The sequence below is a fragment of the Centruroides vittatus genome, unplaced genomic scaffold (assembly GCF_030686945.1).
Source record: "Centruroides vittatus isolate TY-2023 unplaced genomic scaffold, ASM3068694v2 contig_595, whole genome shotgun sequence".
Taxonomy (NCBI): Eukaryota; Metazoa; Arthropoda; class Arachnida; order Scorpiones; family Buthidae; genus Centruroides; species Centruroides vittatus.
In genome coordinates this window covers 134,846-198,256 of record NW_027122359.1, presented here as the reverse complement: position 1 = coordinate 198,256, position 63,411 = coordinate 134,846, and the positions used below count along the sequence as shown (strand labels likewise).

The window sequence follows — 63,411 nt, the reverse complement described above, 5'->3', positions numbered from 1 at the left end:
AATATACAGTTCTAAATTATTTAATTTCTTCACAGTAAACCAAATCTAAATAAATAAAACTGAATACTTATATAATAACGAAATTTCTCAAAGATTATTGCAAATAGGCTATATAAAATAACATGGGAAATCACATGATCAGAAATAGGCTAATTCATTTATTTTAAACACTAGGGATATCTCACTTTTGGAAAAACCAGCCAGCTTCACACTTTTTGAAATCGTGGCTCCAGCGAGACGGGTACCCACAATCAGCGCTTTTGAAACTCTGTCAAGTCCTTCGCTTTTCCCATTTTAATAAACTTAATGAACGTATCGACAAGCAGCATTCTTAAATAGGATCTTATGAACACGTGTGAGTCATATGACTCAAGTGTTTCGCATAAAAGCTGCAAAAATACATTTACTTAATATGTATGGGTTTGTAATTCATTGGCCAGTGAGTGTATAAGTAATTACGGACAAGAAGCACGTATCAGAGTGAACTTACATGTGTTACGCTGCATTTATATACAGAGAAAAAACCAATAAATGTTGGAATTTATTTACTATTAATTAATGTTTCAAGAATATTCTTGAGTGTATGATCTAAATGGGTAATGCGAAGTAATTATAACGAAATTCAAGTCACGAAACCATATAAAAATCGTTTGTCAAGAGAGTAGGCCTACATACATATCTAAAATAAAAATATTTGTCAACAACTAGCAAACTAGCAAATACCCATTTATTTGTCAACGAAAATATAGTTTCGTTGACAAATAAATGGGTATTTGCTAGTTAGCCGAATATCCGAGTGACTCACTTCATTTTAACTGTCTCACAGACCTCCATCCAGAATCCGATCGCTTATGCACGCAAGACCAAAGTCTAACAAAAGAAAAGGCTTCTGTGTCGACAGAGACACACTGGTGTCATCCTAGTGTGGCATTAAAAAGGTGCCGACTCTCCAGTCTCATATATGAAATAAGAGAATTAAAAACTTTTAAATAAATTCTAAAATTCAATGGTAATATAACTATATACTACTACTATATATTGTTTGGGTGAATGAACAGTTTCGTTTCGTTAGAACTTTTTATGAACGATCTTAAATTTCATATACACTGCATGAGACGTGTGATCTGCGAGTGCTATTTAGTGTCAAGATAATTTGTCAGTTCAAAATGTCTGTGAAAAACTATTATCCGTGTAATGAAAACACACAAATAAACCATCAAATAATTTTTAAACAAGTGCTATAATACGTTTGTCTTAAAAATTTATTAGATACATTTATAAAAATTAAAGAATTTTCCAAGCTCCTCTGCTATGAACTGTACTTATTGGAATGATATAATGCGGTACAAGAAACGTTTATCAAATTACAAACAATCATTTAAGAAATATATAAAATGATTAATTCGTCTAAAAATTCTTCACATCTATTTCGAATTGTAAGTTGAAGCAACATTCTCTCTTTCTAGAAGAGGGTTACAACTTTACGTTCCCGTCTAACATAAAACAATTTTCCGGTTGCATTCTAGCTTTGGAAAGTTCGGAATTATATATTTAAAAGCCTGGCTTAACGTGACGTCAAATATAGAAACTTGAAAAATCATCAGAATTATATTGAAGAAATGGTAACAACGACCAGACTTCTTAGAATTAAAAAGTATATCCCTAAAATAGAAAAAGATTAATTCAAATCATAAACGAAAATTATCAATCAACTAAAATAAAGAAAAAATCAACTTACTTTATCCGCCTTAATCCTTCAGTAACCCACAGTAAGGAAATAGTCAGCGAGAACAACAAAAAAACTTGTACCCTAAAAATACTGTTGAATTCAGTGAAGAGATATTCACTTTTGATGAACAATATATTGATCATACATAAAGTAGTGGTGTCAGCAAACTGGAAAAAGATTTTATTGAAATTATTTTGCAATATGAAATATATATTCAACTAAAGAAAACTATGCTTTCCATGTCTGTACAGTGTTCATCATCCATATAGTTTTTCTTCGGAAATAAATGGGTGACAAACTGAAGAGAGTTTCTGTAACTTCAAAGAACACCCACAAGTTCGAGAGTAACACAACACAATAATAAGAGAATTATAGAAATCGCAAAAATAGAAAAACAAAACAACTACGAACATATGACACAGGAACAATATTTATACCATATAAAAATTGTATGACTAATACCAACCAAGAATTATTTCCGCTCTTCCATTTTTTCTGCCCTTCTATTCACTACATTAACTTATTATCTTAAAATTTAGTTCACATTACTTAAAATGCTGTGGTACATTTCAATACTTACATCATGAATTCGAGAACCTGAATTAAATATGTAAAATAATGAAAATTCGAATAATAATCGAGTAAAATGATCTTCAAACTCCATTGTGTAAATAGTTTAAAATTTACTTGGTTTGACGAAATACGCACTTTATTCTCTAAAGAGGTAAGCACAGTGGTGATATTCGAAATTTTTTCCCTGACAATCACCGACAAACGAAATGGAAGTTTTGGCTAGAAATAAATACAATACCTTTTCTTGCGATATATCTAATAATTAGTGGCGTATTTGGAACGTAACGAGCCCTAGGCGAAGACCAGGTAACAATAGCATATTAGTGCTGTCGACTTTTTTCTTTTTATTTTTTTAGGCAGACAAAATTTTACTCCGAATTTCACCCCAAGTGGCACTACTCATAGTAAACAGATGTCATCATCTCTCTTAATACAATATCCTTTTTATTTCGCTGTCCATAGCCCGACACGTGTTCCACGACCATCTTTTATTAACTCGCGCGCGTGGGATTGTGGGATCTCTCTTATGACTGGATCTAGTTTCAAGAACTCTCTTGAATCGATCGCGGATTAAACCTCGTTTCATTCGAGATTGAAACGGTCGAGAGAGATCGCACCGAGACATAGTCCCCGACCTTGCTCACAATCTAAATTAAAATGCTCGGTGCGAACAGGGTATAAAGCTCTAGATTAGTAGTATTACAGAGTATAATACGTATATTTTAATATATTTTTTAAAAAAAACAAAACCACTGAGAAATGTTCCGTGTGTTTAACAAGGTTCGGAAAAACTGAAAATTTAACAACGGGTTCGGCCGAACCTGCCCGAACCCGCTGAATATCACCACTGGGTAAGCATACGATGATTTTATACGCCTGTGAGGGAAATTATGCAAAAATATAATTTAATTTCTTCTCGGATCATTGCTTTAATCATAATTGATTTAAAATTTTCGTGGAATTGATAGAAATGTTTGGAATTCATATTAAGCAAGTAATCAACAATATGCTATATTCTGAAAAAGTAAGTTTTTAAAAATAAAATTATAGAGTAATTTTACAAAAATTTTCTAGCAGGAATAATCACAAAACTTCATAGATATAAATTAAGACTCCTGTGAAAACTTTCGTTTACGTTACTTATTTCCTGACATACTATTCAATTTATATTTCTAAGATGTTGATGTATGCGAATTGTTTTCCTCATACAGCTCTGTGGACATTATGAGGGCCTTTTCACAGAGCCCAATCGGCCAGGCTCACAATAGTGTTGCAGGGGGAGTAACCGGGTTCGACATAACTAATATGGATCGATTCCGAAAAATTTCTGTGGTTTTTCGACCCGTTCGGATTCGTTGTTAATTCCACAGAGCGGTAGGCCGACAACTTGAGCATGTCGCAATTTGGCAATCTACTTACATTATACATTAGTGTTTGTGAAAATTGCAACACCACGAAAGGTTATCTGATTTGAATAAAAGTTATACAACACATTATTGATATCGCTGTACAGAAGAAGTTACATTTTCAGAACAATACAACAGTTATAACTTGATAAAATCAGTATTTTGTAAAGTCTCCGTGAGCTGCTCTAAGAGCTGGTATAGGTCGTGGCAATAAATTGAAAAGGCTTTGAACGGCGTTCTAAAGAATTGCTTGTATGTGTGCCTGTAGTTTATTGTTACTCACTGCTGGAGGACGTTAATTAATTAACTGACAGATCAGTCCCAGACATGTTCAGCAAGCTGTATCTGTCATGTCTCGAACTCTTGAACATTCCTGGAAACACGTGGCCGGGCATAGTTCTGCTGGCATAAAGCTCTGAAAGAAGAGTATGACTTCTGCCTCAACACCTTTTCTGCTATAGCGGACTCAATTGAGATTGCCCTCAAATCGAATACATTCGACATGGAATACATTCTATGAAAAACCGGCCCATATTGAAGTGCATTTACGTAAATAAAACGGGATAAACTCCATGCCAATGATCTATTCTACTAGTGATTTTTCAGTATAGTTGATTCAAGATATGTAATCCTGTAATAAATCCTATATTTATAATTCTATTGATTATCTATTGATACATGAGACTAAGTGATGAGCTCATTATTGTTTTGAAACTAATCTAGTTGCATTTTATGTCATCAAAGTTTGTTATAACTGAGGGAAAAAGTCTAGAAGAAACTTTTAATTTTCATTCGTCAATTTTTCGAAATATAAAACGAGTGGGATGTCGGGAAATGAAAGTGTAGTTTTAATTGACGTCAGTGAACATTTTAACAGGGATCTGAAGCAATTTGTTGTCAGTGGTCGATACACAGTCTTAGTTTTGTAGTCTCGCTAGTGAATTTTTATAAAATTATTGTAAGTTAATTATATATAAGTTACTTTTTTAAAATAAGATAATAAATAAATAATATTTATAGTGATGTCAGGAATTTTCAAAGTCGATTCTATATAAAATTAAGCATTAATCTGAGAAAGACATTACAAAAAAAATTTGCATAATCTACCACATTGGCATATAAAAGCATCGTATGAATTCATTTTTTAAGCGTATCTTGCGAATTTTGTCAAGAGGTTAACTTTAAACTGTTTACAAGATGGACTATTTTGATCATTTTATGCAATTATTATTCGAATTTTATCTTTCCTACTTGTTTGGATCAGTTCCTCAAATTTACAAAGTAAGTATTGAAATATGACACCGCAATTCAGAGTTTAGTAAATCAGAAAGGTAAATCAGAAAGTAATTCAGAAAGGTAAATCAACTCATATTATTTTACGAAAATACGTAAACATATGACTATCAATTGCACTCTATTAGCTTTTTTTTTAACTCTTTCCACCCTAAGAGAGCCTCTTTTTAGTTGGGCCATTACGAGTTCGGCCAGGTTCACAATGGATCGACCGGGTGGTGAGGGACGGGGCCCGACATATCCGAACGGACCACTCACCTGAAAAATTCCTGGGGATTTCTCGACCCGTTCGGATTCGATCCCGGGTCCCCCAGAGCGGTAGGCTGCCACCTTGACCGCTCGGCCATCCGGCCTTCACTCTATTAGCTACCAAACCACGGTTAATCTCTCAGCAATAGTGAGGTAAAGATTTGAAGTGGGTGGGCTTGAAATACCCGAATAACTTTGGGCCCGGCCATGAAATAATTAAGTCCTAATTCATATTTTCATTTAGAGTTTGGCGGTAACATCTTCCGTTTCTGCCTGTTTTATTGAAATCATCCAGTCGGTTAGTAAGTAATATACAGTGTGTCACAAGAATATGGATAAGGATAAATTTTGAGCAATAGTTCAGATCGTAAATAGATGAAAATTGTTTTAATATGAAATAGAACTACCATTCTGCTTAACCTCTTAACAGTGAAGGACGGAAATAGCCGTCCAAGGCGATCGAGTGGCAGTGGTGAAGGACGGAAATAGCCGTTCAAAAATTCTTATAAAATACCTGGACCATTTCGTGAAGTCGTAGAATTTTCACGAGTAGTTGGGTTCTCCAACTTTGTTTTGGAATATCCTTTAGTTCTCGAGAATTTACAATAAAAGAAAGAAAATTAAAATAAATATGAAATTTTAGACGGCCATCTATCGACATAAATCGAATTTAAATCTCCCGCCGTCATCTGATTGGTTAAAAAAATTAATATTCCTAATTGGCTCGCGTCAGAAAAAAGTAGGTGTGACTTCTGTAAATGACGCTATCGGGAGTGCACCGATGCGACCGGAAAAAGTAAACAGCCTACGTCATTAGTCTAACGGTCCTTGTCTGACCTACTTTTCGTAGAATCAACATTGGAGTAAGCTGTAGTAAAAGCGTAGTAGTTTATAGTAAAACGGTCTTCTCTAATATTCATAGTACTTTGTAAAGCTCGGATTTCAATTTAATAAGTATTATTTAGTTCAGAAACATTATAAATACATCATTAAGTAGGAGAATAACGAAAAACTTTATTTTTTAGTATAATACAATTTACAAAATCGAAAGTTCGTATATCGTAATATTATAAAAAACTACATCGAAACATACAAAGTCACCTAATTTACTTAAATTCAGTTCATTATACAACTGTAGATACTCTTGCCTTCCTCAGTTTCCTCAAAACAAAACTCGAAAACTTCAATTAATTCTATAAATATTTAAGCGCCATTACTATTCGAATTAACTGTAATTACAAATATAACTGAAAAATATTTTCGACATAAACCCTAGGCAATAATTATCAAAACAAAATTCTTCAAGTATAAATTTTTCTGATCGAGTAATATGTAATAATAGTTTTATCTATTACTCTTGCCATATTCAACTTTCTATGTTCACATCCATTTAGTTTCATCTAATTACACTTTAAATGTAAAAAAATCTACCAACAAATAAGTTTTCTAATAAAGATACTACTTGCTAATTAAAGTTTGTATTCTTCTTTGACGTAGTTCTACGTTTTAGCACTAAATTGGTAGACATGTTTAAATAACTCGCTTATAAACACTAAATGCCATAAATGTTTCAAAATTAGAACTAGATAATTATATGCACAAATAAATTTACATGCCTTCATTTACATCCAAACAAAGATCAGTTCTCCCAAATTGTCGAAAAATAAATTATTTTCAACTTTTCTTTCTGAATTTAGAAGTAATTCACAGTAAACTTTATGCCTTAAAATATCCATTGCAATCAACGCAAAATGTATGAATCCACGTAATAAAAAATTATCGCAGTGAACTTCGAAAAAACGAGAAACAGAATTATTAAACCGCACTTTACGAAATCTGGCGCGAACTGTCGTATACAATAAACAAAACGAAAATGCTCTTGTCCAATGTCATCACGTGACAAAAAGTTTCTAAATAAACGCTAAAAGTTTTAAAGAATTCTTTCACAAAAACCGATGAATTTAATTAATACACAATAACTAAATCTGCTTAATAAAGGTTAATAATTTTCCATTATAATTATGCAAATTAGATATAAAAAAGATCATCGCGCAAATTCTCCCGCGAACCATGGATTACTCTTACGTCATCTGGATTGAAGTTTCCTGCAAAATACTAAAAATATTTATATAATTCTTTTACTAATCCAGTTAAATTTAAATAATATAAAATGTCTAGATCTGTTTAATAAAGATTATCACAAATATTATTACAAATATGCAAATTAGATATGAGATAGGTCACTAGGAAATCTTCCGCCAAGATAAAAATAGCTTTCGGTCACGTGTTCACCAAGAAATATGTTTAAAATTTAATTTTTCAGCTTACATAAACCGTACAATAAATGAGTATTTCTTCGAAAGAAGTCGATATACACGAATAAATAATAATTATTTAATAATGCTTTTATCCATTTTAAATTGATATTGTAAAAATTAAGCCATTTAATCTGTGTGGCTTTTATAATTTAGAGTTTCCGAGTATTTTACTGTGAAATTCAATTTAGTAAACAGAAACAAAGTTAGGTTATTAAGTATAAACAGCACAATACGATAATTTATACGTAAGTTGAGTGTAAATACAGAAAAAAAATCGAATTATATCAAAGATGGGAGAAACAAGCTTACATCCCCAGAACAGAGCTTATAATTCGTTGTTATTTTCAGCCTGTTTCTACTTCGACTGTTTTTTGTTGGTAAAAAGTTAATGTTTTAAGATGTTCTTAGTGAAGAAACATAAAAGTATCGAAATATAATATTCACACACACAAAAATATTCATGTATGTCGACATTAGAAATTTGAAATCAATTATAGAATGTCCTGGATAGAGATATCGTGTGATTGTCTGTTTCTTCTGTCTTATTTTGTTTTTCTACGTGAAAATAAGATACCTTTTATAACTATTGATAATATAAACATTTTGTTTCTTTATATATTACTTCAATTACAGCTGCAAACTTTAACACATGGAGCATGTGAGAAAGTATTATTGTATAGATTATTACATTTTTATGAATACACCTGAGACTCGTGACAATATAGGCCTATATTAACCTACTTTAAGTGTCAATATTTTATTTAGAATCATTTTAAACGTTATTATTACATCAAATTATGAAATGGAATGTTCCAAGTATAGGAGTAAGAGGGAGGGGAAAGAAGCCATGCGTGGGGAAAAAATGAGTTTTTATCTAAATTATAATAAAATTTACTTATATTTACGAGAAATATTGATAATTTTCTTCTGGAGAAATGTATCTTGATAAAATTAATTATCTATATGAATGAAACTTTCAATAATACATTAGATACAATGACTGACGTTCCTTTCTTACCCTTTCTGTAGTATGTCTTATTATTAAACATACTTTCCTAGATTATAATGTGTAAAAAAAAAAAATGGAAAATTCTGTTAATTTGTAAACGCAGATACTATCACATAACAAGCATACTGTATCCTCTCTATATTTAAAGTCAGTTATTCGCGTTTGAATTTTTCTAAATAAACCCGTTTAATCCGTAATTTATTTGACAGAAAGAAATTGTTTATGGCCGTATTTCATTTATATAATGTTTTTCTCGTGATATTATTTCTAATATCGGAAAAAAATATACATTTCTAATATGGACATACATCAATATTTTTAATTCTGAATATTATATTTCGATACTTTTATTTATCTTTCTTCACTAACAACAAAGTACTTTTATTTTAAAAAAATAAGTTTTTACCAACAGAAAACAGTCAAAGTAGGAACAGGCTGAAATTGACAACAAATTATAAGCTCTGTTCTGGGGATGTAAGCTTGTTTGTCCCCATCTTTGATATAATTCGTTTTTTTCTTTATTTTCACTCAATTTACGTAAAAATTATTCTATTGTCCTGTTTATAACTAATAGCTTGTCTTTGTTTCTGTTTACTAAATGGAATTTCACAGTAAAATATTCGGAAACTAAATTATAAAAGCCAAACAAATTAAATAGCTTAATTTTTACAATATCCACTTAAAATGGATAAAAGCATTATTGCATATTTATTATTTATTCGTGCATATCGACGTCTTTCGAAGAAATAATCATTTATTGTAGAGTTTTTATAAGCTGAAAATTATTCTGTCGTCTTTGATGAAATTTGTTACAATTTACTTATTTTTACAGAAACATTAAATTTTAAACGATGACATTAGTTAAAATGTATTAATTTGTACACAAACATTAAATTTAAGGCGTATTTCTTGGTGATCACGTGACCGAAAGCTATTTTTATTTTGGCGGGAATTTTCCCACAGTGATCTTTGTCATATCTAATTTGCATATTAATGATAGTATATTACAAAACTTTATTAAACAAATCTAGACATTTTATATTATTTAAATTCGACTGGATTAGTAAAATAATTATATAAAAATTTTCACTATTTTGCAGGAAACTTCAATCCAGATGACGTAAGAGTCATCCCTGGTTCGCGGGAGAATTTGCGCGATGATCTTTTTTATATCTTATTTGCATAATTATAATGGAAAATTATTAATCTTTATTAAACAGATCTAGTTATTGTGTATTAATTAAATTCATCGGATTTTATGAAAAAATTTTGAAAAACTTTTAGCTTTTATTCAAAAACTTTTCGTCATGTGATGAAATTATTCACAGGTGCATTAAAATATGAATCAGTTCGTGGGAAAATTTTGTACAGTGGAGTCTGGTGTATCTGTGTTTCTGGTTTTTTCGAAGTTCACTGCGAGAATTTTTTATTACGTGGATTCGAACATTTTGCGTTGTTTTTAACGGATAAAAGGTGGAAATTTTACTCTGAATATAGAACTTGTTTTTCAGAATATGCTACTTTACAAAAAGAAAAGTTGAAAATAATTTATTTTTCAACAATTTGGGAAAACTGACTTTTGGATATAACATATGGATTTACATGAAAGTATGTATTATTGGGCTACTAATTTATTTATGTTTATGTGTATTGTTGTACTGTAACTTACTTTGTTTTACTACGTTAGAGAAAGTAGGTCACACGTTGGATTTCTGACATAAAACTGTCGGCTTTTTCAGAGTGAAGCGGACCTTCTCAATGAAGTGTGTTTTAAGGAAGTTGTGCATTTTTTTTTCTGATGCATGCCAATGATGAAAATTGTTTTTAAAATTAAATATCGATCAATGACGATAACATATGTTATAAATGTGAAAATGAATATAAAAATATTTCTACATTTCTTTATTGTTTTGTTGTTTCTTATAGATTAATTCATTTAAATTTATTATATGTGAAGTAAGTTTATTTACAAAATTCTAATATTTTAATCCGCTTTAATATTTCGGTGTAAATTTGAACAACGAATTTTAAAATTTTAAATAAAAGATATACTGAAATTTTCTTTTATTTACAATGATTACGTCACTTCTACAGAAAGTAGAACACGAGACGACCTTCACCCACATTTCAGTCTGGGGGGAAAGGCCGCCAGTTGTAGTCATAACAACCTTTACGTCTTCTATTGTTGTGGATGAAATTCGTTAACTGTCAATTACATTTTCTTGAATTTGATTCGCAGGTTGGAAAAAATCGTCATTACTTAAATGCCTAAAACTTTAAAAAATTTTATAAAATTGAAAATAAATTCAAAAGTTTTGAAAAAATCGTATCGGATGGAAAATCAAAAAAGAATTTAATATAAATTTGAAAAAAAAAATTTTAGCAAAAAATTACCGCGAAAAAAATTCATATATAAAAAAATTATGTGACAATAAAGAACGATTTTTTCTTTACAAGACGTAACTGTTTAAAAATTTTTTTTCCTAAACGGAAACGAGAAAAACGCGTGGGAAAATTCTTAAAAAAACTCCCACGGTTTATCTCCACAACTAACTGGTAGAGCCGAGTACGACTGTTCCACTGTTAAGAGGTTAATGATTTCAAAAATGCGATTAGGCTATGACTTAATTAAATTGTGAAAGATTTTTTTGATTCATTTGAAAGTAGCTCTCAATGACTTCTTGTTTAAGCTCTGAAATTGTCGTAATATGTTTGTTATTAGAGTACATTTTTGACCAAGAATGACTCACAAATTTTAAAAAAACATTTATGTCCAGGCGTCTTGCTGGCCACTTCATAACTTAAGTAATATGATCTTCGAATCACTTAGTTGTTGAATGCGAACAATGAATACTAGCATACTACTGTCCAATTACATCCTCCAATGTTATCTCGAATAGATAATAAATTTTTTTTGGGTGTTCTTGATAACTTGTAGATGTCTTTCTACCAGCTAAAGTCACTAAATTTGATAAACCATTAAATCCAAAGCAGCCCCACACCATAACAGAACCACCTCCCTGTTGCCTGCTGACAAAACCGTGCTCTTTTCTCCTAATACCATGCCAATAACAAGCTTATCCATTTGGCCCATCCAAATTAAATTTCTTTTTATCACCGAAAAGAACTGAGAGCCATTGGTCGTTCCACAACACATGATCTTCAGCCCACTGCATTTTTTCCAATTTATGTTGTTTTGTTAGCAGTGGTTTTTTCATCAAGGCAATAAATTTCATATGTGGAGCTGTTGATATTCTTCGATGAACAATGCGTTTTGATATTCTTAATTTACTTTTAAGCAAAATTTGACAAACTGATTTACTCTGTTATGATGCAACGAGCAAAATTCGAATATCATTCTTTTGAGACATGATCTTGGGTCTTCTTGACAGATGTTTAGAAGGTTTTGGTAATGATTTTCCCAAAAGTTTATAAATTCCTGGAGAAGATCTGTTCACTAAAACAGCAATTTCCTTTTCACTACAGCCTTCTGCTGTTTATTTCCATATTCTTGTAATTTCTGCCATTCTAACGCATGTTGCATTTTGAAAAGTTTGAAAAGAAACCTATATACAGTCAAACCTGATTTTATGCGGTGGATAGGGACCGCATATAAAAAAACGCATAAAAAATCGCACGAAACTTCACGAGTGGCTATAAAAAATAGTTTTCGCAACACAATTAAAAATATATTTTTTTTATGAGGTGAATAGGGACCGCATAAAAAAAGAACAGAACATTCACACACAGAAAATAACTCGTTTTAAAATCGTTGTCTTAGTTTCTAAGGAAATTACCTTCCTCTTCGCTTTGTTTTTGCCCTTATTTATTTTCAGGGATTATGTCTAAACATAAAATAAAAATTCTAAAATTTTATATCTAAATAGAAAAAATAATACAGTACATTTACCTTCAATTTACGCTTTGAAATGAATCTTATCTTAATGATCCAGGAATGTGAAAGCACTTTGAAGGTTTAATTAACGTAATTAAAACACACGTAAAATTTATTGACAACAGATGTCAGCACTTGACTGCATCGTCTTGTCTATCGTCTGTTTTACATATTTTTGTCCAGGTGGTGTTTTGTTGACTTAAAAAATAAATTATTTCATTTTTCGCATATTCATGCAATAATATTACTATAATAAGTTTATTTAGCTATAATAAGTCAACGTGAGACATGACAAAACGCATGCGACTAGTCGCCAACTATACCGCACAAATAAAAACTCGCATAAAAAATCGCACAAATAAAAAATCTCACAAAAAAAAGACCGCATAAAAACAGGTTTGACTGTATATAAATTTTATTTTTTCTGAAATCAGAACTACACAAGCAGAAAAATTTTAGGCATTTCCGTTTGTTTAACAAGCGTTCGACAAGTCTGATCAGACGTGTGATCTTTGTACAAACTTCACGTGGCCAACCCGTCGGAGCAAGGAGCGAACCCACGACCGAACTTCAACAGCTGATTGCAGAGACAACGTTTAGAGGCCATCGGCGGTTTACAGAAAGGGTAGAAAGGGCGGTTCAGAAAAATTTCATTGCAGAGAAAGTGTTTCGAGCTTGCCACAATGTAGACAGCGATTAGAAACAAGTTATTTGACCTACTTTCTAGACTCACTTGACAGCAGGTTTAGAGGGCTTTTTGTAGTTTTGTTGGTGGCAAAGTTTAGATAAAAAATGGATATCGTTTCTTTGATAAAGGTTGTAAACGGGGCGAATCGACAAAATTATTCATTAATTAATTGCTTGGAGCAAAAATAACAAAATTAAATACTTTAAATTTGTTTTAAATGTTCAAATTTGATATTCAAATGGGAGAAGACTTAAAACTACAATTAATTTAATTAGATGCATTTACTTACAATTCGAGTATCGTGTCGGTTATAAAACGTTAATGACTTTCGGGGTCATTGTAGTTACAGAACGTTCTGTTAAACAAACGAGACAATTCTAATAATTACCGAAATCTTTTTATAGAAATAATATATATATATATAACAGTAATAATAAAATATTTAAAATTATTTATTTCTACAGTTACGAAGGGTGACAGTAATACGATGTCGAAATAGTTCGTTAAAAATCTATTCTGAAGACGAATTTCGAATTCGGTATAAATTTTCTAAATATGAATTTGTTCGTATTTTAAACCGCATTGGCGACGAAATTAAATATCGAAATGGAAAATGGTCGTCATTAACTGCCGAACAATGGTTGTTGACAACTTTAAGATTTTAATTCCGGAAGCTTTTGAAATATGGCTGGCGACCTTTTCTCACGTCACAAACGAATAACCCGATTGGCCGAACGACTCCTAAAACAGAGGAGTAATGGCCAAGAAAGTAAGAGCCAATGTTTTGCCGAAGTTCGTGTAGAGTGCGTTTAGAAATAGACGCTCGTCGTCTTTGCAACGCATTTTAAACCTCGGTTCAGCCAACCAACGTCTATAGGCCGTTCTGTTGTTAAACGTCGTTTAACGTAATCTCTGTCTCCGCAATCGGCTGCAAGTGTTTGGGGTACGAAAACCGCTCGGCCACTGGTGTGCACACCTAATCTCAAACGCTACTTTAAACGTGTTGCCACTCCGATTGATTAATATAATCAAACTCGATTTTCTTATCTATATATCAATATACACCATTAAATTTTTATCATTTAGTATTTTGCTATTAAACTCAACACAAATATTTATTCCATAAAATAAACACTTAAATTTTTCATGAATATTCATGAAAGCAGACAATGATTCGAAATATTGCGTGACAGAGTGATATTCTATAACGCATTCATATCTCCCAGTATTGACATTTAATAAAATGTATGTAACATAAACAATATTTTCGTTTAATTTTATGGTGGATTGTATATACTTAATCTCTATATTACATTTTTACTTAGTCAAAATTTATTCAGTTATCAGTACAAACTGAAAACAAGTAAAATAACAAGGCCGATTTTTGAGAGAAGTCTCTGTCTCGGAGACACGGGGTCGACTACGCACCATTTTCTAAGGAAAAGAGAAAACTGAGCACACTCTAATGAGGGAAAGCCGACACCGGTACTCGAGCTTCTGGCGTAGATTACGGTGGGCTTCTTTGACGCCATGGTTACGACGGGTTGCATTGTCACGGCCTGTCTTCACTACAATAAGAGGAAAGATATTTGTATCCGAATTGTATGACTCCAGTCAAACGTCTTGCTTGCATCCATCTTATTTTCGTTGGGGTATTACTGACGTCTGTATATCACCAGTTCCTTTTTTAGAAATTACTTGTAATTTTAATTGGATATATTTTGTGTTTTTAAAAGGACTTTTTTAACTTCTGGCGACAAGTAGCATACAAAGAAAGGTCAGTCGCCAAGAATGTGTATTGTTTGGAACACAGAATTGATTACATTTCAACTTATGTATTAAATTAATTCTTATTTTCTATTTGTAAATAAAGTATTCGAATTATCTAATCAAATGTTTCAAAACATTTTATTTTTTATCCAAAAGACACGCTACAGTAATTTCTTGTCATAAAATTTACTATTTCTTAGTTCTGCATTTAGGAAGTTTGTCAAGCAGGCTCTAGAAAAAGATTAAAATATTATAATTTTCACATGCAGCATTATATCATAAAATTCGTTAAAAGTGTTATTTATTGCAACTAAATTCATGAAAAATAAATACTTACGTCACCCATTTTGCATGCATCATCCTCTTGTAAACAAGGACAACCTCTTTTATAAACTTCGCCATCCATGCTTTCATCAAAATCGGAGAAAGGATGGCAGGCCTCATCTTTAAGTTAATTAATAAGCGTTAGTTTTTATTAATAGATTTAATTGGAAAAGAAAAAATAAAAATGTATTCGTTCAGCTTCGGATGAATTCTATTACCATGTTTCGGTCGATTCTTGCATTTATATACAAGTCCTATTCGCATACAACATTCATTATCCTTACAATCGCTTTGATCTTTGCACATTTTTCTTTCATCCTCAATTGCCTACAATAATATATAAATACTTTATTACAGATGACACAGTTTTATGTATGAAGAAGAATGAAATTAAAATAAAAAAATTTACCTGTACGGCAATTATAAGACAGATTAATAAAATTAGGTATTTTATCATTTTGCCACTTCGACGTTCTTCAGAATGTCAAAGATAAGTTTTTCTATAAAACATGTATATATATAGTTGTTTTTATCTTATCTTATCAAAAACAATTTTGTAACATATTTATTTAACGAATTTTCACGGAATTTCGAATGTTAGACGAATGTGCAAAAAATTATGTTAGATAAATTTATTCTTGTGAATTTTTCAAACTGTATTTTAGTTTATGATAGATAATGTTTTGAAAAATTGATTATTTCCATATGCATATTTATTTATCGATATTTTGTCATTAAAACGTTAATTAGCGATATTAAGTAGGGAGATAATTCACATTGTATAGCATATATATTATTCAAAAATCAGGCCTAAAAACTGAAATTTGTATAGATTATACAATTTCTTATAATTTCTGTGACATTTAAGAAATCTGTACAATTAAATTTCATTGAAATTATTTTATACTTGTTAACTAAAATTCTCATATTAATCATATTTAATAACAGTTTTTGAGTGTAAGACTTACTTGTAATTACCAAAACTCTAGAAGTATTCGTATCGTCTTCACAACTTGTAAATGGAATATGTATTACACAGATTTAAATTTCTGTTTAATCATAAATTATTTAAATATCATCAATTATATATTTTAAGGTATTCTGTTTTGTTAGTACACTAATTGCGATAGCAGCACTGTATTAATTGAAGAGTCTAGCTCTCATCAAATAGATAAAAATCTTAATATTGCAGCTTGAAAAACAGAAATTCGTTCAATAACAAAAATTCGTTTTCTTTCCAATTATAAAATTCTGATTAATAATCTATTATAAATGTTTTAATATTTTTAATAATGTGGAGTCCTACGCGTTGAAATTTTGCTGTTAATTTCGTCAAGATTATACCAATCAATATAGCTGAGAACTAGAAATATGTTCCACAAATATAGGGATTTTACTTTTTACTTTTGTAAGTGCAATGACCTCTCCAAAAGTGAGAAGATACCGACTTTTTATTTCCGTTTTAATAAATAAAAGTATTTTGGCTAAATGTAATCGGAGTATCTCGCAGACGTTTTTGTTTTTCCTATTCAGCAGAAAATACGAATATCCTCGAAAAATTCATTGGGTTTTTCGACCCGTCTGGAGCGATTCCGGGATTTCTCAGTGGCAAGCTGCCAATCTAATTTTTCCGCCATGCAGCCGTCAAACTAAGTAAGATAAGTTTTCAGAAGAAAAAAAAAAAAAAGAGAGAGCACGTTAAGTCGAACGTCTACAGCATAAATATCTGAAACTGGCTTTACCAAAAGTAAGATAACGTTTCGTCTCGAATTAAGTGGAATACGCCCAATAGTAGTTGTTTGAAGTTCATAGAAACATGATTTTCCATATGGAGCGAATATAATTCCTCATTTTCAGAGTAGAGACGAGGACTATATAGCTTTTTTCTGTGAGGATGTGACCTTTTTTCTCGTCTAGAGTCTCGAACATGACGTCCTCTTCTCTTCATCTAACTAAACTTTTCAAGGATCATTTCTTTGAACCATCTTTGATAAACTTCTTTCAAATCTAAAACTATCACCGAATGTTTACAGGGTTATTTGAAGATTGAGTCTTCTTATCAGAGAATTTTTTTCTATGATTACATGACGAAGAGAGTCATATTACAGTACGCGCATCTAATAGTTTCGGTTTTCGGTAAGATGACATTCTCACGTGACACAATATAGCTTTTACTTCGTAAAAGCAAACAGCATTTCCGTTTGTCTAGCAAGCGTTTGATATGTCTGATCAGACGTGTGATCTTTGTACAAATTCCTTTGAGTAATAACACAGTCGATCTTGCTCTAAACAGTACATTTAAATTTCTTATTAGAAGAATCCTTCAGTAACGATTAAGGATCTGGTTCCTAATGTAGCCTATAAAGCAAATTCTTTGTTGTAAAAGAAAGAAAATTGCGCTTTAAGGTACTGTACTTCAGAATAGTTTTATTCTCGAGTGAAAGCGAAACTTGTAATTTTTCACAAAAATTTATTTTGAGGATAGTTAAGCAACTCGCTGCTGAATTTTTTACATTTAAATAGACCCACATTACATTTCTGGATTCCACGTCTCAATTAATAATAATAAAAAAAAAAAAATGGCATAGTTTTGTCAAAATCGGTCTATTAAATTTTAGAACAAACTCGATTGAACTGTCCCAATAAAAAATTTAAGAAGTCAATGGTTTAATTATGATTAATGTTTAAAAAAACTATTTTATGAATTATTTCTGTATGAAAATTGAAAACAACTAAAATATTCTTTTCATATTACTAATGTATAAGTAACTACTGCCCTCACTGAATCTGAGACAAAATACACATGTATCAACCGTATGCATTTCGATTATTTCATATTTGTTACTTTAATTACAATTGAATTTCGTAAGAAATGTTCTGAATTTCAATTACTTTAAGGTGAACAAAAAATTACACTTTTCAAGTATTCCCATTATGATTAATTAATAATGTCGATAGATAGCATTTTGTTTATCTCTAATCAATGTTTATTTATCAAATTTAAATTTTTTTAAAATATATTAATTTTATCATTGTGAATTAATACATAATTATTGTAAAATTTGAAAATCGGTCTTCATGTATGATAAGTTCTAAAAGACGTTATAGTTTTAAAACATAATAGTAACGAAATAATTAATAATTAACGCACTTTTTGCAAAATGATGTATTATTTAAAAATTAATTTATTATTCAATTACAAATCAGAAATCAGAAACTTTAAATCATGCCATATATTGCCAGAAATTCTCATTAATATAAAACGGTTTGAAAGAAGTAAAGAAAATAATACTGTATATTGTCATCATTCGATAGGCAATTTGAAAATATAGTGAAAAAGAAAGCCACACAGCTTCACACAGCCTGTAAAATGAATAATTTGGGAGATTTACTGGCATTTATGTCATTTTTTACAAACACAAGCACCATCAAACAATCAAAATCTATGTTAATTGAATAAATTTCTTAAGATTCTGCCATCGGACATAGTTTTATATAATGCCGTTCCATGTATTCCAAGTTTAAAATACTAATCTCGCTGCAAACATATATGTCTTAGCTTTTAATAGAGATTATTGTTTGGAAAACCTACTAAAAATTTATAAATATTGCGAAGGAATAAATTAAAATAACAAACATTTCAAGTTAGAATAAATAAACAATAACATATAAATTATGTCCTTATAAACATTTATAAAATATTTTTATAGGTAGTCTGAGTAAGAAGAAAAGATTTGAATGTGTTAACAGTAAATAATATATTTTTCTCTAGAGATAACAGAATTCAAACCTATTACGCACCAAATAAAAACGATTAGATCCTGCAGATAAAATATCTCTAACAAAAAGATATTGGAATCTATATATATAATCGAGACGAGTTGATAATAATAATAATAATAATCAGCGCAGAGCCCAAACGGATAGGAGTTCAAAGTTGAAATTTGGTACACAGTTAGGGTACGTCACGAGAATGCACACTAAGAAGGGATTTTTCGAAATTCCTCTCCACGGGGGGATGGACAGGATTGAGTCTTAACACTTCCATCAACAATGGAAGTGTTAAGTAACAATGGAGAACAAGAGAAAGCGACGTGCAAGATTTACTGGCGCTGGAGGAAAAAAAAGAAATAGAGTAATATGTTAGAGCATATTCGATTTTCAAATTTAAACAGATTAGTTCGGTTTTTCTCGACTTTTCTTCTTTAGAACATTCGATGAAAATTGAACGATATAATCAGAACACGTCGTGAAAATCGAACAATATTAGAATATTTGATTTTCAAATTCGACTTTTCTTTAGAAATATTTAGTTTGTTGATGAAATTACTCTTTTTCTTCTGTGACTATAACGTAATAATCTTAATCTTCGCTATCGTTACTTTTGCCCGAGCAACGCCGGGCCTATCTGCTAGTATAGTAATAATTAACTCAAATCCCAAAGTCTATTCATTAGTTAATTTGATATTGTGAGAAGTCGGGGCAGATACGACAGGGAAGTAAATCCCGCTCACTTTGTCACTGGATGGTTAAATTTTGTTAAAAAGGGAAATTGAAAGATCGTAAAATATTGTTCTCCAGTCTGGATTCCTGACACCAGTTAAGATAGTCATACTCGTGTTCTAACTCACGATATAAGAGATAATGACTGATCGTCGATATCTATTACCACGAGGGTTTTATATTGAGTGGAGGAGTCTACGGGCAAGTCGATTAAAACCATTTTTATAAACAAAATTTAATAAAGATAACCAAAAAAATACAAGGGTTTATAAATGTCTTAACTTTAAAACTCCTAAATTCTCTAATCTTCGCGTGTGTGTGAGAGAGAGAGAGAGAGAGAGAGTTTACATAAAGTTTGATATAATACCTCCAAATATAATCTTGATCTTGCTTTTTTTCTTGATTCGTATGAGAGGCGGAGATCAGAAGTCAGCGGAGACTAGGCACAAACAAAAGTTCTGAAGAACTAGCTGGAATGGCCAAATTCACATCGAGTCAGGCGTGTAAAATCCTTAAATTCAGAAATTTTCTCCAATAAGGAGTTCGGACTGTGGTCATCTGACAATGAGTCGAGTTAGTTATAGTTATGTCATGGGAAATGATGACATCTCGTTTAGGAAGTAGATTGGTAAAAAGGAAGTTGAATTTCCTTGTTCACATCAACTTTTATCGTTAAAATGTGGAAAAATATTACTTTTAAGGACGAAAATAATATATCCAAATTTTAAACTTATTATAAAATATCGCTCTACTTCAGATTCTCACAACAATATAGATGTCATACTTTTTAAAAATAATATGCAGTCTATGAGACCGCCGACACCGCATACCGTATGTAACATAAACAGTACAGCAAATAAAGGTTAATACATAAAGATCGACTTGAATATTTGCAAAGCACAATTTAGAATTATGTAAGGGCTTATAATTATTAAATTAACTCTCATTTAAAATCATTTTTCTCGTTTTATAAGTAGAGCAACAGTTTAACAACGTCAATTATTAGAAAGATCTTTAACTATATTCAACAATTATTTAAGAATAAGATGAATAAATTTTATTATTTAATCGCCATTTTTGGTAAGAATAAACTTATCTAACTTTTATTATGGGTTAAAAATAAGTTACTTTAAAGAATGAGTTCCATATGGTTGCTGTAGTTACGTATTCGTCGAGTTTTTAAAGTATTACAAAGAACTTGAGTCAATTGGTGCATTTTACATGAATGTGTGGCCACTTCGTTGGTATCAATTAAGTAAAATGTTTAACTATCTGAATAGGTGTTTAAATATGCTAACTTCCAGATGAACCAGGAAAATCTTTTCTTGATTAGACAGCGAAATTGGAAAATCTGTTACAAAAACAGAAAAATCGGCAATGGAGAAGTTATAGAAAAATTCTAAAAGATAGGACTGGGTAAGGCAGCAAAACACATGGCAATCTGTGAAGAGGAAATAATTCCATGGAGATTGGCCCTATTTAGTTACTAAAAAACTAGCAACGAGTTGCTTAACTTTCCCGGCAACATTTAAAATTTTGGTGGCGTATCTGTTATCAATCTGTTATCGTATTTTATTTTTAAAATTTTATATTTTTCATTATTATAAATTAATAAAAAGCTTAATTTTCAGGATAAGAATGAAGTTTATATTTAAAAAATCTAAATGCTAATAATGACAGCACTTTTAATTTAAATACCGGTATAAATGTGTCACCAGAATGGAATACGATTGTTGATGGCGCAGACACGAGAACTTGAAAATCTTGGTGAAGTTTTGTAAAACGGAAGTTATAGGTTATTTACAAAATATCTCGTACCTTTATATTTTGTTTCATATTGATATTTATTGTTTATAGATAAAACTATGTTCTAAAATGTGTGATAACAAACTGATGAAGAACGGAAAATCGAAATGCATTTATGAGAAAAATAAAGAAAATGACATAAAATAATGGTTTTAAAGTTTTTAATTTTCACCTCTGATGAAAAGTCGGGAAAGCGAAAAAGATAACTACGATTGTTTTTATCGAAGTTTTATCCAAATTAATATAATTTAAATAATTCAATTCCACTTTGGTAAACACAAAATGTTTAGAAAAATTACTGTTAACATTTTCGAATAGATTGAAAATATTACAGCATAATGCATTAATTAATTCCAAACATAATTCCATTTGTCTGCATACTTCTTACCGTTTAATAAATTGTAACAACCACAATTAAAAGTACTGTATTACGCGTTAATATTAATTTTAATTAAACGAAGGAGTTTTCTTTTTACAAAGCGTCGTCATCTTCTCAACATTTTTGTTGATCTTGATGAGAAATATCAGCAACGTCTTCATTTTTTGAATTTTTATCGAAAAATTTTATGGATGGCAAAATAAAAATTTTTATTAATGGAAAATATGTTCAAGAAAATCGCGTTTGTTCAGTCGAGTACCGAGCAAATTTTTTCCAGAAATTTGTCTTCAAATAGTGAATTATTTTAGTTAGGAACAGTTCGAGTACCGAGTTACTGCCGTATTTCCTTCATCATTTTTAAGAATGATTACTTTCCACCGGAGTTCGTTCGGGGGTTCGCGCCTCACTCGGACGAGCTGGCAGCGGGAGTTTTTTCCGGGTTCTACTCCTTGTTAATGACGCCTGAATAGGGGCCAGCTTCTCCCAAGTCTTCCCGGAAGGCATTTCTATCTCCTCTTCTCGCGGTGGCCGTCTCCTATAAGGCCGGATTTGGTCGCGTCCGTGACCTCTCCTCCGTCTTCCCGGATTGGCCGTCTCTTCGGTCGCTGTGCGATCATCTCCTGTTTCTTCTGGAGTATAAAGCCGCATGTGAGCTACAGACTCCTCTCGCATACCAGTAAAGTGAAATGATTACTTTCCTACGATTAAAAATAGTTTAATAACACTCAGCTAAACATTTTTAAATAAACTTTACTAAATACTAAGATTAATCTAAAAAAACAAAACACATTGACAGTCTTAAAGGCTAAAATCTGAATGCAAAGTTAGGACAAAAGAAGGGAAAAATCGTACTATCAGTTTTCATTGAAGTAAACCTGACGAAAGGCACAAAACAAATTGAAAATTACAATATTCTAAAATCCATGGGTAAATTTAAGACAACACGCATGCTTACTTGAAGAAAGAAATATCGAAGAATGGAGTTTTGTACTTGAAAACTGAAATTTTGTACGGAGGATTTTTTTCGAACCATGTTTGAACGAAACCACGTAGAGATGCCGTGTTGTATGAGAAAACTGTATTTAAAATTGCTTGTTTTTGAAAAAATATTTTTATTTTCATTTTCTAGATGAACATTGTCATAAAGTGCATCCTCTAGTGCATAAAAAAGATGACGTTTGCTTACTTGCTTGTCCTTGTGCTGAAGGACTGAAGTGCGTACCAGAAAAAACTGTTAATATGGATGGCGTAAGATTCATTTATTTACATAAGCGTTATTTATTCTACACGAATTTAGTTCATTTTTTTAATTTTTTTCTTTCTAGGAGACAAGACGTCTTTTGCCGAAATGTATTGCAGAATAGTTCTATTTCATTTATACTGTAACAAAATTTATGCGAGTAGAATTTCCGTTCTTCACTATATTTCATTTCAGCTTAATAACGCATCTTTTATATTTTTCAATTAATCTAATTTGTATTTTAAAGATCTTTATGAATCTTCGTGAGATTAACTTTGTGAAAAACTAATTTTAAGGGAACAAGAACTAATTTCTCCCTTTCGCTTTCGCTAACCTAAAATCTGCGAAAACATAAAAAGATAAAAGTTTCATCGTATATTTTTACCTGAATACACCATTCTGTCACAAACACATTTAATGTTATCAGCAGAACTTTTATAAACATAATAAGCATATATGAAATGTCACTACATGTTATGCTATTTTGTTTATTTATTCTTTCCAACACAGTTTATGCAAGCAATTTCAAAAATTATTTGAAAATATCATTTAAAATGTCCAGAAAATTGATATATTTAGCGGCGAATTTAAGGCATTACAGATTTTTCTGAATGCCGATCGGGTGGCGCTATTTGTAAAATAAATAAATAAATAGAAAAATAAACTTAAAATAATAAAATCAAAAATTAATAAAATTAAAAATAAGTTTAATTTTTTAAATCATAATTACTATAAATCGAAACAATTCTTATCTTAATACTAAATTTTACAGTTATATATTTAGATTAAATTATATTTAGCTCTATTAAATTCTTCTAAAATTTTAATAAATTTTTGAATTATTTGAAATATTAATTTATTTTTAAAATAATTTTTAAAATATAAATAAAAAATAATATAATAATCATTATTATAAAATAGCAAACATGTTTTCAACGTGTATAACATTTAATATCAAACTTCATAAAAAATGATTTTATTATTTCAAAAAATAAAATAGAATTAATAGTATAACTGAAAAAATAAAAAGTAAAATAAGAATTACAGCCTATTCGTGCTTGGTAAGTGTATTTATATAATAAAACATCACGTTTATTATTATATCGACAGACTCCTCTAGCAATTAAATAATATAAACAGAAATAATAAAACTAAATAACTTGTCTCCGCCTTTTCAATTCAATATACTTATTTGTCATATGCAATCTCATTATTCACTGGTAATACATTAATTTCTATTAATTGTATTGTTTTCACGTGTCTTCTTTCCATTCAGACTTTCAAATTAGTTTATCTGTTAAATTTAATAACTGAAATCCGAAAGAAATTTCTGGATAAATATCAAATTTATTCTTAATGATTAATTAAATGAGATTGATTCGAGGTGATGTAAAGTAAGTTAGAATGATGTCGATGCGATCATCTTGTGTTAACATTGTCTTGAAACTGAAAAACCCATTATATTACGTAACTTATGAGACACCCCATATACGCATTTAGAACTCAACTCGAACACAATCAATTTATAATTATTTTAGATTGAATTAGTTAGCCTAATAGGAAGGCTAACTAATAAACTGGATTAATTGGAAGGCTTATCACATCAGGGGCTGACTGGAATAAATAGACTATGGAATATTTCTTAGGCTAACTAATTCAATCTAAATTAAAGTTGCTGGCTAGAAATTTTATTTAATATTATAATATTCTTGTCTATACATTATTTTACTTTTAATTCTTAACAATAAATTGTTTCAGAAGATTTATAACTTTTATATAAAGTGAATTATTTATATAAAAATAATAAATTAAATATAATTCAATTAAATTAAAATTAACTATTTATCCTTGATTAAATATTAATAATTTTTATTTTGCACAAATTCATTTTATTTGCTGATAATATTTCAGTGTCGTTCTTTTTTCTAAGCATAATAATTAAATGCTTAAATAAAATATCTAATTATTCTAAATATTTAACAGAAAAAGCATAATTAAATGTTAAATCTGTCTCCTCCTACTTCGTCTTTTCTCAAATATTCTCACAACTGAATAAACATTACTTTGTATTTAAAATGGCCAACCATAACATTCCTTATTTAATAAAAGATAATGATGTTTTTAAATTTCAGTTCAATGTATTTTAATATAATTTTTATTTGACTTACTTTATATAAAATATAAACACTTTATTTGCTTAAATACTTTACTAAATTTTATCTCTTTTTAAGAAGAAAATTATTCAACAGAGTATCAGGAGCTATTACATTAATTTTATTACTTCTATAACTTTTAAAAGCGTAAATTACTTTTTATTGTAAAATCTACTTCTCATATTGTATTGACTAATTTTGTATGCATATGAACAATAATATAAACATTATAAAATAATAATAAATTATAAAATATTTAAAAAATATTTTTCTTATATTAATTAGCTGTCTAATAAAGTTTCGTGTAACAATTATTAGATAAATATAAATACGTAGGTAGATTAAAAAAAAGTTTACAAGCAGCAGCATTTGAAAAGTAATTAATGTGGAGGGAATATTTTTTCCTCAGAGTGGAGACAGATAGTACTAGTTGTCTTACAGCGATTGTGCGGGTAGGTAGTGTAAGTTCGCTGACACGTCAGAATGATTGAAATGGCAAGACGTTTAGAAAAGTAGTCTCGCTTGGAGGTACGAGCTGTGGTTCGTTTCTTATGGGTATCTGACGCAAACGCCCTGGCATGTTGAGTAATGATGTCATACTCTTGCATTACAATGCCATGCTCCATACTGCTTGCAAGACAACAATTGCTGCAAAAGTTCAAGTGGGAAGTCTGGAGCCACCCCCATACAGCCCAGATTTGGCACCCAGTGACTATTTCCTTTTTCCGAAAATGAAGGAACACCTATCTGGAACAAGGTTCTCTTCAGTGATGTGAAAACAAGAACTGGCTCAATGGGCAAGGACGTGATTTCTAACAAGCAGAGTTATTCAAGTTGGTCCTGAAATCAGATAAATGCCTAAATAGATTTGATGATTACGTAGAAAAGTGATCAGCAAGTATGCCTCTTAATTCCCTTTTGTATTATCTATCTATTATGAATAAATAATTTTTTATTACCCTTGTAATTTTTTTTGGATCCATCCTCGTAGAAAATATAGATTATTTCTAAATTGTAAATGTTTTTCACGTGTCTTAAACATTCCAAAATAATAAAGCTATTTATTTTTCAAGGATCTTAAAACAGTAATAAAAAATATTTGCACAATAATAATAAAAGCAAATAAGAAAATGAAGTACTTAACCATGTTTTAGATTATAATGGAAACTGTATCATAATATTTATTAAACCTTTCAGCAATTTTGTAACTTTCAATTTAATCAATCTTTTTAAAATATTTTATATGTCTTTTTAAAACGATATACTTTATTAATATATTTGAAATATATTATCATAAATAATTCTATTTAATAAATACGTGCATATTATTTTGTCCCAGTAATAAATGTTACTTATATATATATTTTTTTTAACTTTTACCTTAAAATAATCTATAGGATAAACCAAGATTATGGATGAACCAGATTTGTTGCTGAACCCGTGTAATGTATAAAACTGAAAGTTGTCGCCACGTATAGATGGTCTGCGTTAGGCCGCGACTCCACTAGCCGTAAAAGGGCCGTAAAACCCCTCACCGTAAAAGCTTTTACGACCTGCTCAGGCGTAAAATATCATGGTCACGTGATTAAAAGCTTTTACGGTGAGGGGTTTTACGGCCCTTTTACGGCTAGTGGAGTCGCGGCCTTAGTTGAAAACTATACTTGCTGCGTGCTGTTTACGGGCTGTTAATTGCTGTAAAAAATAGGTGAATAAATCGAACGTTTCTGTTTCTGACTTGCACTAAGGGGTTTTTTACAGATCAAGTAATATAAAGTATTTAGTTGAATCATACTTTTATAAAAAAAAATTTCTTCATATTTGATGATGTCGATTAAACTGCTAAAAATAATTTAGTTAAAAGTTTCATATGCAAGAATTTCGTATATTGGTAGAAAATGTTATGTGTTTTTAGAAAAACAAGCGTAAACGAGATAAAATTTAGAGTTATCAATTAACTTTGCATCTTAGAATACAAATAATCTACGATTAGTCTACGAGAAACATAGCACCTGAATCAACATTCTATACAAGTTCATAAATCAAAAGTATAATCTTATCTCCATTAAAATTGTATTATTGTTTCCGATATTGAACATTAAAAGAAAGAAGTTGTAGGTCAAATTTGAAAAAAACAAAACTCGCCACTATCCTCAGAAATAAATATTTTTTTTATAATAATAATATAAAAATATTTTAAAATAAAGTCTCATAACATATAACGCCACTCATAATGTTTTAAACTAAACTATTCTCTTTGAAAAATAGAAAAATTTCCCATAATTAAAAAACTCATTTCCTATTAAACTCTTATTATTATTTAATTATTATTATTTTATATTCTGACATTAACCTCCTGTTTGAGTGTCTGAATAGTCGTGAAAAAGTCTTACCGGTTTTAAAATTATTCTAAAAGAATTACATATTGTTTGAAAAAATTATTGTTACACAAATTAGCAATTCCTTTCATATATTAATTATATTGAATTATGTCAATAGCAGAAGTGTAGACAACCGGATCAGGGTTCCCGACTGAATATTTTTCAAACGAATTATGTATGAATTATTCCTCAGAACAGCAATATAGAGTAATAGAATGCAATGCAATTTTAATGTTAATTTATACATGGAAATTAATGTAGAAATTGCTAATGCTAAACTAGAGACTATCGGTATACAGATAGGCCCTATTGAATATATATAGATCTCTCAATTCAATTAATACTTCATTTTGTATAATCACAATAGAAAATGATCATTCTCTAACAAAACAAGCCTGTAACAGGAAAATAAAGCCTTTGAACTCGAATAAATTTTATTACCAATGAAACCTGTACTAATATAAAACATAAAATTTCTTTGTTGAGATTTGTTAATAAATTTTATAAAATATTAGTTTTGAACACGTGTAATAAATAGTTGGAATATTAAAATTCAGTAAACCGAAATACACAAAAAGCAATTCTTTCGAACTTTGGATTTGGATTGAAACTGTTAGCAATTCTGTTGACTTTTGTAATTTATAAATATTTAGACCGAGACTTTGTTTTTTGTTCCTAATTCATAGGTCAGATACTGTATTTAAAATTGATATTCTTCATAAATTTTCTTAATGTTTTCTTTTTTACAAATAATCAAAGCAGTTAATTCTTTTAGAATAACTAGACTCTGTAAAAGCTTGTTGCGAGTAAACAGTCATTCAGCGTGGTTAATTGTTGTCAGGTCTTCTCTAAAAAGAGCTTTAATGAAAGGGAATTATGACTTTCCTTTTTTTTAAGAGTTGAGCATTAAATAAAATTTTATCATTTAAAACTTCTTATGTAAATATATTCTAGAAAAATGTTCTTATTGCACTAAAGAAAATATTTCAAGTGTATTATAGAAGAATGAATAAGAGTTTCCATTAAATTCTAGAAAATATTCTTTTAAGATCAATTATTGTAGTATTTATGAAACCGTGCCAGTACTTATTCTGCAACTTGAACACTAACTATATAGTGTATTTACTCGGATACATGGCAAATTTCATCACTAATAATAAAAATTAGTGATGAAATTTGCCATGTGTCCGAGTAAATACACTATATAGTTAGTGTTCAAGTTGCAAAAGATCAATTATATCAAAATAATATCCGTTGTAAAAAAATGTAAAATTTAATAAAATAATTAAACGTAAATACTAACAATTTTTACAAAACAAATAATTAATCTTTATCCGATATAGTCTATAGCAGGGGTGGCCAACTTTTGTGCACGTAAGATCTACTTTTTATTGTAAAAATGTGTCACGATCGACTTGTGTCATCGGCATAGTCTAAGTGTGGAGGGGAAGTGTGAAATACATACTATGTTTATACACTGTGTTTCAGTACGAAGTGCACTCACTGCTTATGAGTCGAGTCATAACTGCATGCATACAGTTGCGTCGGTTACAAATATAATACATTAAGTCAAGATATCGCTAGCGATCGATCAAAATTGGCTTGGCGAGCGACCGGTCGATCGCGATCGACTTGTTGGCCACCCCTGGTCTATAGAATTTACAAATATTATTGTCTTATATAAAATTATTTCGAAATTATGATTTAAAAACGAACGAAAAGCAAAAAGTTTAGTGATAAATGTTTAAAAATTTACTTTTTATCACGTCTAGTCGTAATTGGTTACCGTAATCTAATCATTTGAAAATATTTGTGCTTTTGCTTTTAAAAAGGAGTATGCAAAGACAGTGTAGCAACATCGAAAGTTTGAACGTGATACGAGTGACAAAATGATGTACTTTCTGTTAGCCTTTTTTATTTTATTTAGTTTGGGGGTAAGTTTATGTACATATAAGCTCCTTTTTTCTTAATGTAGTATTTTATAATAACTTTAAAACCTGAGATATTTAACTTGAATCTGAAATATGAATATGTTTTTATCAAATAGGAAGGAAAATTTTGCGAGACAGATAACGATTGCGAGAAGGGCGAATGTTGTGTCCTCTTCCTCGATTCTATCATACATAGAGGATACTGTCACAAATTGCCACAAGAAGGTTTATATCATAAAATAATAAAAAATTATGTGTTTAGTAATAAGTAGCTTTAAATATGATATTTTTAACTATTAAATTCTACAAAACAATAAATTTCATCTTCTAAATAATTTTAAAGATTTTTATAAATGAATTATGTGTAATATACAATAATTATTTTAGGCGAACCTTGTTCTATGCGCGATATAATTACACATGAGGATCATCTTCATCACTTTTTTATATGTCCCTGTGCTGATGGATTAGAATGTAAAGCAGAAGAGTCTCAATCGGAGGAAGTTAGTACTTTTTTTATAATTTAAAATATTACATATTTTAAATAATGTTTATAAAATTATTCTTCTTAATCTTCACAAAATTTATTTTATTACAGTCCACAATATATCATGATCCCAAATGTGCCAAAAAAAGTACCAAGGAAGAATAGGTTTTTATTTAAAATTGAAGTTTCATCAATTTTAAAATTAACTCCTCTCTTCTTTAAATCTAAAATAAAATGTATTCAATGAGTGTATAGATTTTCTTGCATAAAAATAAATTTTGATTTTTTTTTTTTCTGAATATTTTTAAAAATTATTTAAAGTAGAAAATCAATTAAAGTTATTAATTTTGATTACTTAACTAATAAGAAATTTTCTCGAATTGATTAATTAATGTATCGTTATTATTTAAAATCACATGATTATTTTATTTTCACCTTTGTATTCTTAAAAACTGATATTTTCTAAAATTATCAGTATTTTTTATTTCAGTCAAGCTATCTGCTTTTATCTTCCTTATGGTGTGATCGATTGAGAATTATTCATCTGCTTTTAAGATATATTTCGCATACAATAATTATATTAGTAAACATTTTATAAATATTATTCCAACATTTTTTCTATTTTTAAAAAGTGAAATAAGAGATAAATTTGTTTTTTATAACAATACAATTTGTAGTATTAATTTATACAGGTAGTCCTCACTTTACGACCGAGTTTCGTTCTGACGATTACGTCGTTAAGCGAATTGGTCGATAAGCGATGAGCTTGAGCCGGGAATATAGGATCGTTGTAAATTATACAAATTATGCAACAAACTTCAAGTTTATTCATAAAAAGACTATTATAGTACTATAAGACTTTTATAGTACGCGCAAGCCTATTATAGTACGCTTAGTGCTCATATCACCATACGCCACTGACCGACACTCAAGCTGAGAAAGGGGATTCCCCGAATTGCAGGTCGAAACTCTATTGGTCGTAAGTGCGAGTGGTCGTTAAGCAGATAGGTCGTAAAGTGAGGAGTACCAGTAATTGGATTTTATATTACATTTCATACGTGTCGAGCAGTCCTAAATTCGTCCCGGAACGGGGTTCAAAAGTGATGCAATGAACACCGACTGAAAAGTAAAAGTTGAGTGGGTTTTCCGTGGCATCCAGAGCTGTCGAGAGCTCATACGAGGCCTGGGGTTCTCTTTTCGTCTTAGTGGGCCACTTTTTCCAGTATTTTTACTTTCCTGGCTGTTATGTATACATAACAAGTATTGAAATCGTACCAAATTTCACCCTCCGAGACTTTTGCAAATCTCCAAGCCCATGGAAAATTGGAAAAAAATTCCGTAAATATGTGTGTGTATTGGCTTCTATTTCGTTTAATATTTCAGGATGGGATAATGATTAAGTAACAAAATTTGGCACGGTAACTTGTGTATATGGGTCGTTAATGCTATTAAATTTTGGTAAACATCTTGGAGTTGAGAAGATAAAGGGTGATATATGTCATCTCTCAAGAGGAGTCGGACTTAATGAAAATTTTATTCGTTGTTAGCATTTACAGTTTTGTTATATGAAACTCATTAATTTTTTTAAAATTAAGCTTTTTGCCATTTTCTAAAAATTAATTATACGAAAAGTTTTTATAGCAAAATCTCACAACAAATGGTGCCACACGTAATTTAATTTTTTATATCAATATTTATTATAATTAATAGCATAAATAATATTAACCATAATAAATAAAATAAAAGTTAAAGTCTACAACCGCAGAGAAAATTACTACATTTTTTACGTTACAAATTTCAGTTAGGCCATCCTTAATTGACATTCCTACTTCGGAATCTCTCTTTCTTCCTTCTCGTTTTTATGTTAGCCCTAAATGCGTCATGTTTTTATTGGACTACCAATTAACAATTCCATTTCTGATGTTTTTAAATATCGGCAGGCGTCTTTTCGGCACATCGTTACGTTCTTTGCTTTATTTATTTATTTTTTTGTAAATCATAGAAGATTATAGATCTTTTAAGGCATGATTTCTGTAATATCCCGTCTTTACGTCTGTAATTCATCATCTTTATACGTCTTTCATGTTGTCTTTGTATTCTTACATAGGTTTTCTCGTCTTTAGGAAGGTTTTTTTGAGATTCAATATGTATCATCTTGTATCCATTTCTTCATATTTTCTACTGCCTTAGATGTCAGATTAGGACCTTCGCGAGTGCCAGATTTTACGATGTAATACCGATCCCCTGGCTTCACGCATACAAATTTATATGGACCTATATATTTAGAGCACAGCTTTAGATCTGAATCAAACTCCAATTTTAGTACTTTCCTACACTGTTGCCACGATTATCGTAACAAGTGCAGACCCATACAATTGTTTTAGTTTATGGAATAATTAAAACTGTCAATTTTACGAACTTGTGAGTACAGTAGACCCCTATAACACAGGTTCATATAACACGGATTCGTATAACACGGCGATAAAATTGCGATCGTATTCGTATAACACGCTAAAAGAGACTCGTATAACACGGTAAAACGTCATGGCCGACTCGTATCGCGACAGGATTGGTCGAATCTGGACCAGTGGTGTAGCGTGGTAAGGTCGGCAGGGGCGGCACTTTAAAGGGGCGGCAAAATTTCACAATAAATAATAATAATACCTAAATAAGGGGGCGGCGAAATTTTCCTCCGCCCCGGGCGGCTGACACCCACGCTACGCCACTGATCTGAACCAATAGCGGATACCGTACAAACCGTTGAGTTTCAACGAGCACTGGACCTACTAAAAAACATCTATTATTCAACGACCATAAAAATTATATTTTTATTAATGATGTCTCCAAAGTTAAGTTATTTTCCTGAGAAAAATTCGCTGATCGGGAAACACGCATCTGCCGTTCGATGAGTCGCTCCGCGACGAAAACAAGCTTAATTTCCAAACGTACAATATTTACGTATTACGATTTTTGTATGTAAAATTCTAAATATGTAAAAGTTTTGAGGCGCTCATTTTTTTGAACCTATCGCCATACTTTCACTTTGTTATATACATGACAAAGCCTGGAAAGTAAAACTCGCTTTATCACGTTCCATATCAGAATATATAGTACAGCGTCGTTTATCCGAATCAACTGGGAACTGGGGTTGTTCGGATAACTGATTATGTACGAAAAAATATATTAACCTATCTGATGTTGAAATTTTTCTCCGTTGCGTGTCGCTTCGTGTTGAATTTTCGTCGATTTTAAGCCTAACAAAAAATTTTTATAATAATAATCGAGGCTATTGTATCGTTAAAAATTATTTCTTTATTTTGTACAAACAAAATAAATATATTGAAAAATATAAAAACAAAAAAATTATACTTTAGAACATGGATGCACAGACCGCGGCCCGCCGGTCGAATACTGGTGGCCCGTCGACAGCAAAAATAATACTCTCGTACATTCGAAGAATATTTAATTCTATTCCAGAATAAAACCAAAAAAATCTAAAAACTTTATATAAAGTTCAAAATAGTAGAGAAATCAAGAATTTTATATCTGAAAGAATGACGTAATTATTACAGTTAGAGAAATTCTGATAAAAATAGTAATTTCTTTGTTTTATTTTAATATTTGGCCAACATTAAAGCTAAATTTGATTAAAATTGATTAAATAGGTAGGGAAACACTTATTAATAACAGAGTTTTACTTACGATTTCACAACACAATTATACACGGCACTTGACGGGTTAACAGGAAATCTACGTTGAATGTGGATCAAAATATATGACACCGGCTAGTCGAGTTAAAATCTACACTAGAACTATTGCCTCCCCAAAACACTATTAAACTGCACTTATTCTCCTACGCTTCGTGTATCTACTCGTACCTACGCGAGCAATCGGGAATTCGGGACTATTGCAATCTCGCTTGCTCACACCGCGCTAGAAAATTCTTGATTTCTCTACTATTTTGAACTTTATATAAAGTTTTTAGATTTTTTTGGTTTTATTCTGGAATAGAATTAAATATTCTTCGAATGTACGAGAGTATTATTTTTGCTGTCGACGGGCCACCAGTATTCGACCGGCGGGCCGCATGCGGCCCGCGGGCCGCGGTCTGTGCATCCATGCCATAATAAAATCTTAAGAAAAATAATGTTATTGAAATATGAGAAATTTTTTCTATTTTTTTAAAATAGAATGTTTAAAAAATTGTGGGTGATACCATCTGTTACATGATTTTATTTTGAAAAATAATTTTCGTAATACAGTAAAACCTTGCTTAACGAGCACTTCGTATAACGAGTAAAACAAATTGTAGCAAAAATGACTCGCTTAGCGAGCGATGTTTCGCATAACGAGTGACGAGGAGAGGAGAAGTCCCGAATTGTGCGCATACTCCACCAGTTTGTGTTTAGAACTCGTTCCGTTAGCATCTTAGTGTCACTTGTGATCACACATTTTTCCAAACTTGTGTTCACACATATTAGTTATAAACATCAACAACCAAAGCCCGTTATATAATAAACGCGCCAAACGATATGGCAAATTCTTGGCTATGTAAAGGCTGTAATTAAATAATAGAAATTAATTAATTTGACTAGAGGTAGTCAGTTACGCTGCCATTTCGTATTAAATTTAATGACCAATTCCAAATTAAATTTTAGAAATGTCTGAATTAAAAATTAATTATTTATAATTATTAAACTTAATACGAGATGGAAGCATAACTGCATACCTCTAGTCAAATTAATTAATTTCTATTATATAATTCTATCCTTTACATATCCCAAGAATTTGGCATAACGTTTCGAGTGTTTATCAAATATATTATCTGTGATTTTATTTTGTTTTCTGATAATCGAATTCGCATTCCAGGTTGATTCATTCTGCGCTAGAAGAAAAGATGATGATGATGTACGCTCCTTAACAATGCACACTGTACAATTTTCTTTGAATAAACGTTATATATAAAACATTTGAGTATTTTTTTCGGCGTGGAACTCATTATCGTATTTTATATTAATTTCTATGAAAAAAATTGTTTCGTTTAACGAGTGTTTTGCATTACGAGTAAGACTCTGAAACGAATTATACTCATTAAGCGAGGTTCCACTGTATTAATTATTATAAGACAAAAGTCTTATTTTTTGGAGTAGCAGTGTGAACAGAAAGCATAAATTATTAGTTTAATAACGCTACGATTCGTAAGTTTTATCACAATTTATTTTATTAATTAGTCTCTTTTCAGAAACTCACAGTAATATATCAAATATGTGATGAAATATTCTAGTTTTCATACAATTTCAGACACTAAATTCTTATTATAAAGTTTATTTGGAGTAATTAACGCATTAATTTGCTTGAAATTCCTTGCAGTATACATGGTTGCTGGTTGCAATATGTAGTTGTAAAATAGTTTGTATTTTTCGAATGGCAAATTGTTATTTCGTTTTGAAATGTCGAATTCTCTATTGAAATGGCAGGATATTTTTGTAAAACATTTTCTATTAATAAATGCAGTTGTGTCTGCAAAATGTGTGATTCTAGCCTCATCTTCATCCATGGTTTGGTTAGCTCTTCACTTGGATGAAGATATCATTTCTCTTCATTTACTTAGTCGTGTGTCCAACAAACGACTGAATGAAATAAATATTTATGCTTGGAATGCGACAGGATGATCGACCATATACAAATTTTGCTACTTAATCATTACCCTATCTTTAAATATTAAACGAAATAGACGCCAACACACACACGTATCCACGAAATTTTTCCCATGCACGGACATTTCTCCACGGTCTCAAAATTCGCAGATTTGCAAAAGACTCGATAGGTCAAATTCGGCACGATTTGAATACGTTCCCTTGTTATGTACACATAACAGACAGAAAAGTAAAAATACTGGCAAAAAGGGCACACTAAGGGGAAAGAGAGGAATCGCTCTATCCTCCGGGCCTCGTAAAAGATCTGGACAGCTCTGGATGACTTGGAAAGACCACTCAACTTTTACTTTTCAGTCGGTGTAACTCCTTTCAACCCTCTTTTTTTCCCTTGTTCTCTTCAACCCCGTATCGCTTCCGGCCGAATTAAGGACTGCTCCACAAACACGGAATATAATATAAAGTACAATTATAAATTAATACTACAAATTGTATTGTTATTAGAAAAAATTTACCTGTGATTTAACTTTTTAAAGATAAAAAACTTTTGTATAATGTTTATAAATATAATTATTATATGCAAAATATATCCCAAAAGCAGATGAATAATTCTGGAAGATTAAAAACGTATAATATTTTGTCTATTTCTTAAATGGAATCTTTCAAATCATAAGTTCCAGAGTGGGGAGAAAGAGAAGCGTGTAAGTAATTGTACATATACCTAAATTATCGTAAATTATATTTTTATTTTCATCAAATACTGATGTTTTTCTCATTAAACAATGATTTTCATCAAGTATATGGAATTCTTTAATTCTGGTTTTATGCCATTGACAAGAAAAACAGAAATTATTGATTTACTGTTAAAACCTTTAAAGTTTGAATATTTTATTCAATAAAATTACTCTATCATGAAAGTAAATATATTGTGAAGAAATAAAGACCTAACAAACAGCGAAGGAACATGAAACTTCGTATCAAGTTTGAAACGAGGAGGAAATATTACTAGTTGAGAAGAGATGACACAAATTCACTAATTAGCTAAGCCTGAGCTACATTCATTTTCAAACTTTTTCTTTTAATAAAAAATAGAGGAAAAAATATTACTTTTTGCAGTGTACAAAATCATAATACTTATATTATTATAGTCAATAAATTGGAGATTTCATTCTCTTGTAGCGACATTTAAAATTTTTGATGGATTATTAGAAAATTGAAGAGAATTATAGAATATCCTTCATAGTCATATCATGTGATCGTCTGTTTCTCCTGACTTATTTTATTTTTATCTAATTTGCATGTACAGTACCTACACTCATACGACTATTTCTAAGTGTAATAAGATAACTTTTATAACTATTGATAATATAAACATTTTGTTTCCTTATATATTACCTTCAATTACAGCTGAAACTTTATCACACAGAGCACGTGACAAAGTATAATTATATCGATTATTATTTTTTTATGAATATACGTGAGATGGTGAGAATATATATTAATCTACTTTATGTTTATTATTCTTTTATTTAGAAGTCATTTTAAACGTAATTATTACATTAAATTATGAAATGGAATGTTCCAAGTATACTGCAAGAGGGAGGAGAATGAAGCCATGCGTGTGAAAAAATGTGTTCTTATCTAAATTATAATAATATTTACGTGAAATATTGAAAATTTTCTTTCAAAAAAATGTTTTTTTATAGAATTAATTAACTTTATGAATAATACTGTAAATAATACATTATTTACATTGACTGATATTCCTTTATTACCCTTTCTATAGTATTTATTATGTATTAAACATATTATTTTCCTAGATTTTAGCATCATAATGTGTATAAAAACTAAAAATTCTAAAATTTTGTAAATACAGATACTTTCACATAAAAAGCATACTGTACACACTCGATATTTCATCTCAGTTATTCGCGATTGAATTTTTCTAAATGAACCTGTTTAATCCATAATTTATTTGACAGAAAGAAATGTTTATGGCCCGTATTCCATATATCTAATATTTTTGTCATGATATTATTTCAAATATCGACATATATAAATATTTTTATATTAAAATATTATATTTGGATGCTTTTATCCTCCTTCACTGAGAATATGTATTTTTGTTTTTCTAAAACATTATCATTTTACCAACAAAAAGCAGTCGAAGTAGGAACCAGGCAGAAAATGACAGTAAATTATAAGCTCTGTTCGAGGGATGTCTGCATGTTTATCCCATCTTTGATATAATTAATTTTTTCTGTATTTACACTGAATTTATGTAAAAATTATTGTGTTGTCCTGTTTATTTTTATAGCTTATCTTTGTTTCTGTTTAATAAATTGAATTTTACAGTAAATTACTCAAAAACTCTAAATTATAAAAGCCAGACGCAAATTAAACAGCTTAATTTTTACAATACCAACTTAAAATGGATATAAACATTATACCATTATATAAACAATAGGACTACCTCATACTTTTGTCCGGGGAAGTAGTGGCTTATATAAATCCGAAAGCAGCTCGAAAAATTAATTTTTAGAAAATTCACAAACGTATAACGTAACATTTACGTCCGCCGACATTCCGATCCACTTGTTTACGTCCGGGAGTTCACCACCGGGCAAGCGGCCATCACCGGACCATACGTAGATCCAATTAGCGAGGTTGGCGCTTTTTTGTTCCCTCTCTGTTTACAACATTGTTTACAAGCCAATACTTTACAAATATAATATATGTAATAAATCTGAAGATGAGTATAAAAAATAACCAATCCCATCAAGGAATATTTAATGAATTTACGCTTTCTCAATTTGTTTTAATTATTTGGGTGTAGTGGATATATTGGAAAATCTTTTAGCTATATTTATAAAGTGGTGACGGTCGCACGGGCTCCTTCCGTAGACCTGCATTTTAATTTTTGTTGCTACACAACACTTCTTTGAAATTGGTAACTAGGCCTTTGGTACCTCTCAACTAATAGTTACTCTTACGCTACCATAAATCGAGCGCGTGTAAATCCGACTGATTTTCTTCCTTTACTCATCTCTGATGAGGACGATATAGAAAAACACTTTCTTGTCTAAATAAAGTTATTTAGCTTGAAAATTAATTTAAAGAGATTTAAAAAAGTAAAATACAGTTTTAACGTTTGTTATGACCGAATGACGTGACCGTCAAAGGGTAAAGCAGATAAAGAATAAATTTTGTCTAGATTTGTCAAAAATAATGCTGATTTGTCGCTCCAATATATCTCGTCATTGAAATCATCAATAAAATTAGGAGGCGTTTCAGAAAGAACTAAAAAAAATAAGTTAACAACAAGAAAGGGTCTCATAGACTCTTACTATACGGAGAGGAGGTTCGCGGGAATATTTACTGTTTTAAATACGGAACAAAAACTTCATTCTTCGAAGGAAAAGTTTGCAGAGACAACGGCAAATCAACGGCTAAATCGCTACCAACTCCTTTATCTTCAACGTAATCGATTAATAAATGTTTTACCACTTGATTTCAAGTGTTCCACGCTGAATAAATAAAAATGATCCTACTTCATATGAAGAACTTTGAAGTGTTTTTTTAAAATTTTATTTCAGAAACGTATAATTTATTTAACTTAAAACGAGAATTACAGTAATACCTCAGTTTTCGTTGACTTTTTCGAATAAAATTTGTTTCTGATTTTGTCGACTTTCCCACGTGTCCTCGCTCCTAATTTTGCGAAACCACGCGTTTTCCTGCTCAGTAAGGCGTAATCTCTCGTCGTGTGAGCATTATTCCGAGCATCTAGCCACACAATTGGCGTATTCAAAATCTCAGTGTGCAGCTAGCACCTCTCAGCACCTCTTAAAAATCTCATATAACTTCCGGTTGCTGCTAGCGAGCTTCCAGCAAACTGCAAGCGTCTTTTTCTGTACTCCATACACCAGCAAACAAGATGGCAGCCATAATGAGGTTCGTAAAAGCTCTATTTTCGTTGACAATTTTGAATTTGATTTATTTGTTGATGAATAATCCCTGAATAAATTAATATTCGGTTAGTACATTAAGAAAATATTTTATTATACTAGTATATTTACGTAAGACATCACATAACTTTTTTTAGTTAAAGTGTAATCTTAAGATTGATTTAATTATTTAAACTCCTACAAAAATTACAAGAATCTTAATTCCTATTTCTCTTTTCGAAATATTAATTTTTTATTAAGCTGTCCTCATTAAATAAGTTTAAAAATAAATTTAACGTAACGTGAAAGTCATTATGCTTCCTTATTTTTATTGTTTTTCTCTCCGGAAATTCCCGGCAGTCAGCGTTTGTGTTCTCTAGAAAACACCAGCCGTTGCTTCACTTCCAGCAGCATCTCACTGAATTGATGCTGAGATTTTTAATACGCCAAATTTCATTGTTTTCCTTTTAGCTTTCTCCTGGGAAGTGCCATGTTAAATGTTCATTTATTCTTTACATTAGTCATATAAAATATTCATTTATTCATATAAATATAAATTTCCATATAAAATGGATATAAAAATCCATTTTATAATAATTTCTTATTGTTTTTGGTATTAAACGCTATATTTGTTTCTATAAAATATGTGTTTGATATGTATTTTGGAGTCTCTAGAACGAATTAATTGGTTATACATTGATTCATATAGAAATAATTGCCTCGGTTTCGGACTTCGCCGATTGTTTTCGAACTGATTATCGACGAAAACCGAGGTATCACTGTATTTTACATCTTGAAACAAATTGATGATCTTCATTCAAATGTTTAAAAAATTATTAATGAATAGGGGAGATCCTTGTACCTTGGGACACCTTGTACTTCGAGACAAGCTCGTCATTTGAAAAATAATACATTGAGAAGTAGTAAGTAGCGATATCTAGTAGCTACTGTATTTCATTACAACATTCAGAATGCATGACGTAAAGTCGGCCATTTTGAATCGTTTCACCGCTGTGACACGTGGTGTAATTTTTATAGGTGTTGTTTTATTGCAATCCATTTGGATATCGGTTTTAATCGAAATACTTTGAGTTAAATAATTTAATTAAGGTACAGTTTGTTGATGACTATATTCGTAACCACTTATTTTAATAAATAACATTGGATTTCTGTAATTCAAAAATTATAACCATATTTTGTTATAAACAAGAGAAAATTGTACCTTGGGACAGTGAATTTCTTGTACGTTGTGACAGTCCCAAGGTACAAGGCATTGCTTTTCTCAACTATTTATTTAATTTTTTCTGTTTTCTCTCTAGTGAAACCGTGTTTAATATTTTCTTTCTTGCACAGACATAATGTAGTGACGAACTTAAACATTCGGCAAATTTTTCATCTTTATTCAGTTAAGACGCTTTCTACATTAGGCGTTTCGGGCTCCTGTCCCTCATCAGCCAACTAAACAATAAATATACACATTTATATTTTTTATTTTTATTTATTTAATATTATTTTGTTTACTTTTGTTGTTATGTTTTAGACTGGATTCAATGCGTTACCTGCCGATTCTGGGTGCACGAAGATTGCACCTTTTTTGAAAATTACTCTCAGAAATGCGGTATTAATTCTAAAAAAATTAGTAAGTAGTAATGTTTGTGACCTATATTTGTAATGACAATTCATTTTGTATTAAGCAAAAATGAGATTATCTTTGGTTTTCAATCATTTAAATGCTTTCTACAGAACATTTAAGCTTTATACTTACCTGCATTTCCAGCATATGACACATTTTTGTTAACTGATAGAGCTAATATTGTAAGTTTATCCAAGTCTTTTCCCTTATAACATCTTTTTTTCATCTGGCGGAAGTTAAAATTTACAAAAACGTTTGGATTGGTTCGTGTCTCAAGGTACAATCCATAATTGTACCTCGGGACAAATATCTGTAAGTAATTATTTGACATTTTTTCATAAAATTGACAAAAACAGTTGTAAAATACCATAAAAAACAATAAAGAACCTTGTGAAAAAAATTGCTTGTAGAGGTAGTGCCACGAAGACAAAATATTTTACACTTGATTTCGCGTGTTATAGATGGTAACAGTGCCTAAAGATAGTATGACTAAAACGGAACGACAAACCTTGCCAGACCGCGTGTACAATGAACCATACGAAGAACAAAGTTATTACATTGTAGAAGGCCGATTTCTCAGGAGAACACTGCTGCAACGTTAAGTTTTGCGAAAACTGGAGAAAACTTTACGGAAACATTTCGACTTTTGGATCAAACTTATGGGGGCAATGCTCTAGGTCGCACGCAATGTTATGAATGATTTACCCGATTCAAAAGCCAGCTGGTATTTTACTCTTGAGCGCCGGAGGAAATCTAGGGATTTTGAGGAAATCTATATAAATGTACGGTACAATACTGAGTGAAATGAATAGCATACGTTTATTTAAAAGTAATCATTCATAGTCAGAACGAACAAAACTTTTTAATATTTTTTTGTTCTCAGTAAATTTTCGTCCGATAGAGAATTGTTGTTTAATAAAAATAGACAAAATCTGCCCAAAAGGGATCATCATTCATTTTCTCTGTGTTCCAAGACAATACACTTTTCGCCGACTGACCTTTCTTTCTAGGCTACTTGTCGCCGGAAGTTACTAAAAAGTCCTTTTAAAAACACAAAACATTTTAAATTAAAATTATAGATAATATATAAAAAAGGAATTGGTGACGCTCAGATGTCTTGCCTGCATCCACCTATACCTTCTTGTTCTTCTGCAATTAAACAGTCGTCATATTTATACTCTTTCATAGAAACAGTATTCAGGTCCTTAGGTCTACAGTAAACTTCTTTGAAAATACCTATATTTTTTAGATTTGGTATTTTCAAAAAAATCTAAAGAGAAGATCTAAAGCATTGACATTTTTTGTTGCAATAAAATTAGTACTTATTTCATAATTTTCAAATACAGTACGATGAAGCATAGGTAAATTAAACGATATAGAGTATGAATTAAAATATTACCAATTAAAATTCACTTATAAAATGTTAACTGCTTACAAGCAAATTATGTTAGAAAAACTTTTCAGTTTACTAAACACAATAATTGTTGTAAATGTCTTCGGTTCGGTCTAAAATTCGATTTGAACATGCGAAGATCTAAAGCACTCAATTGTACTTAAATATACGATAAATTTATAAATGGAATTTCAAAACTGGTCGTCCTTATTTATTCAAAATGTTGCCAAGTTATTCAATTCTACACAATGATAAAGATATACAGAATTATTAAATTGCAATGTTAAATTGAGTAAATATATTAGTATTAAGTACAGTACAAGTGATTAACTACCATAAATTTTAACTTCATATACAAATATTTTCAACAATTCAATAATAGAAACCACAATAATATCTCTAAAGTAATTACACAATATTAATTTGTTTCTTCCAAGGAAAGTGAATTGAATCGACGATACTAAGGATAACGGGCAATACAATCATACCGTTAAACACTGAGAATATCATAACTGAAACAATCACCTTAAAAAATACAATAAACAAATAAGACGGTCCGAAAATACAAACTATTCCTCCGATGAAAGTAGATAAACATCCTTGAACAATCGGATATCCAATGCATTGCAACGATGCTTTTATTTTCTCATTAGGATCTGTTTCTTTGCAATTTTTGTAAGCGTGAGCAATGTGCACCGCGTAATCAACACAAAATCCCGCGCTCATTATTAAAAACATTACAGAAATCAGATCTAATCCCACATTCCATGCACTTCCGTAACCCAAAGTTTCCACTTGAATACAAATGACAGTAAATAAAACAACAATGCTATAAGATATGTCAGAAATAAATAAAAAAAATATTACAAATACCGACAAAATAGCGATTCCTACGGCTTTTAAGTACATTGCAGGCATATTTAAATACTGATCGTAAAACACAAACCAAAAGTTATAAACAAACACATCATATTTGCTGTCAGCTGCAATTTTACGTAATTCTTCTAATAAAAATTTTTCATCACTTCCGCTTCTGACGTTGCGATATGCAAACAAACATCTCGATGCTATAATTTGATCACGTTCCTTATTCCACACGATATCACTTTCAAATATTCCATTGTGAAATTTTAAAAACACTTTTTTTAGTCCTTCTAGAAATCCCTGCGTTGTGTTTACGTCAAAATCTTTAATCAAGTAATTAATTCTAGAATCACGAATATAAGACAAATATTCTCTCAACCAACATTCTGTATAATTGGGTCCAGTCATGTAAGGAGCACTTTCGAATGTTCTTAAGATGTTTTCTATATCCATTTGAACGTTTGCATTTGAATAATCTAGAGTTTGATTAAACACTAGCATTACTCTATGAGGATAATCGGTGAAATATTGATAATGCATTTTCATATATTTCTCACCATAAGAATGGAATGGAAAAACATTAGTATAATCCATTCCTTGTTTTATGGAATTAATATTATAAATTGCTCCTGCTAATAGACAAGTGAATGAAAATATTATTAATACTTTTATAATGTTATGACTCAAAAAACCACCCAATTTTTCGGGGAATTTTCTCATTTTCTTGATGACTTTTAGAATTTTTTCGATCTTTGATGTTTTTCTTCCTACAATAGAAAAAGTATAATTTAAATATATTTGTAAAATTGTGATAAACCTATATTTAATTTATCGTATGTCTTTAAATATACTGTTTAATTTTAATGCAAAAAATTCTGCTAATGGATTCAAAAATGTAAAACGAGTATTACTCGGTGCAATAGATATTTGCAGAATTTATGTAATATTAGACTATTATTTGACAGTAATGTTCATACTTAAAATAATGAATGTTGCAAAAACTTAAGGAATTTATTTTAATATTTAAACACAAATAGTAATAGCAAATATTAGCGTTATTTCATACTTTTTAAATGTTCCTTAAAGTTTTTCTCTATTTATAACGTTCAAAACATTTAAAGTAATAATGTATTTATTTTTTAAATATATAAAAGTCTCTGTAATCCGAACAAAATATACTTGTAAATCGGTAGACTATCTTTCAGCCAACTGCTAATAACTTCTTTTATTTAGTATGGTAAATGCATTTCGGTCCTATTTTACATCATGGACCCTCTTCAATACCTTCATACTCCCGGATCTTATACGCGCTTCTACTGCACTAATACAGCTAATTTACATGTAAATATTCACACAGTTGTTGACTGTAGTGCTAAAAAACAATTAAAAGATTACCTTTAATGTACAACTCTAATTTGTTATATGTTATAAAACCGAATTTAAAAAATTAAAAAAATACAAAATTACATACGTTTTTGGCGACTTTGGGATCAATTCCGTACAATATATATATATATCCGATAAAACATCACTGTGGTATACAATTTTCAGTGGTAATATGTCACATGACTAAACCGTACAAATTTACACACTGTAACAGTCGTTATACAGCACTATCCCACTGCGCCATCTATCAGAGGGTACCATCTCTGATCAATTTGCATACCGTTAGAAATGTTGATCAAATTATTATTTTTACTATTGTTGTATTTTATTATTTCTATGTGTTCTTTAAATTTGCGTTTATAAATATCCCGTTCATTATGTAAAATTTGTACACTATTTCTATCAATTTGACAATTATTATTAACAACATGAGGGTACCAAGGAGAAACATTATTTTTCAAACGCATAGCTGCTTCGTGTTCTTTAATACGTTTTTCCAATATACGTCCTGTTTCCCCAATATAAACTTTCGGGTTCTGACAGTTGCAATTAATTTTATACACAGTACCAATCTTTTTTTCTTTATCGATTTTAATTGGGTTAGTTTTTACTTTAATATTATTTAATATTTTATTGGTCAAGGACGGGGCCAACACAATTTCATCATTTTTTAAAAAATTTATACACTTATTATATATAATATCCACATAAGGGAAACTATTATAGAGATGTTTTTTATTCTGCTTAATATTAAATTTATTTCTTTCATAATTAGTATGCCATTTCTTTAATATGTATTGTGGGTAGCCATTAAGAATAAATTTTAAATTTAATTTATTATATGCTATGTTTTGTTCGTTATTATTAGTGATTCTTGTGTATATTTTCCTCAGTTCCATTATATAAACATTCTTTTTAAAACTTATTGGTGCACTTGAGTAATAATTCATTGTTTTTTGTATATTGGGGGATTTTGTATAAGTAGTAAATGAATATTTTCCATTTTCTTTAATTATTGTTATATCCAGAAAATTAATTTTATTATTTTGTTCTAACTCTATATCGAATTTTATATGCTGACTTATATTATTTACAATCTTTAAAATATCTTTTTCATTTATGATTTTGTTATTAAAAATTAATAAGTAATCATCTACGTACCTTCTTACTATTTTTACCCCCGGTATATTTTGTATTTTAATATCAATATTCTTCATTACTAACTCGGCAAGTTTTGGCCCCATCCTTGACCCCATGCTAATACCGTCAATTTGTCTATAATAATCGTTATAAACTTCAATAATAAACTTTCAATAAACTTCATCGTTATAAACTTCCTTGACCAATAAAATATTAAATAATATTAAAGTAAAAACTAACCCAATTAAAATCGATAAAGAAAAAAAGATTGGTACTGTGTATAAAATTAATTGCAACTGTCAGAACCCGAAAGTTTATATTGGGGAAACAGGACGTATATTGGAAAAACGTATTAAAGAACACGAAGCAGCTATGCGTTTGAAAAATAATGTTTCTCCTTGGTACCCTCATGTTGTTAATAATAATTGTCAAATTGATAGAAATAGTGTACAAATTTTACATAATGAACGGGATATTTATAAACGCAAATTTAAAGAACACATAGAAATAATAAAATACAACCATAGTAAAAATAATAATTTGATCAACATTTCTAACGGTATGCAAATTGATCAGAGATGGTACCCTCTGATAGATGGCGCAGTGGGATAGTGCTGTATAACGACTGTTACAGTGTGTAAATTTGTACGGTTTAGTCATGTGACATATTACCACTGAAAATTGTATACCACAGTGATGTTTTATCGGTATAATATATATATTGTACGGAATTGATCCCAAAGTCGCCAAAAACGTATGTAATTTTGTATTTTTTTAATTTTTTAAATTCGGTTTTATAACATATAACAAATTAGAGTTGTACATTAAAGGTAATCTTTTAATTGTTTTTTAGCACTACAGTCAACAACTGTGTGAATATTTACATGTAAATTAGCTGTATTAGTGCAGTAGAAGCGCGTATAAGATCCGGGAGTATGAAGGTATTGAAGAGGGTCCATGATGTAAAATAGGACCGAAATGCATTTACCATACTAAATAAAAGAAGTTATTAGCAGTTGGCTGAAAGATAGTCTACCGATTTACAAGTATATTTTGTTCGGATTACAGAGACTTTTATATATTTAATATATTAACAGCCGTCATTACAAATTTCAATGTATTTATTTTTATTTGTTCATCTTTATATAAATAATGTATCATTCTCGTATAGGTAAAATATTTTGTATTATACAGTTCATGTGCATTCTGAAAATAGGAGAACACAATCATTAAATGTTAGATACTATTGCATTAATAAAATGCTTGTGTTACAGATAGATTGTCCACAGGATTTTCTTTTAATTTTTTATTGAATTTTATCGTAAATGTTTTTATAGCACATTTTTTATTACTATTTTTTATCTTTCTTTTTCTGTACGTTTTTCAGCCGTAAAAGCAATATAAAAACTAATCAAAACAAGCAAGTTCTTTAAAAATTCAAATGATAAATAATTCATTTTATTGTCAATTATTTAATTTTTTCCTATTTTCAAACAATCAGCTGTTATTTCTAAACGTGATCTTACATAATTGCTATGCAAATAAGAAAAACTATTTACTGATATGTTTGTTCTCTTCATAACATTAATTCCTTTCAAATTCACGAAATATTAGATATGAGACGTAACATTTCCTCTTTGTAGAATATAAATAAACAGATATTGAAGATTTTTCATATCTTGCATAACTTTTTATAAATAAAACATAAAAATCTTACCTGATACATCTGTACGAACGTGATATAAAAAGAGAGAATGAAAATTATGCTTTTCTCTGTATCCGTCGATTGCCATCACCGCACCAAAGAAAAATATCTGATAAATATAATCGAATAACACGGATATGGCGCTGTATATACTGAAGATACGAATGTTTCTATAAGGAGTTATAACTCCTAAAATGAATGATGTAAAGTTGGTTAATGAGGTAATCGTTATGGAAATACAGACATCAGAAAAGGTTTCACTCATTCTTTCTTTGACGCTATGGTTCTTATTCGTTCGTCTCCAGGCAGCCAACAATACGAAAGAATCGTCCATCCCGATACCTGCATAAACAATTTTACTAAAGTTTTTACTAAAATGTAGACAAAATGTCCGAAATTAACAGAATAACTGTACGAAATATATATAAAGTAGCAGGCAAGTCCTGCATTGCCCAGACTAAAAATAAGTATAAACATTAACATCACTAGATTTTTTTGCATTTCTAACCCTTCTACTATGATGATACATTATAGTATTTAATTTATATAACTACAAATGTTATCTTATGGAAGAGTTTATCATACCAAAGGACCAATCTAACATATTTTAAAACATTTCTAAATTGTGTACAGTATAAAAAAATTAAAAACTTTCTTAAATGTGTCAGGTTGGTCACTTGCTGTGATAGACTCTTACGTAAGGTAACCTTTGTAGTTATATTAATCAAATACGTTATTCACGTTTATTGGTCAAGCGGACAGCGTTTTTTCTAATATTAACTATAACAAATTGTTCCGTTCACAGTAGAATATTATATGATAATCTGCTAACCAATGAATCCAATGAACATTTCCGTGATACAATATACATATTAACAATTCATTTGTTTTTATTTGTAATATATATTGTTCACTGTAGCGTTATCTGAAAATCTGTTATTAAAGAAACTTTTATATGGATCCGATGATATAAAGCAAAATACATGCCAACTTATATCTATCAATACATACATACATATTCATTTATATAAAAAGAACTTTGTTTTCGTGTATTTCATGGTTGTATAAGTTAGAGAACCTTAAAAAGTAAAGAAATGCAAAAGATCTGAAGATCAAACATTAAACTTACAACATTTTCTCTCTGTTTCATAACAGCTGAATAAATAGTAACATTACGATTGTATTTTAATATTTTATAATCATTTCGTCAGTATTTTAGATTTCGCATTTAATACATTATCAACAAATTCTGTACTCGTAAATGTTTATATATAATTATACTTCATAAATGCAAATTTTCCTATTTATCTTTTATAAAGATTAAAATAAAGCACTTACCTATTGTCAGGAAAGCAACAGCAACGTTCGTATCAACGTACTCTACATTACAGTGTAACAGTAATCCGAAGGCAGCTGCTGTTCCCAGCAAAGGACTGAAATAGGCAGCAATTCCGATCAACGGTTTACTACTTACAGCATCGAACGTTAGACAAGATACAAAAGAGAATGATGCCATAATAACTCCAGAAATAAATAAAAGTGGAAGACTTAACTCGGTATTTCTGTTCGGCTCTACGTCGTAAGTTTGTCCAGCGGTCATAAAAACTTCAATATGTTGAAAGTTTACACTTGATAACGTGTTCAAAAATGCGCTTTCCCATTGCAAACCTAATTGTTTGTTTTCTATTAAATTATGATCCAAGTAGTAAAATAGACGGAATGCTTTAAAATCAACGACATAACCATCGTCGTTCGTTGATACTCCTCCGATATGCTGGGCAGATATTCGTAGTTGAAAACCATTTCTTTCGTATGGGTATCTAACGGAAAAGAATTGAAACTATAACGTTTAAATATTAAAATGCAACAAAAATGTCATGCGTCATAAACGTTTGCATCGACTACAAATATGTAATTTTTCGAGTAGTGTTATTAATAATTTTAATAATACGACATTTGTCAAATGTATTTTTATTGGTTATGTTTATCGAAATTGGGAAGGAGAATGAAACAGACACACTTACACTCTTCACCATTATATATATACAGACACATTATTAAATTTTTCATTTGGTTATCTTTTTCAGGATTCAGGAATCAACGTGATTTGATATGTTCTCAAAGATTCCAACCTCGATCTTAATTAATAGTAAATCACATTTCAATTGTGTAATTTAAAGACATGATATAAAGCAAGTTGGTTTGATTTTATTCGATTACGTCAACGCGACACTTGGGCGATCTGCCGAGAACTGACCTCCGGAAGGTCTTTTATAAGAAACTAACATGAAGGAAACCCGAAAAACTTTACATGGCCAGCCTGTTAGTGTAGCGCGAACCCACGACAACTAGGCCTGATCAGTTTTCTTGTAAGTTGTCCTGTAAAGTTACTTCATTTACTTCAGTTTACAAGTTTAATTATTGATAGGTACCTATTGTTGTATACCTTATGCATTACCTGTTAAGGCCGCCACACACGTTCAGGAAATCCTTTGAGGAAAAACTGTGCAGGCCTGGCCTTGAGGAAATCCAGAATTTCCTGTCGCCTACACACGAGGAGAAAAATCTCTCAGTTAAATGGGTTCGATTCGTGGAAAGTGCACGTGTTCAAATCAAACTGCCACTTTGTATTCTTTCAATTTGTCGTTCGACATCGTTTTGTTACCGGACTACAGCGACACCTGGCGCAGGTTAGTAAGGTTAATAACGCGCCAAGGTATTTACTAGGGAAAGTTAAACCCAGAAAGGTTTCCCGTTGCCGTCTCTGGGACGCGTTACGTGTGGGAATAATGCCTTCCGGGAGGTCTTTTAAAGGAAACTGGCCCCTATTCTGGTGTTACAAACGTGGAGAAAACCCGGAAAACTCCACGTGGCCACCCAGTCCGAACGCGGCGGGAACTCGCGACCAAACTCCCAGCGTTTAGCAACAGAACCGCTCGGCCACTGGTGGGCATCTTAACACACTGTCTGTCAATAATAGGGTTCAATGTATCAAACGCAGAAAAATTCTCTCTTTCAACTTTGCTGATCAATACGTCGATTTTACCGATAAACGCACTGATTTTATCTTCAAATGCAAATATATTGCTAGTGCCTTCCAATTTCATATTTCCTGAGCCTTGCAGTTGAAAGTTCAATTTATTTAGTTGTGCAAAAAAATCTACTAAATAAGCAAAATGTATTTGAAATTTGAACTGACAGAACTCGTCGTCATTAATTTAATAATTTTAGGATGACTTCACGGACCACTTCGGGTGCATTCAGGGACCACCAGTGGTCCACGGACCACCGGTTAAGAACCACTGATCTAAATCATACGCGATCCAGGCTATGTCGTTTATGCCCATATACAAATAAACTAAGAAAAATAATATTAAATATATTTAAACTATGAAAAGTGCAAGACTCGTTGAAAAGCCGCGATACAGCATGTGAAGTATTTCGACATTCGTAAGTCAGTTTGGGAAAAAAGCTTTAAAAATGATATATCAAGAAAGCGCCTTGCATTAAAATAAAGGAAACCCCCACAAATGTATGAATATATATAAAATAATAATCATGGAGCATTTTGTAGCAAAAGGGCATTGCAAGTCTGTATAATAATTTTCAAGAGCACGAAATATCTGAAACGAGAAAAAAGATGCAAGAAACTGGAAGAATGCCAATTGATATGAATACTATAAAGTGAAGAGTGCGAGGCCTGGAAATTGCATTTAAAGAGAAAAGTGTAAATTTCCAACCAGGTCAATAGTAAAGAAAACAAGTTGTATAATTGTTGAATTGGCGACACCGGACCTTGACGTCGACGCTCATAAAGAGTAGCGGAAAAAACAAAATTTTAGATAAAAAAATTCAAAAAGAAAAATATTAACAATTTCAGACGCAGTTTAGAAAGCAAAACGAAACTAGAAAAATTTTAAAATGAGCGTGGGTGTCATGGTCATTGATTAAACGCGATCAGAGTTTAAAAGATGGTGTCGACCTTTCCCGCGCCCTAAACGGAGTTCCATTTACACTTGGAGACAGGTGGGAGACCAATTGGGAAGCGAGGAGAAGAAAGTTTAGCCAATTAGCAACAAATGGATCTCGAAAAACTTATAAAAACTCCGACTTGAAAAAAAAGAGCTTTCTCTCTAGAATACATCTGTTGTGATCGTCGCCCTCTTCCAATTTTTTGTATGCTTCAGCTCGCCGCTATTTTGTGCTTCTTTTCGTATCGAACATTGACTAGACGTCGCCCCGAGGCTCCGTCAGCGTTGAAAACAAAAGGGAAAAGAACTCGTAAAGACTCGTAAACCAAACTTTGGACTTCCGAACATCGACTTAATTGTGTAAGCATTGTCTCCTGAATAAACGGTTTCCTTGTGAAACACTTGTTTTTTCTGCCTCCTCAAAATCACCACCCGCATACGTATAGACCTTAGCTATCCCGACAGTTGGGAATAAAACCCCCCATTTCGGCGAACTTACAAGAGCATGACAAAAAATATTTCACAACAATGATGCAGTTAGCCAGTAGAAGTAGCTAAAAGGTTCAATTGTCATTGAACATAGGTAAGACACTTAAGAAGATAAACATAAAGAAAAGAAAAAAGAAGAGACTCCAGATTACACTGCCAAAATCCAAACGCAATGCAAATGGCTCGTAAAAAATTAAAAAAAAAGTTCGTTTCGGACGACGAGAAGTACTTTTTTCTTACCGGCATGCAAATTTACTTCACACGATCAATGAATATCAAGCACCTCCCGATAGAAAGTACAGATTTAAAAACGAATTTGAAGCGAACATTATACTGTACATTGTAATTTCACCAACAGCTATTTCGTAGTCATTTTTAAAGAGTACTCATTAGCAATTGATGCTGACCGTAACAAAACGAATTTCTAAAAAAAATTCTAATTCCTTTTCTTAACAAGCGTTAACAAAATGGCTGTTTCATCTCAGTCTGACAAAGATTCGTCTCACAACGCAAATTCGTCCTCCGAGTTTTTCAATGCAAAAACCATTATTAATGTACTGTACAAGAAAAAATATATTCATTTAAATCTGACACAATGCGGGTCAATTAAAGATTTCTTTGCATATTTGGCACAAATAGTATACAGAAAAGGTTAGCGAGAAAAACGTACCATACAATCGACCCAAAAAATAAAAATTTCCACTTTAAAGTATTGTGTTGGAGTATTATGAATGATTCCGACAATCCAAAGTTAACATTAACAAATAGAGAGTTTATTTCTACATCTAATCCTTTTGAGAGCAGCAGAGAAAGTGAAGCGGGAAAGTGGACAAGTGTTTACATAAAGGACATAAGTTATGTCACCTGCCTGACACCTGACCGAAGTTCACATACTTAGAGAAAGGAAGTGCAGTTGACAGCAAATTCCACGAAACTTCCTACAAATAATTGCTACAAATTGACACGGAGGCCATGCAACGGAGTTGCGAGTCTATCAAAACAAACGACGTCGCCAACCATGCGCCTTATGATCGCGTTCATTAGTTCTATACTATTTTAAATAAAATTTGTTTTAAAATTGTATATAATATTTAATAGTTACGTCAACATTTCGAAAAAATATTATGCGATAAAAACGATCCAGATATTTTGTCTCACCCCATTATTTAATGTAATTGTACAGTACTGTACTGTACATCACGATTGTTATATATATATTAAAAATCTCCGCGTAAACAAACTTTTTTATAGGATAGAAAAATAAATAATACTTACTTTATAAAATTTCCTCCACGTTTAAAATCTTCGTATTTTCTTAATAAATAAGTAAGGAAATTGCTAGGACATCGATTCTGTTTATTCCGAAGACAGAGATCTTCATAGCGAAAGAAACTGTTATTCCAAAATATGCTGATATTTCGAATAATTTGGTCTAATTTTACCAAATCTAATATAGCATTATCATTCAAAAGGGAATCGTTGTTTTTAGACACTGCAATAAAATGTGATATATTTCTAATTCTAGTAGATCTAGAGATGTCTAAATTACCACTGGAATTCAAAGAAAACATTGATTCGACAGAATTCCTTTCCAATTTTCCTCTTCCATTAATCGGAGTGTGGAGATATTCTGATTTCTTCACAATATGTAATTTGAAGAATCCAGTTGCCAGGACAATCGTTATCAATAATAAAATATAAAGGTACAGTTGAGGATGGCACCCGATATGATATCCAATTCGAGAAAACCAACAGGTAAAGCTGTTTTTAATATTCTTCTTCATCGTTATTCTGTAACAAAATATTACAAATTAACATATTATTTCTATTGGTATAGAAAAATATGTTGTGTTTAATAATAATAACTGTAAAATATTTGAAATAGTAAGAATTGCAAATTGTCATTTTCCATAGTGCTTGAACGCTTTATAGCTTAAATCGTAATTTTGTAATTATAAACGAAATTTTCATCTACAAATTAAATTCAGTTCATTTAATTACCCCGAAAGGTCAACACGGTAACAAATTAGAAAAATTCTTTGCTTATAAACAAGATCAATAAGACATGACTACAAATTTTCAACACTATCAAATGTGAAGTGTTTTAAAGTGACAAACAGCAAAGTAAGCAAAATAATTCTTCTATTTCGTATAAATCTGAACATCTTGATTTATTTCGTTTGTTGTTCACCATTTATAGGTAAAAATGAAGACTTAGTATACCAGGAGATTTTGAATGTTACTGAAGGTCATCAAAAATTCCCGAATAGCTTAATAATATTTGCATGGATTTTTCGAATTATGTGAGTGAATCATAATATCAACTTTATTTTGTATTATATCGAAATATGTAGACGTTAGTACACGAAAATATTAAATCGCTAAAGCGAGAGAATCTTATATATATTTGTAGTTTTAGAATCTAACGTTACACTTCAGGATTACTACACAAACCTATGCTCAATAGAGCATGCAAATTTAATGATACATTTTCTTAAGGCAGGAAAAGGTAATGGACAACAGTTGAACATTGTTAACAATCTTGTTTCCAAATGTAAATACTTATTGAGCAAACACCAGCGGCACCAACTTATATGAGCCCACGAAGCTCGGGTTAATTTAATATTTTGGGCTCATACATAGTTTGTTTCTTCGTAATTTACAGCCATTTGATATCGCAGTAAAACAATATTGTTCAATCGTTTTATCGATTGAAATCAAAACAGAAATACAGTAAAGTCTTTACGTTGAAGTTTAAGGAGTAAAGAGAATTAGACTAATTACGAGAATTCCAGGATTTTTTATAATTTTAAGTCCATGAAATATGTTATGATTTTTACCTCAAAATACTAACAGCTGTGAGATCGGGGGGAGGTAGGAGAAAGTCGTACCTCCCTTTTCTCTAACGCTCTTGTCAAGGATGGCTGTTTCGTTTATGAGCGTGACGCGTTACGCGTTACGCGAGTGGATAGGAGGTGAGACGGATGGGGTCGACGATAAGGCGAAGCGATATTCGAGACAAAGAGGAGATCATTTAACAATTATAACAAGGTTTATTAATATTTAACGAAGGACACAAATACAAAACCTGACTAATTTCCCTAAGTCGCGTAGGGGTCGAGAGAGAGCTCACAGATTCGGTTTATACCTCATTATTATTTCCTTAGAGTTAACACCTTAATATCATCGATGTGGAGAGTAGTATCCGAAATAGGCACAGTTTTATATAGTCGCGACTTAGCGCGGAGACGTTCGGACAGTAGGTCCGAGTCGGCGACGACGTGCGACGGCGTTTGTCCGGCAGATGATCAGAGACTCCCCCGAGGGGGTGGAAGGAGTGGCTTTTATAAGTTTTTGCCTGGGAAATCGGTCACGTGATCGTAGGTGGATGACGATTTGTGTCATAGGTGTTCCCGGGATTCAAAATACATGACGAATTCGGACGCTAAGTGTAAACTAAGGTTGCAAGACGATCTAGGCTACAATTTAAGAACAAAGGATTGTTGACAGTTATCTGGCCGGGGACGCATAGTTTCTCGTCCAGGGCCGTTTTTCGACAAGATGTTTATACTAGGGGAAAATTCCTAAAACGAATTATTTCAAAAAGTGACGCTGATAAAATCCAGATCTCACACAGCTAATTTTTATATTGATATTTTTGTTACATAATTTATTATTTTATTAGTATAATAAAGTAATAATTTGAGTTTCCAGACGAAGTTCGAACTTTAGTAACCCTCGAAATTCTTAGGTGACGCCAGATGTAAACGACGAGACTCGGAATTGTTCGAGTATGTGTCAAATTTCTGTCAAGGGCGTAGCGGAAGACGAACTCGAGCGCTCATAAATAGGCAGATTATTGACTCGCGAGCTTATAAAATGTTGGCCGAGATAAACCTTTTCGAACAAAAACAAGGAGAATTTTGATAAATGAAAGATGAAAATGATCGTTAAATTCTTAGACGTCAAAAAAATGGTATAACTACGGCCTGAATTATGAGTGCAGGTGGTATTGTTTTATAAACAATCGCCTGGCAGAGTCGTCATAGAGGTATCAAATAGACACCTCGAATCGGACCTTTCCCGCAACTACAGTTGCCATCTCAAAACTTAGTCTCGCCCGGAGATGATTTAAGAAACCAAAAAAAAAACAAAAAACACAAAAAACCCGGGATGTTTTCTATGGAAGTCTCGGGAGTTGAAGGGTCTAAAGTAAAGTTTTTTTTAACACTTTCCGCCTTGTGGGCACTAAGAGAGCCTCTTTTAGTAGGCCCATTATGGGTTCGGTCAGGCCCACAAAGGCGCAACCGAATGGTGAGGGACGGGGCCCGACATATCCGAACGGACCACCCCCGAAAAATTCCTGGGGATTATTCGACCCGTTCGGATTCGATCCCGGGTCCCCCAGAGCGGTCGGCTGCCACCATTACCGCTCGGCCATCCGGCCGTCGAATAAAGTAGGGTTAATACTACAGTAGCTGGCCGTATATTTCTAAATATTTCTCAAAAATTACACTTTTTATTGCGATTTCAGACCCCTCGACTTAATTAAACGTATATATATAATAAAATCTATTAATTAAAAAATTAAAAAACTAATGGATGTCGTTTTTGACATCATAAAGTAGCTTTAAATAACTTTACCGAAGTAAAATCCGTGCACTAGAACTTTAGAACAATGAATGAAATTTGATTTAAAAAATCCCATAAAAAACAACTAAGTGCTAATCGTACGTCATTAAAGGTTGATTAAAATCATTATAAAATTTCTTCGCTCGGGTAAAAATTTTTGCAAAAATTTGGAGACTTAAAAAAACATCCGAAAATCAAAGGGTCAACAGAACTGTTATGTATCGTTATTTAACCTGCTCCAAAATGACTAAAGCGCGGGACGATAGAAGTAACTTTATTCTATAACGTACCATTAATCATCAACCAACACGAACACTGATTATCAAACTGTCCCCTATGTAGGCTATATCATGTCACTTTCAATAGATATCTCTTGACAGAACAGTCGCAAGAGAGAGTACGATTATATATTATGCAGCAGCACTGCGCCTACGCCAGTTATAGACGTTATGTATTTAAGCCAACGACCACCACAGTAGTAATTCGGTACACGGGGGAAGAAATATACGAGATGGTTTGCATATAATTTTGTACATATTTATTTCAACTTGCACAACCGAAAGAAATATTAATTAACCCCGGAGCCCAGAGATAACTCACTGAATCCCGGAGTCTCCGGGTCAAACCCGGATAGGTGGCAACCATACCCGCGAGCCGAAGACGTTTCGTCTTTCACCTGGAGACATAGGAGAGACCAATCGGGAAGCGAGGAATGGGACGAGGGAACAATCCGAAGTGTGAATAGCGGGAAAATTTCACACTAAAAATGGGATTTCAAGGGATTTCGAAAGAGAGTCTCCACGGATATTCCGTAAACAATCGTGGTCCGTATTGAGTTGTGTCGTTGCCATCAAGATAGAACTCCGCTGCACCATATCCTCGATCGTCTGTCAGCCCAGCGATCTCATCTCGTCTGCCCGGGGCTGCGACCGACGCCGAAGTCCTCGCCTCTCTGCCTCACCGAAAGACTAGTGAAAGAATGTCAATTGTCGAAGTAAGCATGAATGTTAACAAATAAACGGCTTTTTTTTTTTAACTCTTTCCACCCTGTGGGCATTAAGAGGGCCTCTTTTAGTAGACCCTTTATGGGTTCGGCCAGGCCCACAATGGGGCCACCGGGTGGTGAGGGACGGGGCCCGACATATCTGAACGGACCACCCCCCGAAAAATTCCTGGGGATTTTCGACCCGTTTGGATTCGATCCCGGGTCCCCCAGAGCGGTAGGCTGCCACTCTCGACCGCTCGGCCATCCGGCCTAGACGGCTTTTTCTTTATAAAACACCTGTCATCATTTGCCTCCTCTGTCACCGCTCACACACGACCTCTCACAAGGTTCATCCTGACACGAAATTAACTGAATCTATCTAAAAGACGGCAACCTAACACGGGTGGCGAGGAGTGGTTTCCAAGTCTCCTATCACCACCGGGTCGGCTACCTTACAATAATATAGAGCTTAATATTCCAAGGATAAGAAATGATTTAAAAAATTCTAATACTGTACTTTCTATTTTGTAATATTATTTTCACGGCTGTTTTAAGAGTGGAAATGTATGACAATCGGTCAGAAGACGACCCCAAGATGTTTGCATACTTAGACTTAGGAAGCCTTAAAACGTCGTAAAATAAAAAAAAAAAATAAAATGCAGGATGATTTCTGTATGTATGGATGTTAGTGTGTAAAAGAAAAAAAGAGAGATTTTGTTCACCCTGTTTGAAGCTTAACAACTTACGTGCTTTTTGTCGAAAATTTCTGAAATTTTGAATGGAGGTTTGTTTGTTACGAAAATTGACGTTATTAAATTTTGGTGGTTAAAAGTCCAGGGGGTGAAGAGATAATGGGGTCTTGTTTATCTCCAGTATGGTCTGACTTAACGAGGATTTCACTTGTTATTAGCATTTCTAGTATTGATATATATATATATATATATATATGGGAAATTCATTTCTAGCCTCAAAATTAAGCTTTTTGCTATTTTATTGATATAATATTTAAAAATATAAAAATATTTTAAATAAAATATGATAAAAGATGGCGCCACCAATATATTAATCGTTGTTGGGAAACTTGTGCAACTCGTTGCTGATTTATTTTTTCAAGTATAAATACTGCAAAACACTACTAAATCGTAAAATTTCAAAATTATTTGAAACATAACTTAATGCCAGTTTTATTCTATTCGTCGGCTCTCTGGTTCATATGGAGGTTATAGCCTTATATTCGCCTTTCTTCCGAACGGTGGTGGTATGATCGCTTCGCGACCGAAGAGCCAGCCGTTTATCTCACGGCCTAAACCTACGCGCGGGAAACCGTTCCTTCCGAAAGAACTTTTATGGGGAATATGGGGAACTGGCCTCCAATTCAGTCGTTATTGGCTAAAAGAAAACCCGGAATACTCCTAGCAGCCAGCCTGTCCGAGTCGCTGCGCGAACCCACGACCGAACTTCCCAGCGTTTAGGGTCCGGTCACCACCGCTATGAGCGTCAACGGAGCCCACTCGCCCACTGGCGGGGCAATTAATGCCAGTGTTTGTAATTAAAACGTATAAATACAACCTATTTTAAATATTTTGGTGGTACTTTTCTTTTTTTTATATTTTATAATTTTATATTTAAAAAATCGCAATTAGTTAATTTTCTTACAAATATCCTGATATTTCTTGTACTTATTTTTTATTGTAGGCATTTTGCCTAACCTATTAGTACTAAAAAATTTACAACCAAAAAACTTTTTCCTTTTTATCAATAAATATTAACAAAGCACTCTAACGGCTGTGTCCTAAAACATGAGTTCTTAACTTTATATTTAAGGACTCCTTCTCGCATTAATGTTCTTAATGCATAAAATAAATTTTTAAAATAGGCCTATATGATTTAAAATAAAAAAAGACACACGATATATTAATCTATGCTTCTTTCTTAACACAATAATTAACAACACAACTTTTAAAATATAAGAATGTTTTAGCAGAAATTTTTATAGTTTCATAATTTTCAAAAAAATGCCATATCTCGCTCTAATTGTAACGATCCATCTCCGTACTAAAGAAGCCCGCCAGTGGCAGAGTGGATAAAACCACTGAACAGTGGATGTTAGTCGTGGATCATTGCCTTTCGAACGGGCAAGTCACAAGTCACGTGGATTTTTTCGGGTTTTCTTCACTTTAGTAACACCTAAATATGGGTTAGATCTCTCGGCAAGCATTCAATCTTTGTACATGCCTCACGTGTCTCGTTGCCGTTACCAAATAAATTCATGTAACGTTTTTATAGTCTACAATACCTGAAATAATAGCGAGGTTGCGGCCGAAGTTTTCATCTCGAAAACGTGAACGTCGGACGTCGAACGCCGCTGAGAAGATCGCGGCGCCCGACGTTCGATGTACGACGTTCGCGTTTCAAAGATAAAAACTTCGGTCGTAACCTCGCTAATAGATCTGTACTGATTGAGTTATATTTAGAATTATCACATGAATTCAATTTACCTTTAATCAATAATTCTAAATTACACTAAAACTATATCAAGCATCGCGAAGCTCAATATGCATTTAGAAACATAACCAAACGTTCGCCTTAATCAGGCTATAAGTAACGATTAATGCTAAATATTTTGCGACTAGACGCAAGGCGCCATCTCTTAACTAAATTAATAATTATATTACTATATTTATCTTTCACTTTTTAATTTCAGACTTAACGTTATTTCTTTAGTTGTGTAACGCGTTATTATTAACTTTTTCATACATATCATTCTTTAATGTCTCGACTGGTACTATTATTTCTACTCCATTATTACTATTTGTTCACTTTTATTAAATTTAATCAATTCGGCTTCAATTTGAAAAATACTGTAGACCTATAAATTCGCACTGTCGTTTGTCTCCTGTCTGTTGCCTGTCTGTCATTCCTTAAACTCGAGAACGATATCCTCGAACAGATATGTAAAGTTTAAGGGCAAGAGGCCCGATTAACTAATACGAACTTCCGGTGTCGATCGGAAGTCATATAATTTCAATTCAGAAATTTTTCAAAACAGAATTACAGAACAGATAACTCGCATAACCCTGTTGTTTTCATTGAAAAGTATAATGTATAGGGTGCAAGACACAACTAATTTGAGATTATAAAATATAATTTTAATAATATTTGTAATATTTACTGCTTGGACAACAATTATAAATTTGAAAAAATTACAAAATTTCCTATGGACAAACCGTAAATGTGTCCTTCTTCCTTGCTGTCCCTTCCCCACTTTTAGAGTAGTCTGTAGTTAATTTTGTAATTTTTCCAAATTTATCAAGACATATTTTAAATTCAATAACTTTAAAATATTAAAAATTTCAGTTCGATATTGTGACGATGTCACGATACTTTTTGTTCGTTTTAATTTATCATCATCCAAAAAGCTTATTTTCTAGTCCTATAATAGTTTTATATGTGCTGTGCAGTACCTACTTTACTTTTATTTTGTTTATTTATTTTGTTTCTTATTATATCCTGATGCTTTACTCCAATATCTTTAACAATATCCAATAGAAAATACTTATCATTAGTGTATAAAATCCTAACTATTGAAGCAAAAATGCAAGCTTAAAAAACAAAATTTTCCCAATGACTTGATATAGAGATAACATTTGATCCCCGGTTTTTCCCGCTGTGGATCTAATTTTAAAATTCGGTGTCTATTGCCACATACAATTTTATAACTTCTGTTAATCCGAAAATTTCGTTGAAATCCGTCAACTCACTACTTCGAATAAAGGTGTTTCGGCGATTTGTTAATTTGATCCATGGCAAGTAAGCTTGTTCGCTTTGATCCCTGCGATTCGATAAATTTAAATGTTACTAATTTATAATTTCGGCAACTGGTGCTAAGAGTGTATACAAGAAAAGCCATCTTATACATTTTTTGAAATTCTTCAGTAAATTAAATAAAACTTGGGTAGTAGTATTTTAAGTCGCTGCAATCAAAAAAAGGTACTTTTTCATAATATTTCATATAAATGAATATATTATTATATAACGGTGAACGTTATATAATAATATATTGAAAACGATATTATATAGAAACTTCTAAAGAAATAAGAATGAAAGAATGAAAAAAGGTTCGAAATGCATATCGTTTTTTGAAAGAGTCGCTTATGTTAATTGTGGCTTGCGAAAAACTGCTACAGAAGTTGTATTGAGTATATTAAAAAAAACTAAATAAATGAAAACTTAAATATCCTTAACTAAATAAATAAACTTACTTATTAACTTTGCTAAGTATATTGTAGATTATTATAACATTTCCCGAATCATCCCGTAATCTCATGTCTAAGAAAACTTCACGATTCTTACCTGATAATACTTTTACACGGCAGATTTTCTAAAATGTGTTAATTCTAACGTCGTTCAAGAAAAATTGAATTTCAATGCCATCGAAAAATTGGTTTTTTAAATTTTACATTCAACCGGTTATTCGAATTTTTTTTTATTTTAATTAAAATTCTGTGAACGTTTATCAGAAATTACGCATCTTGGAAAGTAGCCTAATTATCAGTTAAAACGCGAGAGTTTATTACTTTTACATATACGTATCAAATTTTTATTTTTACATCAAATCTTAATAATTAAATAATTTAAGAAATAATTTATAAATTGAAGAATAATTTATGTAGAAATTATCTTATTCGAATAATTTATACGATATTAATTACTCATATTTGATTGTTACTTTCCCGCTATTATATATAAAAATGTCCGTCCTAAAGTTTTTACATTATTGGACTTAACTCGTTCAACGCTTTCCGTAATCGTAAAATCTTTTCATGATTTTTGAAATCTGTTAATAATTTTGTAATTTGTGTAATGTTTAAAAAACAAAATATTTTTTAAGATTTAAAAGTAAACAATTTTTTGCAATATTTGCATTATTTTCTAAAATTCCTCACTTAAATCGTGGCAAGGACTACGAATAATAAAAAATATTTATATCGTCGGGCGATTTACTGACAAGAGAAAATTTAAAATATTTTTAATAAATTTTATACTGAAATATTTCATATTTTAAACAGATGAAAAATTTTCAATTTTTAAAATATAAAAAATGTATGCAAGTTTTATAATTATCAATGTCCTAAAATTCTTCAAGGCTAAATCAACTAATAATCTTTGAATACGTGTATATTTATATTTTATAAATTTTAGTTATACAATAACAAGAAAAACATTACTTAACTCAGTAATTTCGGAGTGTTATAAAAACACTTTCGAGTTTGCGAAATATGTATTAATTTCCTTATTGAGCACTCTGTAGCTGTAATCAATAAACTTGACGCCAAAATTTGTATACAGATTGTGCAAAGTCGGCAGAAAAGGCAATTACATAAACAAATTAGTTCAAAATTTGCGACTTAAAGTCGTTTTATAAGAATATCGGCGAAACAAAGAAGCAAAAACACAACAAAAACTTATTTATTCGTTGCG

The 63,411-nt window shown here is 31.2% G+C and overlaps 3 protein-coding genes and 1 long non-coding RNA gene across 4 annotated transcripts; 2 read left to right on the top strand and 2 right to left on the bottom strand.

Moving 5' to 3' along the window:
* Positions 1–15,052: 15,052 nt before the first annotated feature.
* On the bottom strand, positions 15,053–15,749 carry LOC136979152 (uncharacterized). The gene is made up of 4 exons (XM_067275078.1): positions 15,664–15,749; positions 15,473–15,581; positions 15,268–15,374; positions 15,053–15,161 (listed from the first exon to the last, which is right to left on the bottom strand). Exons 1-4 carry the CDS (start codon positions 15,709–15,711, stop codon positions 15,120–15,122), a joined length of 306 nt encoding a protein of 101 aa, XP_067131179.1. The 5' UTR covers positions 15,712–15,749; the 3' UTR covers positions 15,053–15,119.
* A 7,331-nt stretch (positions 15,750–23,080) lies between these two features.
* On the top strand, positions 23,081–23,460 carry LOC136979151 (uncharacterized). The gene is made up of 2 exons (XR_010881348.1): positions 23,081–23,190; positions 23,268–23,460. It is a non-coding gene; the product is annotated as an uncharacterized lncRNA (long non-coding RNA).
* Positions 23,461–29,519: 6,059 nt separating this feature from the next.
* On the top strand, positions 29,520–30,420 carry LOC136979150 (uncharacterized). The gene is made up of 4 exons (XM_067275077.1): positions 29,520–29,647; positions 29,761–29,869; positions 30,032–30,147; positions 30,243–30,420. The coding sequence occupies exons 1-4, from the start codon at positions 29,603–29,605 to the stop codon at positions 30,294–30,296; spliced, it is 324 nt and encodes a 107-aa protein (XP_067131178.1). The 5' UTR covers positions 29,520–29,602; the 3' UTR covers positions 30,297–30,420.
* A 12,053-nt stretch (positions 30,421–42,473) lies between these two features.
* LOC136979184 (patched domain-containing protein 3-like) lies at positions 42,474–62,332 on the bottom strand. Its single transcript, XM_067275115.1, has 6 exons — positions 62,284–62,332; positions 53,589–54,104; positions 49,192–49,673; positions 47,866–48,195; positions 43,325–44,389; positions 42,474–42,601 (listed from the first exon to the last, which is right to left on the bottom strand). Exons 2-6 carry the CDS (start codon positions 54,095–54,097, stop codon positions 42,474–42,476), a joined length of 2,514 nt encoding a protein of 837 aa, XP_067131216.1. The 5' UTR covers positions 54,098–54,104; positions 62,284–62,332.
* Positions 62,333–63,411: the final 1,079 nt, after the last annotated feature.

Excerpts from the sequence above, each read along its gene's own strand:
- LOC136979152 (XM_067275078.1), bottom strand. The coding sequence starts at position 15,711 with ATGATAAAATACCTAATTTTATTAATCTGTCTTATAATTGCCGTACAG. Across the intron at positions 15,375-15,472 it reads CAAGAATCGACCGAAACATG|ATGAGGCCTGCCATCCTTTC; the intron begins GTAATAGAATTC and ends ATTAACTTAAAG. Across the intron at positions 15,162-15,267 it reads ATGCATGCAAAATGGGTGAC|AGCCTGCTTGACAAACTTCC; the intron begins GTAAGTATTTAT and ends ATCTTTTTCTAG.
- LOC136979150 (XM_067275077.1), top strand. The coding sequence starts at position 29,603 with ATGATGTACTTTCTGTTAGCCTTTTTTATTTTATTTAGTTTGGGG. Across the intron at positions 29,648-29,760 it reads TTATTTTATTTAGTTTGGGG|GAAGGAAAATTTTGCGAGAC; the intron begins GTAAGTTTATGT and ends TTTATCAAATAG. Across the intron at positions 29,870-30,031 it reads TCACAAATTGCCACAAGAAG|GCGAACCTTGTTCTATGCGC; the intron begins GTTTATATCATA and ends TAATTATTTTAG.
- LOC136979184 (XM_067275115.1), bottom strand. The coding sequence starts at position 54,097 with ATGAAGAAGAATATTAAAAACAGCTTTACCTGTTGGTTTTCTCGAATT. Across the intron at positions 49,674-53,588 it reads CGTGGAGGAAATTTTATAAA|ATACCCATACGAAAGAAATG; the intron begins GTAAGTATTATT and ends CTTTTCCGTTAG. Across the intron at positions 48,196-49,191 it reads TGTTGCTTTCCTGACAATAG|GTATCGGGATGGACGATTCT; the intron begins GTAAGTGCTTTA and ends TTGTTTATGCAG.